At 37.7% G+C, this 72,089-nt stretch overlaps 1 protein-coding gene across 1 annotated transcript; it reads left to right on the forward strand.

Moving 5' to 3' along the window:
- Positions 1 to 47,116: 47,116 nt before the first annotated feature.
- On the forward strand, positions 47,117 to 47,887 carry LOC122747410 (kallikrein-14-like). The gene has a single exon (XM_043993443.1). The coding sequence runs from the start codon at positions 47,126 to 47,128 to the stop codon at positions 47,885 to 47,887; it is 762 nt and encodes a 253-aa protein (XP_043849378.1). The 5' UTR covers positions 47,117 to 47,125.
- The last annotated feature ends 24,202 nt before the right edge of the window (positions 47,888 to 72,089 follow it).

A 72,089-nucleotide genomic window follows, 5' to 3' on the forward strand; every position in this document is an offset into this window, starting at 1 on the left:
TTGGTGGTTTTGGCCTTCTTGACAGTCACAGCATTAAGCACAATTCCTGACACATAGTAAGCACTTAACAAATACTTGTTGATTCATTGATGACCTTGGGTCACATGGCAAGCATGAGTCAGAAGTGGTTCTTGAGTACATGTCTTCTTAATTGCTGCAGCAAGGCCTCTTACCCACTTTGACAACTGCCCCTTGTGAGGACAATACAAGAACCAAGATATCAGAAAAACAGAAAACTTCTCATAAACTTCTTTTGTTGTTGTTGTTTTTCCTTTGTTTTCGAAGAGAACCATGAAGGGGCAGCTAGATGGCGCAGTGGATAGAGCACCGGCCCTGGATTCAGGAGGACCTGAGTTCAAATCCAGCCTCACACACTTGACACTTACTAGCTGTGTGACCCTGGGCAAGTCACTTAACCCCAATTGCCTCACTTAAAAAAAAACACAAAAAAACAAAAAAACGAAGAGAACCATGACATTGGGGAGATGATGTCTTAACTTGCAGTGAATTGGATTTAAATGAGGCAGGGCTGTGCAAAATCACCAACCTCACTCTCTCCTCCAGAGCCATCTGGGTCCAGTGGCAATATATATGATCAGTATGACTGGACATGGCCCTGAATGCAGTGGGAGACTTTGGTCTTTCACAGGTCTCACTTTATCTGAGGCAAGACCCATTCAGTGATTAAAGCTAGGGAAGAAGTTAAGCAAAGAAAGGTCTCTTTTACCTAGTCAAAAAGAAAAGTAAATAAATCTGGGGGGAGGAAAAAACCTTCAGGGTTTTTTTTTACTAGCCTACTAAAAGATGACCTAGACACCTTTCATGTCATGACAAGGAAAAAAATAGAATTATAATTATTGCATGTCTTCCAACTCCCAGGAATTGGTCTATGTAGACCCATGTTCAACACAACACCCAAGAACTAGAGGATAGTTTGGGTCAAGTTCTCTAGGTCACTTTAAGAACTCCAAGTTTGTTACCCCCAAGCCATCTACCCCCGACTTGTCACTAGACCAGAATTAACCAGTTTCCCTGAATTCCACCAAACTAACCTAGGGGTCCTGAAAGGACTAAATTGGTCATAATCAAGGTATCCATTTTTGAAATTAAATTAGAATAAATACCGTTCTCTGAAAACAAAGAAATGGGATGGGGAGCTAACAGCAACTCATGTCCCTACATTACTTTTTAGCATCATACTTCAGTTATCACCTCTGAGACATTCCTAATTTGTCATATACATATATATATATATATATATATTGTTTGTACATAATGGTTTATATCAATATTATTTCCTCCAGTAGACTGTGAGATCCTAGAGAGCAGTGACTCTTGTTTGCCTTTCTTTACATTGCCAGGGCTTAGCCCAATGTCTGGCACTTAATAAATCCTTGTTGACTGACATCTAAATGTAACCTCACAAAAACCCAGTGAGGTAAGTACTAAAGGTATTATTATCCTCTTTTTTGTGGATGAGCAAGCTGTTTGCCTATGGTCATTCAGGTATTGAGTATCAAGGTGGGATCTGAACCCAGGTCTTCCTGATTCCAAGTCTGAAATTCTAGTCACTACTCTATGGAACAGAGGGACAAAGGATGATTACTTCTAAAAGTTTTCCTTCACTCACTAAAAATTCAAAGAGTGAGTTTATTAACAGAATCTTAAAGGGGCTTTGGGGTAGCAGGAAAAGAAGGACTCCTAATAGCAGCACCATAGATCAAAATTGGTAAATAACTTCAAAGCATGCATTCTGATCCTGGATCTGTCACTGACTGGCTATCTGGATGCCTTCTAACAAGTCATTTAAGCTCTTATATCTGTAAAAGAAGTTAATTATGGGGCAGCTAGGTGGCACAGTGGATAAAGCACCAGCCCTGGATTCAGGAGGACCTGAGTTCAAATCCAGCCCCAAACACTTGACACTTATGTTAAGGGCTAAAATTCTAGCTAAACTGTCTAAAATATCTAATGAGTAGTCGCCAATAAATGATAAGCTTTAGCGAGAGTTAGGCTTTTAAGCATTTATTAAGGAGAATAAGAATTTGGTAAAGAGAGAGAGAAAGGCCTAGATTCATCTATCTATTAAAGGGAGAGCACATTTCTAGCTCCGCTCTCCACCAGAGTCCAAAGGAAAGAGAGGGAGACTGAGTGCCAGTCTCTTTCTTCCTCCTCCCACTCGCCTGCGTCACTTCCTCACGCCAAAGAAAAGACTCCTGGTCTTGCCCTCAAAGACCTTCGCTTCATGGGCGGAACTCTTCTACAGTAAGTCTCCAGCAGGTGGCGTCATTCTAATCGTAATCTCACGCTTACTAGCTGTGTGATCGTGGGCAAGTCACTTAACCCTCATTGCCCTGCCAAAGAAAAAAAAAGTTAATTCAAATAGAGTAGCTATTCTCAAGGTATAGTCTGGAGACCCAGAGGGTTCCCAAGATTTGGAGGGGAGGGGGATGCTGTGACTTCAAAACTATTTTTATAATAATACTAAGAAGCTTTAATTTCTAATATAAATAAATATAAAACATACAAAGAAAAATTCTTTGAGGTGCTCAGTAATTTTAAGTGTATAAAGAGTCCTAACAGCAAAAAGCTTAAGAACTGCTAAAAGTGAGTATCTCTAAAGGCCCTTCTAGATCCAAACTGTCATGATTCTATTATTGTAATGAATAAAAAAGTATTCCTTGAAAGGCTAGGGGCCTAAATTTCTTCCCCTCAGTTTTCCCATTGACCTGAATATGCAAATCATACATTATGCTCAAGTAGGCATATCATCTCCATGTAACATTTTCCATTTGGGTTTCAGATTCAACTTATATCCCTTAGGAGGGTTAGCAACCCTTGAGAATTGAATCTGCCAACAGGGCAGTAGGTGACCTGTCCTGATGGTCCAATTATCAGAATTCAGACAGAGGAGTCATACACATGATGACCTGAATTGGAGATACATGTCACCAGGTCCACCAGTATTAGTCCAAAAAGGTTTTCCAGCTTAAATGTTAGCAAAGCATAACAGCCATTTATGCTTGAGATGGGGATGGGGATATATGTAGGGATGCAGCAAGAGGAGTCAAAGAAGGGCACCAGTATCAACTTTAGACAGTTGGACAAAGCAAAGCGTTAAAGAGAGAATAAGGTCAAGGATTAGGACTTGAGGAATCTTCAAAACAAGTCATCACACCAAGGTCAGAAAACAATACAACTACAGACTAGGTCATGTGTGGGGATCAACAGAGGTGCAGAAACGAGAAAGGGTACAAAAATATAGAGACAGGTTAAACTATCAGGAGCCAGGTGAACAGAGGTCCAGGAAAAAGAGGTTTCCACTCTATAGCAATTTTGCTGTGAATAGTATATTCACTGATGGAAAATCTGTTTTACTTTGTATCTTTTTATTCCAGTAGCATTTGCTTTAGTCTTAAAGGGGTCATTGTTCTTAACTAGAAACAACCATGCAGAAAGAAACATGGATTTTTCTAGACTATTTCTTTTTAATAAAATGTATTTTTTTTATTAAAACAGCTTTATGTAATACCAAAGAACACTCTATTTAAAGAAAGTAAGTGGTACATCTAGAAAGATGGCAGATGGAGATAAAACATTTAAGAGAAATATACACAGTACACTTTGGTTCCTTGCCTACTAAACTTAACATATTTTGATCTAGCAGTGACAACTGGGAGGATTCCAAAATCAATTTAGGAATGTTCTGGGAGGGAATATGTTATTTGAGGTTCCGGAAGCAGTATATGCTATGACCCAAAGAGAATGAAAGGAAACCTAGAATGTTATAGCTAAATAGAATAAATAGCTTAGGAAGTTTAAGAGATGCCAGGCATGGGGCTACATGAGTTTCTTTTAGATGTACTTCTCTGATAATGATGATAATTATGATAGCTAGCATTTATATAGCACATTAAAGATTTCAAAGAGCTTTACATATGTTAACTCATTTGATCCTCACAATAATCCTGTGAATTGGAATCACTATCCCCATTTTACAGATGAGAAACTTACCCAGGGTCACACAACTAGTAAATGTCTGAGGCAAAAGTCAAATTCAGGTGTTCCTAAAATTGATTTTTGCCTCAGAACCAACTCACAAGATAAAATAACATTAGCAGAAGTGGGGAAGGAATTAATTTAAGGACTGGGTATAAATGATTTCCTGAGTTCAAATCTAGCAAAGGGGAGAGAGCCCGGAGGCCAAAACCAAGGAAGGGTTCCCTGAATTATATTTTGTTCTTGGTGAGGCAATTGTGGTTAAGTGACTTGCCCAAGGTCACACAGCCAGTGTCAAGTGTCTGAGGTCAGATTTGAACTCAGGTCCTCCTGAATCCAGGGCCAGTGCTCTATCTACTGCACCACCTAGCTGCCCTTCCCTGGATGATTTCTAAGACAGAGGTACAATCCCCAGGTAGGTCCACACCTTCTCTGCAATTTATAAATGTCTCATAATCCCAAAAGAGCTTTCTCACAATTCCTACTCTCATAGATGAAATGCAGGTCTGGATCAGGGCTACATCACTTCAGAGTCCCAAGTTTTCTCATACAAAATGACTAATATGGTAATGTTTTTCATAATTAAAAAAAAAAAACTTCCTGGAGGTGAAAAAAGATTCAGTAGAGTGATAGAACTGGAAACCAAATTGGAAGGGATTGATAAGTGAGGAAGAAGCAAGAAAATGGAAGCAATGAATATAGTTAGCTTCTTCTAGGAATATTAACAGAAATGAGGGAGTCAGCATGGTTTAATAGAAAGAGCTTTGCATTTGGAATCAGAATATCGGGGTTTGAATCATAAATCTGTTTTTCATTTGTTCAGTCCTGTGAGAATTGGAATGACACCCCCTGCTGGAAGGGACATTGTGAGCTCTGGTCTGAAAAGAAACCATGTGACTTTAGCATCCAGAAGTGACCTTTTCTGGGGTTTCAAAGGTCAGATCATCATCAGGAAGTGATGTTTGCCGCCTGTGGGTCCTGTTAATCAGGGCTACCAACCAAGTGTGTATGTGGACAGCCCTGTTTCCTGTTTCACAGGAGGCTTCTGGGAGGAGTGAGGCATTTCGTTTCAGGACCTTGACTTGGTGGGAGGACAGATGCTGGGCTCTCTTAGATAATGTGGTAAAGCGGCTTTTGAAGGACCGCCCCTTTTGGGGAGGAGACTGTGACGAACAGTCATGCACCTGCTGCTGCCTGGGAGAGAGTGGCCAAGCACGCCATATTTCCAGGATGCCAACTTAAAACAGGGTAGTAGAACGGAAGTTCTTGCTCGGTCTCGTGCACACTCTGCGGCTTGACAGTGCATTCTGGTGATCGGCTCTGGTTCTTGGTGGCAGCATGAGTTTGACTCTGGTTCTCAGCCTGAGAGGCAGTTTTGGGATTAGGTGAGTTTTATAAAAGAATATAGACTAAGCTTAGATCTAAGACTATTCATTTGTATTTCTAATTTCCTATTTTCCTATTTGGTATCACCTGTTTGTTTTCTAAACAATAAAGGCTAATCCCTCTCTAATTAAAGCTCAGAGGCTTCTTTTCTTACTGGTCTGCGAGATATATAAGCAAAAAGTTAAAAGGGGGAGTTTAATGCTCTTATAGTCAATTTTAAATCTCACAATAGTTAGATGAAGTTTGCTTTTTACCTGTCTCTCTCTCTTCACTAATTTCTGATGTACTTTAATAAATACTTAAAAGTCTAAACTCTTGCTAAAGCTTCTAATTTAAGGTGACCAATCATTAGATTTTAGACATCATAGCTAGAATTTTAGGCCCTTACAGTCCCTATGAGCCAGTAAAGAATGCTCAGTTGATACAATTTCCACATAGACTTTGGCGCACAGATAGACATTCAGTAAGTGGTTCCTGTCTATTAACCACATGGTCTTATATTGGCTATGTAGCCAAGACTGGAGGTGTTTCCAAAAGACACTATTTGGCAATATTATTTTCTTTCTAGTTAGGCTAATTTCTTCTTACCTGTTGACATTATTGAAAGAGAAGAAGGGCAATGAATGATATAAGAAAGAGGCCTTGCACCCTTCTCATCCTAGGCTTTTTAATATGTGTTTCAGTTGTTTTTCGTTTGGGTGGTTGTTTTTTGTTTGTTTGCTTTTTAATCTGCATTTATTTTGTTGTTGTTGTTTTAGGTGAATGATGTTGGAGATGGACTTCTAAGAGTGGAATTCACTCAGCCTTCAGAACCAAGCCCATCAATGATTGAAATAGGGACTCATTCAATAGCAATGCTACAATTAGATATGAACTTTTAGGAACCAATAATATGTAGAAATCATGTTAAATATAAATCTACTTTATCCAGAGATCAAGGAGATACTAAAGGGGAGATAATGCCCTCCATGTGTTGAAGGGAAGAGGGTGATGTTCTTGCCATATCTTCAAAGAAAATATCCCTTTGAAAAAGCTAATTGGCATGAATTGGTTAAATGGAACTGAGGTGCTAGTTGCTAACAACTAACAGGGGCCAGAGCAACACAATGGAATAGTAGCCTAAGCCAAAAACAATAGTAAAGGAATTCCCCCAACTCCTCAGGGATGCCGCTAGATCCTTGCTGCTGACCTCCCTCTGGGAGAATGAGTTCAGAATAATATTCACTTCACCTGGATAATTGCTGGCAAATCCCTTCCCCTTTAATAGGGCAGAAGCAGAAAGACGGGAACCAAATCACATAACTGTATCCCCATACTAACAGTCAGAAACCCATGTGATTATCTTTTACCAATCAGGAGAAAGCAATTTTTCAGTTTACTTAAAGAATAACCATCCAAGCAATCGGCAACCACAGCTACTGGCTATTCTGGTAAGTGTTTTTCAAAAGTTAAACACAATGGTACTTCTCTTAGGAGTTGGGGTTGTCCCTAGCAACCTGCATCTTTTATAAAAGTGCTTTAAATAGAGACTGCTTTCTCAAAAGACTTCCCCAGAATAGCTTTTAGTAAAACTAGTAAAAAAAGAAATTAACTGTTTAAGCAAAAATTCAATGTGGTTTCTGTCACTGTACCTAATATAAGAATAGAACCACTCAAGCACTTGCCCATCACAAGAAAAGTGAAAACTCAAGGGTTTTGGAAATCATCCTTCAGTTTTGTATTTCCACCCTGTCTTAACAATCAAGAGGGGGGCAGCTAGGTGGTGCAGTGGATAGAGCATCGGCCCTGGATTCAGGAGGACCTGAGTTCAAATCCAGCCTCAGACACTTGACACTTGCTAGCTGTGTGACCCTGGGCAAGTCACTTAACCCTCATTGCCCCCCCCCCGAAAAACAAACAAACAAACAAAAAACCAATCAAGAGGGAATTCACAAACCAGAGACTGACGTTACATCACTATTGGCTTTCAGTTGCAAGCTGTTGATCAAAATAGCAATTCTTCTCAAACTTTTAGCGCACAAAAGCTCATTCACAACACCTGGAATGATCCAGTGGGGTGAAGCAACATATGACATACTTTATTCCTCATACATGAGCTGCAATCAGATAGCAACTGTATCTCAAGTCCCAGGGAAACTGCTACTCTGCTCCCTGAAACAAAGCTCAACTGTGAGAATGTTCAATGATGACGCCATTTTCCTCATAAACCCATCCTTAAAACATATCATCTGACCATATTTGAGCAGTTTTGACAATAAAAAATTGCTTTCCTCCAGTTATGCAGTAAATTGTGGTCTCCGTGGCACAAAGCTTTTCTTTCATGAAGAAGATTAATTCACCACATGGTTAATAGGTTTGCAGGAGACAGTTTCCCACAATAAAAAGGCCAGGTACTGTTTGCCTTCGGTGCTGGTGCCACTTATATAGAAAGCAAGAGAATATTGACCCAGTACATTTCATCACCCTCAGGCATCTTGCCTTCTTCAGTAATCCCATCAGTGCTCAGGAGCTCAGCAGACAGTGGGGGGGGGGGGCAACATTCAGAAACACCTAAGCTGCTAAGGAAGTCAAAGATTTGGAGTAGGATGCTTTTTCCATTACAGTGACCAAATTTCTCAAGATCAAAATGCTCACATTATCTGACTCTCACAGTATCAATGCCCTAAAAACATGATCCCTTTCCTCCTTTTTCTCCTAATTCCTTTCTCCAGTCCTTATACACAGTTCCCTTTCTATCTTTATATTCTGGTAACAACAAACCTTTGCCTTCATTCATTCATTCAACAAGCATCTGATTGGCAGTGGGGAGAATGTCATTCCAATATGCTTCTTCCCTCTGTTGTTACCCCATAGTAACAGGTATTATTCTAGGTATGGGGGATACAAAGACAAAAATGAAGGCAATCCTGCCCTCAAGGAGTTTATTTTATTTAGGATAAACAATAAACAAACAAATAAATAAACAGATGATAGATAGATAGATAGATAGATAGATAGATAGATAGATAGATAGATAGATAGATAGATAGATAGATAGATAGATATAGATAGACAGATACAAAGAAATTCAAGAAGGGAATGGCAATATCTACTGGGAGCATCAGAAAAGGTTTGCCTAAATACAAAACATATACAAAAAAATTGGAGAAAGAGCACTCTAGCATCTAGGAGGATCAGAATAAGTCTTAATTAAATTAAGTCTGAGAACTATTAATTGACCTAAGATATTAGCAAGTTAAGTACACAGAAGCATTGTATAGTGGAAAGATAGTGTAGTGTAATGAAAAGAGCTTTGGCTTCAAAGTTGAAAGACCAGAGCTTGAATTTCAGTTATATAACTTACTACCTTGAGACCTTTGGTAAATCACTTAACCTCTCTAGGTTTTCATTTCCTCATCTAAAAAACGTGACTATGTGTGAAATTGCCTCAGAGGTGCTTTCCAGCCCTAAACCCGTGACTATGGTCCCTCTCTGAGCCTCATTTCTTAAATCTATAAAATGATTTCTAACATCCCTTCCAGCTCTAAGTCTTATAATCTTAAAAGTGTATGAAATGTGTCTATTTGCTCTATGGCAGGACTACACCAATAACTGATATTCTGACTATAACTTGCCATCATTGTGATCTGATCACTAGCTCCATTTTGATGAAGTCATCACATCTTCTTCCACACCTGGAAGGAAGGGTATATTTCAACAGCACTCATGAGGTTGACCCAGAGTTCCAGTTTTCAAAACCATTTCATGCTGAGTCTATAAAGCAAAGACTTAACAGGAACCCAGAAACTCTGAATGGGAAAAGATATCTGATACCTAATTTAACCCATCCCTAAGAACCCCTCTATAACAAAGCCAAGTTGTCACCAACCTTTGCATGAAGACTTCTAGTGAGGGAGTCCACTCCTAAAATCTTTGACTGTTAGAAAGTTTTCCCTTACATCCAGACTAAATTCAAATCTGGGTGGGGCAGCTAGGTGGCACAGTGGATAGAGCACCGGCTCTGGATTCAGGAGGACCTGAGTTCAAATCCGGCCTCAGACACTTAACACTTGCTAGCTGTGTGACGCTAGGCAAGTCACTTAACCTCAACTGCCTCACCAAAAAAAAAAAATTTCAAGTCTGGGCAAATCAATTAGCCTGAATTTGCCTCAGTTTTCTCACCTGCAAAAAGAGCATGATAAAATGGACATCACCTTAGAGGGCTGTTGTGAAGATGAGATAATATTTGCAAAGAGCTTCACAAACCTTAAAGCACTCTATAAAAGTTATTTTTATTAAATTTTTCTCTGCACCTTCCACCCACATTTGTTTTAGAAGAATTTGAGCTCTGGAGTAAAATGAAGGGAAAAAATCTAAGAAATTCTGTTTACTAAAAGACCTTCTTGCGTTTAATTAGTTATAGTTTGAGGTAAATTCTATATTAAGTAATTACTATAAGATTGTCCAGTCCTCTCAGCAATGTCCAATGAAAAAAAATATATATTTCATTTCGTTTTATGTGGATCCCATGCACATACTTAGCTATATCCAGAAGCATTTCCTGAATGTCAACAAAGAAAGGCTTTGGAATCAAAAGTTTAGTTTTCAGTAAAAATTCTCTCCCCTCACTGAGCACAAGCTCCTTGCCTTCCATGTTTATAGTTATTCCACTCCTATGGAACCTATTCTCTGACCTTATTATAACATACATAAAATATAACTAGGGAGATGCAGCTACGGCTTTTCCCCTGGGCTGAAAACTTAAAGGGCACTGACTACTCTTGCAAACCTTTTGCAGCAAGAAACAATTGAACTTAGCATCTAGTAAGCAAGAATAATTAGAAATAGGAATCTACCAGAAGAGGGGTCTCCTATACTGCATCACCCCAAGTAAGTTCCTCCATAGTCCAACTTGTCTTGCTCTCTCTCCCTTTCCTCACCCTACAGTAACAATTCTAGCAGCCTTGGAATCATATGTTTAGAGAATTTTGTCACATGATTCTATTCTATCATCAATTGGACTATGCCCCCTCTCATCCCCGGGTTCTAAAATGTTTTTTTAATGACTCTGAATCTATGAATTCTTGACCTCTTACTATTCTACCATTTCACAGGGATATAAGATCTTAGTGTTGGAAGGTAATGTTGAAGGTAAAAGGATCATAGATCTAGAAAAATATCCAAGGCTATCTAGTCTTCATTTTATATCCCTTCATTTTATAGATGAGGACACTGAGACATGAGAAGGCTAAAGGACTTGTTCAAGGTAATATGGCAGATCTGGGATTCAAAGTCAAGTCCTTTAGCAGCAAGAAGCAACTGAGCTTAGCATATAGTTAAGAAGAATAATTAGAATATGAATCTAACAGAAGGAGAGGAGCATCCTACAATGCAACTCTAAGCCTTTCAAAAAAGAAGTTCACCACTAATTTCACTGTGCCAAAGAGGGTGGCATCCCTTAAATTGTATAGAATATGTTGGTCCTTCATAAGCTTCAAAACATTAATATTTTATAAGGAAATTAAGATTTTTACATTTTAAATGGGACTCTATATGGAACCAAAAGAAATGGCTTCCATTTCTATACCAGAGCTAAGCATTTGTTACCATGAACAATTTACTTCATCTCTTTGCGCCTCAGGTTCTTCATATGTCACATAAAAATAGAACTATATGTGCTTAAAATGGACCTTTTGAGGATAATTTAGGTAATGCCTATATGGTGTTCAAAGTATCTCAGGGAGAAGAATAATACATATGGATCATATTATCATTAGCCACTCCTCTAAAAATACTGTATGCTTTTTAAAAGTAGTATATTTTTAGATTTTTTGCCTGGAATACAGAGATGTTTCTCAAAGAGCCTCACCTACAAACTTACATCACAGGAAAAGTCATCTGTCCCCAGTTGTCCCAACTTAACTGGTGATGACTATAATGTTCTTTTTGTCCCTGGGTGAGTTATGATCCCATTAGCACTTTGAACTTGGAACTCTGCACAGAGTGAGGCAATAACAAGATAGATAGGTCCTTATGAAACTGATACTATTAACACTATTTGTTTTGCCATGAGTTGACAACTTTAGTAAATTGTCCATAATTGGCTATCAGGGAAGGGAAAAAACCAGCCCCACTCCCTGTTATTATGGTATTGATTTTCAATAATCACTTTTCTTTTTTTGTCATGCTTTTGTATTGTTGGCATGAGAGACTGAACAGATATTGCTGAGCAGGTCTGCTGTACATCTGGAGGCTTCATGGGGAAAGCACATTAAAAATATGCTTCATAACCACTGCAGGAGAGTTTGTCAATAGTAAAGGAGATGAGGTTCCCATTCATGTAAATAATGGTCACAAGAAATCTATGAAGCTTTTTTAAACACTGAGTAGAAAGGTATGTTGAATAGACTGCCAAAATTGAATTCAAGGAAACCTAGGTTCCCACCTGAGAGCACTGACATAACCAGACCTGATATAGACAAGCATTGAAGTGCTCTTCAGATGCCAAATTTACTGGCCTAAGTCAAAGTGCATTTCCCATTCCACAATGACTGACAGGGAGAGTGCTCCTTAATTATCCATCTTGGTGAATAAAGGTTACTATAAAGTCCATAATATCTCATTTTAAAAGGAATAAATGAATGTGCTTACTTACTTAAAAAAATTCACTTCTGACATTTACTGGTAGAACTCCTTGAGGATAGGGACTGCCTTACTTTTGTATTTGTAGACCCAGCACTCAGCTCAGTGCTTAGCAAATAGTAACCTTTAATAAATGTTTAGTGATTGATTGATTACTAACAGCATGATCATGGAAAAGCCACTTAACCTCCAAACCTCAGAGACCTCATCTATTTTAAAAAGTGTGGATAAAGGGGTACTCAAAGTACCTAGCTTACAGGTAGCTGTGAGACTCAAATAATTGTGATTAATTGATTAATAACCAAACCCAGATAATGTGAAATACTTCAAAGACTTTATGATTTTATGATTCTTTTAAAAATATTTACATAAATACAGACAACACACACACACAATCTCTACCAACGGTTAGTGTCAACTTATATGCCACTCTAGGCAGCTGAAAGGAATCTTTGCTGTTATCTAGGAACCCAGACCTTAACCCCAATACCCTTAAGTGGAATTTCCAACCCAGCTTACTCTCTGCTTCATTCTGGAAAACATTACTAGAGTCCACACCTAAGGGAGAAAAGAGCTCCCTTGGCTTCCAACCTTTCACCCCTCAGGTCCCTTGCTCACTCATCAAGTCCTCCTAACATCTTCCACTACCACCACCACCATCTGGATCTAGTGATTCAGGACAATAGGAAAAGAGAGAAGACTCTGCTCTGTCTACCAGAATTAAGAGTTGTTGTTGTTAGCTATATAGCACTTTTAGGTTTACCAACCTTACACCATCATTTGATACATATATTATTTCGTTTGATCCTCACAACAATCCTGTGAAGTATGTAAGACTACTATCTCCATTTTCCAGATAAAGAAACTGAGGCACAGAGGGGTTAAGTGACTCACTGAGGATAAAAAATCTAGTAAATATCTGAGGCAGGATTTGAAATGAAGTGTTTCTAATTGTGAATCTTTCAGTATCTACTATATTAGCTTATCTATCTCTACCTCCTTCCTAGTAATATAGCAGTATTAAGGGGCTACATGAATCAAATCTACCTTATCTTTCTCACAATTTGGGAACACTGGGTTCTTTTCTGGAAACCATATTTTGGCATGGATAGTGACAAAGCAGAGGGTGTCCAAAGGGAGGGCAAACATGATCAAAAACCAAATCAACAAGCATATTAACCACTTATCGGACACTATTAAGTTCTGAAAATACAAAGTTAAAAACAACCCCCCCCAAAAAAAGTCTGTTCTCAAATGACTCACAATATAATGGAAACAACATGTACACAAGATGTAGACAGGACCAATTATAGATCATCTTCAAGAGAAAGTATTTTAATTAAGTTGGATTGGGGAAGACTTCTTGTAGAAGGTGGGATTTTATTTGGGACTTGAAGAATATCAGGGGAGCCAGGAGACAGAGATGAGAAGGGAGAGAATTTCAGTCATCAAACACAACTAATGACAATATCTTGCATGAACAACAAGATGGAAGAGTATATATTTTCTCTAATCTGTACAACCTCTCAAACCTCTTCAAAAAAGGAATTATGCACCAAAAACAAAGTAACTTCAGCTATCTCCATGGTCTAGGATACCCAGAATGAATCCAAAAGAAGTTAAAAAAAAAACCCACAAACTCACAGTCACTGACTGCTGACTGCATTCAGCACTCCACCAGTAAAGCTGAACTATTAGACTAAGGAGCCAACACATAGGCTTAGAGTTTAAAAAAAAAAAAAAACCCTGCTCCCACACCCCAGTCCACTGTCCTTCTTTCTGCTGAATGGAGACCTTGGCTCCTGGCTGCAGAAATTTATTCAGGCTGTAACACAAAGCTCTTGCTATGTCAGGCAACTCAGTAGCAACAGTATGGTATCTCTCTGAACTGCTGATGTCAAGTCTATTTGACTGAGAAGGGGAAAGAAAGAGGTGTAGGAAAGAATCCTATAACCACATAAAAGAACAAGAAAAAAAGAAATAATAAGCAAACCCCCCCCCCAAAAAAAGAAAGGAGAAACAAATGAAAAAAGGGGATCAGTAGTGATGGAAGAAGAACCAGTGGGGACAGGACCACCATAAAAAAACTAAGGTAGGGGGGCGGATAAGTGGCACAGTGGATAAAGCACCGGCCCTGGATTCAGGAGTACCTGAGGTCAAATCCGGCCTCAGACCCTTGACACTTACTAGCTCTATGACCCTGGGCAAGTCACTTAACCCCCATTGCCCCACAAAAAAAAAAAACCTAAGGTAACTTAACTAAACACATTACTTTGTTCACTTCAGAAGGAAGGGGAATAATAACTTGAAAAAAAACAATATTAAAAACAGATGGAAGAAAATATAAACATTAACTTCACATGAGAATGCATTAAACAATTCAATTTAATGAAAAGGATTGACAGATTAGATAGGAAACAAAACCTAATAATCTGTTGCTTACAAAAAGACATTTAAAAAATAGAAAATACATACATACATACAGAAAATAAAACTGAGCATGGGAAAATTGATTACGCATCAAGTGAATACAAAAGCACAAGAGTTGTAATCATGCTCTCTGAAAAGGCAAAAATAAAATTTCAAAAATAAAAAGGAATAAACAAGGAAATTATATATTTCTAAAAGGAACCATAGACAAGAAATCAAGATTAGTAATAAACTTATATTCTCCAAAGGCCTTAGCATGCTAATTCATTAAAGAAATATTGTCTGAGCTACAAGAAGACAGACAGTTACACATTAGTGACAAAAGACTTCAATATCCTTCAATTTTGGATAGGTATAACAGAAAGATAAACAAAAGGAAAAATATGGAACTGAACAAATTTCTGGAGAAACTACAGTTAAAAGACTTATGGAGGGGAGCAGCTAGGTGGCACAGTGAATAAAGCACTGGCCTTGGATTCAGAAGTACCTGAGTTCAAATCCAGCCTCAGACCCTTGACAGTTACTAGCTGTGTGACCCTGGGCAAGTCACTTAACCCTCATTGCCCATCTAAAACAAAAAACAAAAACAAAAAACAAAACAAAAAGAACAATTTTGGGGGCAGCTAGGTGGCACAGTGGATAGAACACCAGCCCTGGATTCAGGAGTACCTGAGTTCAAATCCAGCCTCAGACCCTTAACACTTACTTACTAGCTGTGTAACCTTAGGCAAATCACTTAACCCCAATTGCCTTACTTAAAAAAAAAAAAGACCTATGGGGGGCAGCTAGGTGGCACAGTAGATAAAGCACTGGCCCTGGATTCAAGAGTACCTGAGGTCAAATCCAGCCTCAGACACTTGATACTTCCTAGTTGTGTGAACCTGGGCAAGTCACTTAACCCTCATTGCCCCTCAAAAACAATACTTATCTAAAATGGATAGTAAAGGAATATACATACATATTTCTCACACCATATGGAACTTTTATAAAAATTGATCATGTCCTACAGCACAGAGATATGGCAAACAAATGTAAAAAAAAAAAAGATGAAATAGTTAATACAGTATTAATAGATCACAATGGAATGAAAAGACTAATTGGTTTAGGGTCTACAAGCAAAAGGAAAAGGCCCAAAAAGTAGATTTAATGAAACCCCAAATAATGAATAGGTCAAAGAAACAGAAACAATTAACAACTATGTAAGAGCAAATGATCATGATGAAACACACCTAAATCTTTGAGAAGAAACTAAAGCAGTTCTGGAGGGATCATATCCTTAAAAATATAGATTGTCAAAATAGAAAAAGAGAGGTTTGATTAACTAAATATGAATTTTTAAAAATTAGAAAGATAACAAATGACATAAAATGTACATGAAAAGGAAATATTAAAAATTAGAGGGGAAATAGACATATTTGAAACAAACACCCATGGAAATAAAACTAAAAGTTGATTCTTTGAAAGGACGAATAAAATTTAAGAACCCTTAACTAATCTAATCTGATTTAAAAGAATAGAGCAGAAAATCAAATGAACAAAATAACAAGTAAATAAAGTGAAATCATGACAGAGCCAGATGAAATAAAAAAGAATAATCAAAATATAATATTAGGGTTACCCAAGACAAAGAGTAGTAGAGAGTTCTGACAAAAGGTGATCCACTGGAGAAGGAAGTGGTGAATTATTCCAGTATCTTGGCCAAGAAAATCCATGGATAGTAGTAAAATGATAAGACAAGACATTGGAAAATGAGCTCCTCAGGTTGGAAAGTGTTTAACACACTACTGAGGAAGAGCAGAGGACACCTACAAGTAGCTCCAGTACTAATGAAGAGGCTGGGTCTAAACCAAAAAGAAGCTCAGTTAGGGATTTGTCTGGTGATGAAAGGAAAGTCTGAAGTTGTAAAGAACAATATTATTTAGGAAGGTGGAATGTAAGATCTATGAACCAAGGTAAGCTGGATGTGGTCAAACAGGAGATAGAAAGGTTAAACATTAACATCTTGGGTGTCAATGAACTTAAATGGATAGGAATGGGTGCTTTAAATCAGATGATCACTATGTATACTACATACAGTAGGCAAGAATTCCTTAGAAGAAATAGAGTAGCCCTAATAGTCAATAAAAGCAGTACTGGGGTATAATCTCAAAAATGACAGAATATCTATTCCAATCCAAGACAAATCATTTAACATCACAGAAATACAAGACTATCCCCACCAACCACTGATGCAGAAGAAGCTGAAGTCGATCCATTCTATGAAGACCCAAAACTTATTCTAGAAATAACACCAAAAAAGAGGTCACATTCATCATAGGGAATTTGAAAGCTTAAATTGGGAAATCAAAAGATAATTAGAGGGGGCAGCTAGGTGGCACAGTGGATAGAGCACCGGCCCTGGAGTCAGGAGGACCTGAGTTCAAAGCCAGCCTTAGACACTTAACACTTACTAGCTGTGTGACCCTGGGCAAGTCACTTAACCCCAATTGCCTTACCAAAAAAAAAAAAAAAAAAGATAATTAGAGTGGCAGCTAGGTGGTACAGTGGATAGAGCACCAGCCTTGGATTCAGGAGGACCTGAGTTCAAATTCGGACTCAGATACTTGACACTTAACTAGCTGTGTGACCTTGGGCAAGTCACTTAACCCCAATTGCCTCACCAAAAAACAACCAAAAAATAAAAATATTTTTAAAAAGATAATTAGAATAACAGGAAATTTTGGCCTTGGTATACAAAATGAGTCTAATAAACTTTTGTCAAAATATCTCACTGGTCATAGCAAACACTCCTTTACCCAAGCAGAGACTCTACACAGGGACATCACCAGATGGTCAATATCAAAATCACATTAATTATAGGCTTTGCAGCCAAAGGTGAAGAAGCTCTGTATAGAGCTTTTCAGTTAAAAAAAAGGACTTGGAGTTGACTGTGGCTCAGATCAGGAGCTTCTTATTACAAAATTTAGGCTTAAATTCAAGTAGAAAAAATCATCAGACCATATGGAAATGACCTAAATAACATCCCATATGCATATCAATTGACAGTGATGAATAGATTTAAATGATGAAATCTCTTAAATAGAGTGCCTGAAGAGTTACAGAGATTCATAATATTGTACAGCAGGCAGCAACAAAAAACATTCCAAGAAGGAGAAGGAGAAGGAGAAGGAGAAGGAGAAGGAGAAGGAGAAGGAGAAGGAGAAGGAGAAGAAGGAGAAGAAGAAGAAGAAGAAGAAGAAGAAGAAGAAGAAGAAGAAGAAGAAGAAGAAGAAGAAGAAGAGGAGGAGGAGGAGGAGGAGGAGGAGGAGGAGGAAGTGGAGGAATAGGAGGAGGAGGAAGAAGAAGAAGAGGAAGAAGAAGAAAAGCAATAAAGCAAAATGGCTATCTGATGAGGCTTTACAAATAGCTGAGAAAAAAAAGGAAAGTGAAAAATAAAAAGAAAGAGAAAGATATACCCAAATGAATGCAGAATTCCAGAGACTAGCAAGGAGAGGTAAGAAGGTTTTCTTAAATTAGCAATGCAAAAAATAGAAGAAAACAATAGAATGGAAAAGACAAGCAATATCTTCAAGAAAATTAGAGACATCAAAGGAACATTTTGTGCAAAAATGGGTATAATAAAAAATAAAAATGGTAGAGACTTAACAGAAGTAGAGGAGATTAAGAAGAGGTGGTAAGAACACAGAAAAGAACTATACAAGAAAGATCTTAACATCACTGATAATGTTGATGGCATAGTTACTGATCTAGAGCCAAAAATCCTAGAGAATGAAGGTAAGAGGCCTTAGGAAACATTGATAACAATAAAGGTGAGTGGAGGTGATGGAATTCCAGCTGAGCTGTTTAAAATACTAAAAGATGGTGCTGTTAAACTGCTGTACTCACTCTGCCAGAAAATTTGGAAAATGCAACAGTGGCCACTGGATTGGAAAAGATCGGTTTACATCCCAATTCTAAAGATGGATAATGCCAAAGAATGTACAAATTAACAATTACATTCATTTCACATGCCAGAGCAGTTATGCTTAAAATTCTTCAAGCTACACTTCAGCAATATGTGAACTGAGAATAACCAGAAAAGAAGGCTAGTTTTCAAAGAGACGGCGGAACTACAGACCAAATTGCTAATGTCCACTGCATTATGGAGAAATCAAGGGAGTTCCACAGTCAGATGGTCACCCCCATCAGTCCTCTATAAAAGTACCTGCCAGTCTCCTGCTTGAGGAGATTGGTATCTCAGAGCCACATGCTTTGTGCCATGCCTCTCTCCCCATGAAAAGTCCAAGGATTTCCCTTGCTTTCCCTTCCCCTTCCCTTAAATAAACTACCATCTTATACTAACTGCTTTTGTGTGCAAGAGGGTGTAATTCTTTAAAGAGGAATTAATTCCTAAGGACCCCAAACCCCATACCCCATTCTCCCCATGACAGAACCAAACATGGAGCAACTGGTTTAAGATTAGAAAGAAAGCAAGACAAAGCTGTATATTGTCACCCTATTTATTTGACTTATATGCAGAATATATCTTCCAAAATGCCAGACTACATAAATTATAAACTGTAATTAAGGTTGCTGGGGAAATATCAATAATCTCAGATATGCAGATGATATCACTCTGGTGGCAGAAAGTAAAAAAGAATTAAGAAGCCTCTTTATGGGGGTGAAAAAGGAAAATGTAAAAGCTGCCTTGAACCTGTGATAAAATAATTATTAATAATGGATTTCTAGGAAAGATCCAGACATCAGTCTAGTTACTCACTCCAGAAAGTTTAGCTCAGTGCCTGGGATGAGCCCAGTAAATAAGAGGAATGCAGATTGATTCTTTTGTTTGGCTAGGGGAAGAAGCACATCTAAACACAGGAATTTGCCCTCTCTAGACCATGTCAATCAATGGAACTGAATGAAGCTATAACCAGTTAGCTTAGATCAATGTACGGTGACCCATCTCTACCAAAAGAGGATTAAAAAGCCTTGACCAGTAGAGGCTTGCTCTCTTTCTGCTTGCCTTCTTGGCTCAAAATGCTATCTCTTAGGAGTATATAATTGTTCAGGCCTGTAGGCCTGAGGCTAGTGGGCAAGAGAGGGAGACATGGTCAATATTTTAGTAATATGTAATATTAATTAATAATAAATACTTATTGCCAAATGGGTGCAATAGCCATTAATATATAAGTAGCAAATCATTTTAGAAATCCCAGTTTATCCCAATAATTTATAAAACACAAAGCTCAACATAAAAAAAATGTAAAATCTTAGCAACTGGTCACATCATTTCCTAGCAAATCGAAAGATAAAAAATGGAAGCAGTGTAAGATTTTGTACTCTTAGATTTAAAGATCACCATACATGGTGACTTCAGCAGGGAAATTAAAAGACACTTGCTCCATGGAAGGAAAGCTATGGCAAATCTGGAAAGCATACTAAAAAGCAAAGACATCACCTTGCTGACAAAGGACTGTGTAGTCAAAGTTATAGTTTTTCTAATAGCAATATATGGTTGTGATAATTGGAGCACTGGAGAATCATTGCTTTCAAATTGTGGCTCTGGAAAACAATTTTGGAAAGCAAAAAGATCAAATCAGTCCATGCTTAAGTTAATTAAGACTATTCACTGGGAGGTCAAATACTGAATGAAGCTGAAGCTCAAATACTTTGGCCAGATAAGTAGAAGACAGGAATTCATTGGAAAAGATCCTGATGTTGGAAAAGATTGAAGGCAAAAGCAAAAGAGAATATCAGAGGATGAGATGAATAGATAATATCATGGAAACAATGAACATGAACTTGGACAAATTTCGAGATATAGCAAAGGATATAAGAGTCTGGAGAGCTATGGTGAATGTGGTCATGAAGATTCAGACACAATTGAACAACAATGACAAAATATTCAATGCTTATGACTAGGCCTTGCCAATAAAATTAAAATACTACCAAAATTCATTTATACTTTAATGCCCTACCAACCAAATTAACTAGGGGATAATTTATAGAACATCATAAAATAATAATAAAATCCATTTGGAAAAATAAAAGATTTCAGATATCAAAGGAAATGATGAAAAGTAAGGACAAGGGAGGAATAGCACTTCCAGACATAAAACTATACTACAAAGCAGCAACCATCCAAATTATCTTCTATTCATTAAAAACTAGAGCTCTAGATCAGTGGACCAGACTAAATAAGAGAAAATCAGAAACAATAGAACTCAATAATAAAGTGGAAAATATTGTCGTTTGTTGTTTGTCCTCATTCTCAAAGAGGGCCATGACATTGTGAGGTGATGTCATGACTTGGAGTAAATTGGATTTAAGTGAGGAAGAGCTGTGCAAGGTCACGAACCACACTCTCTCCTCCAAAACAATCTGCATCTAGTACCAAGAAAGACATCAGGACAACTGAAGATGGCCCTTGATGTTTGAGACAATCAGGGCTTAATGATTTGCCCAGGGTCACAGAGCTAGTGTCAAGTGACTGAGGCCAGATCTGAACTCAGGTCCTCCTGACTCCAGGACCAGTGATCTATTCACTGTACCACCTAGTCCAAAGTGGGAAGGGGCAGCTAGGTGGCACGGTGGATAGAGTGCTGGCCCTAGAGTCAGGAGTACCTGAGTTCAAATCCGGTCTCAGACACTTAACACTTACTAGCTGTGTGACCCTGGGCAAGTCACTTAACCCCAATTGCCTCACTAAAAACAAAGAAACAAAAAAAAGCAAAATGGGAAATATAAATTACCTACATTTAAAAATCCTTATTTGATGAAGAACTAGAGGAAATACTGAAAAACAATACAACAGAAATTAGGCTTAGACCAATACCTTACACCATATTCTACAGTACATTCAAAATGAATTCACAACCTTAATATTAAAGATCATATTTTTAATCAGAAGAAAAACAGATCATGTACTTCTCACAGCTTTGGGTAGGAGATATATCACTAGCCAAATAAGAAATAGAGGCAATTAGAAAGGATGAAATAGAAAACTTTGATTACTTGAAACTGAAATGCTTCTGCACAGACAAAATTAATGCACCTAAGAAAAGAAGGGAAGTGGTTGGAGAGGGATAAATTCTTTAGTTTCTAGGATATATAAGCATTTAATAAATCTGTATAAGACTAACTATTTCCAACCACATAAAAGAATGTTCTATATTGCTAATAATAAGAGAAATGCAGATCAAATCAACCCTGAGGTTTTCCCTCATACCTTAAAGTTGGCCAAAAAAAAAAATGAAAAAAATGGCAATAGTCAATGTTGAAAGAATTAGTGAAAGAGAGACTTTTTTGGAGTAGCTATGGTAGTGTATTTTGGAAAGCAATTTAGAATTATGCAATTAAAGTGACTAAAATGCCTATAACCTTTGAACCAGAGACTCCATATAATGACACGTCAAAGAAGTCATAAGAAAATAAAAAGAAAGTCCTGATACACATCAAAATATTCTAGCAGTACCTTTTGTGAAAGCTAAGAACTTGAAACAAATAAAGGCCTATCAAGTAGGGAATAGCTAAACAAATTGTGGTACATGAATGTGATCGAATGTTACTGTGCTGTAAGAAGTGATATATGAGATGAATACAGAGAAGTATAGAAAGATCTATATTGACTTCTTCAGAGTGAGGCAAGCAAAGCCAAGAAAATAATAGAAAAACTACAAAGAATAGAAATGGGGAAAAATAAATGTAAGAAAGTTATGAAGATAAAGCAGGAGTCAGCTGCAGAGATATAAGAGATCACCCCGACTCATTACTTTCTGAAGGTGGGAGGGCCACGGGTGTTACACAGTGCATATGCTTTCAGACTTTTCCAATGTATTGATCAGTTGTGCTGATTTTTTCCCTCTGAAAAAAATACTATTTGTTATATGGTGTGGCTCTCAGGGAAGGAAGATGGAGAGATACTTGGGATAATTCTGATGTTGTAAGAAACAAGATATCAATGAAAAATTATTTTAAAATAAAATAAAAATGGGGAAAAGAAAATAAATGAAGTCAGAAGATAATGTTTCATGTTTGAGGAACTACAAGGAGGTTATTATCACTGGATAGCACTGAGAGTGAGTAAGTTGTAAGAAGACTGGAAAAGTAAGAAGGAACCAGGTTATAAAGGGTTTTAGAATCCAAGTATGATTTTACATTTGATCCTGAAAGTAATAAGGGGCTATTGGGATTAGGACAATAAAGCAACTTGAAAATACCATACACAAGAATCAATTAAGGAGCAGAGGATTTTTAACCTAGAGTGAATACTCAAAGGATACATGATATCTCTCTTCAAATATATGAAGGGTTGTCATGTAGAAGAATCAGAATTTTACTGCATAGAAAATATAAAGAGAAAACCAAGACTATAGGTGGAAATTATAGGGAAACAAATATTTGCTTCATTAAAAAGGATTTTCTAACATTTCAATCTATTTGAAAATGGAATAGAAAACCTCATGAGGTGGTGAGGACTCTGTCACCAGACATACTAAAAAAAGAGCTTATGCATCTACTTATCAGGAATAATAGAAAACTTATATTCATCTATCTGGCATGGGATTTGTATAATAACCTCAAAAATCCTCTTCAACTCTGAAACAGCATGGTGTGCTTGAAGTAGATTTAAATTTGGAGTTTCTATTCTAGATATAGCACCTAAGAGTCATGTGAATTCCAGCCAGCCCCTCTGAGCTTCACTTTCCCAATCTGTAAAATGGGAGTAATGATGCTTGCACTACTTACCTCACAGGGTTGTCCTAAGGATCAGATGAAATAGGATAATATACTTTGTAGATAACATACTGAGTAAACCTTAAAGTCCCTTTTGTGGATGTCAGTTATTATTTTATAATACTTGCCCCTCACACACACACACACACACACACACGCACACGCACACACGCACACACGCACACACGTGCGTGTGCACAATGTTAATGGGGACAGCATGAAGTAATGCATAGAGAACTGATCTCAGAAGTCATAAAGAGCTATATTTAAGTCCTGCCTCCAACACACAATGACTATGTGACCTGGGAAAGCATCATAACCTTCTGGTCAAAACTCTAGATGACTCTCTAAGTCTATAAATTGCAGAGAACATGCTAACCTGTCTTAGTACTTTCCTTAATAGGAGTTTCCCTATGTTGATGGAATTGAGAACATGTAATGGGTAGGTGGTGTAGTGGATAGATTATACTGGCTCTGGAGTCAGAAGGACCTGAGTTCAAATCCAGCCTCAGATACTTACTAGCTGTGTGACCCTGAGCAAATTACTTAACCCTGTTTACCTCTGTTTCCTTGTCTGTAAAATGAAATGGGAAAGGAAATGGCAAACCACTCCAGTATCTTTGCCAAGAAAATCCCAAATGGGGTCACAAAGAGTCAGATATGATTGAAACAATCAAAAAAGAAAATGGCTGAGTCTTGAAGTTCGGAAGACCTGGGTTCAAAACTATTCTTTAAGTATTTACTAGTTATATAACCTTGAGCAAGTCACTCACCTCTCTGCACCTCATTTTCCTCATCTTTAAAATGACTTGACCAGGGAAGCTACATGGCACAGTGGATAGAGAACCAGATCTGGATTCAGGAGGACCTGAGTTCAAATCTGACCTCGGATATTTGACACTTACTAGGTGTGTGACCCTGGGCAAGTCATTTAACCCCAATTGCCTCACCAAAAAAAAAATTTTTTTTTTAAATGACTTGACCTCTGAGGTTCATTCTAACTCTAATTCCATGATCCTAGGTAATACAGGTCAGCTTTCAAAAACCAACATTTATATAGACAGGTTTTTAAGTGAAAGGCTCCCAATCAGGGATATGAATACTCCAGAGGGAATAACAGGTTTTTCCAAGAAGATACAAGGAATGTTGGGCAAATAACTTTATTATCCTATTAAGATTAATCTATTTTATTTCTTATGTGCATATACATGATGCATTCTAAAAGTTATTTCCTTTCAGATTGAATAGGGGGTACAAAAGCTTTCCTGAAAGCCAAGGAGTTCAGGGATCCAAAAATGATAGCAAATCCTCTACCTGAAGGTATAGAAAGTATTTACATGCATTATATTATTTCAACTTCATCCAAAAAAATCTCTGTGAAAAAGATGTGATTGTTAGTCTCATTTAATTGAGTCACTATTAACCCTGAAAGGTTAAGTGACCTAATCAGGGTCTTATTTGTTCTATGATTCAAAATGCCTGTTTGGAAGCTTTTGAAGTAAATTCTCCCACAACTCTTTTGGAGATGATCAGAAATATTAGAGAGAGATATTTTTTATTCACCTATTTTCTGAGTTCACATTGTTGCCCTTCCGTCCCTAGGATCACAAAGTTGGAAGGGACCTCAGAGATCATCTGGTCTAATCCCCACTCCAATTTTACAGATGAGGAAACAAAGGCTCAGGGTGTCAGTGACATTGCCCACGGTTACACAGGTAGGAAATATAACTGCTGGATTTGAACCCTTTCCCTCAGACTCCAAGTCTAAGTGAGTGCTCTTTCCACTGTACCATTCCCAAGAATGTCAAACTATACTATGGGGAAAAATTAGAACACAAGTTTCAACTGTCTCTACCACATTGCATACTTCAAGCATATTGAGTACTTGAAGCACAAACCATTCTAAATGTTCCTAATGTGGAACCCATTCGTAGTTTTAGTCATTAGAGGATATTTCCTTAATCTTTCTTTTTAAAAAATGTGCAAGCATATCAATAAGCCTTACATACTGAATTCTTCCTTTTCATTTCAGATGAAAGGACAAACATGCCTCAGAAGAATATAAAAAGTGTCTGGTATCTCTCAACAGGTAGATGATCCAAAAAATATGCTGACATAAACAAGCATATATTCTAGACCTAGAGGGACTCTCAGTTCTCCTTAAAGATACAAATCCAATTACCTAAAAGAAAAATTACAAGCTATTGGGGGGGGGGAGGAATGAGGGGATTTTCTCTCTTCTTTTCCTTCTGCTTTTCAATTAATAAGCTCACCCCCTTTTCTTCACTTCCCCCCCCCCAAAAAAAGAGCCAGGATTTGGTTGATTTCTGGAATGGGCCTTTCTTGTAGTGAAGAGCTGTTTGAAATCTCTCCTCATCACTTCTTTTCTCCATAAGATGTCAAATGATTGCCATGAAAGACTGGAAAAGTAAAGTTCTAAAGATTTACCCCTCCCCAGAGATTTTTACCCAGATTTGCTATAAAACTCATAGCAATCTTTGATCTACCAACAACTTGTACTCTCTTCTGTTATTGGAAACCAAGCATTATTATTAAGCATAAGTAGATTGCTTTCAACTTCCAAAATATTTACTCCCCTGCTTCTCAGTGTTATGGTAACAATAAAATTGATGAGGGAACCCACATTTGTTTTTACTTTCCACATATGAATTAAATGATTTCTACACCATTTTCTATGTATAAAATTATGTAGAACAGGAAAAATAGTTTCTCACCTCTATTTATTGAATAACTAAAAGAAAAATGAAATAATTTTCAGGGAACTATCTCCCTCTTATCTTGCTTAAAGGAGAGCCAAAACCTATGTGTCTCAGGTTGTGGAGGAACAGTGAGTGCTACACTAACAGCTGAATTGTTTTCTTTGTATTTAGGGGAAGGGGGGAAAAAAACAAGTTCAAAGGAACTCACTTGATTGTGTGCTCTTTTTTTGCCTACTCTGCTTCATCCCTTATAACCATTATTTAATGAATTTTTATTAGAAAAGCATGGCTATACTTATGGGGGGAAAAATCCTTTTCTTTGAAACCAAGAGGAGAGTGTGTTTTCCCTGGCATTAGCCTGTTAGTTTTTAATATCAAGTTTGCACTGAGGTTGACTCCTGGCTCATTTTGGAATCATAAGCCAAAAAGGAAAGCTAATGGGAAAGGAAATAATGCAAGAAAGAAGAACCCCCTTTTGAAGTGAGATCAGGAAATATGTACAAGGTTTACTTCCCCTCCCCCCCTTTCTCTAGCTCTATTTCTTTCTGTGCCTATGTTCCCGTCTCAGCCTGTCTCTGGATATGTTGGGCTGTCCTCTTTCCTTCCCCCTTCTTCCCCTCCTCTTCCTCCTCCTCTTCCCCTTCCTCTTCCTTTTACTCCTCCTATTCTTTTTCCTCTCCTCCTCTAAACTATTCTATGGCTAAACTATTTTAAGGTTCCTATCTCCTGTTTAGTAGCTTTTACTTTCCGTTCTCCCTCAATTCTTCGGGAGTTGACCAGAAGTGGAGCCCCTGTTGAAGATATATATGTATATTTTTGCGAGGCAAAGAGGGTTAAGTGACTTGCCCAGGGTCACACAGCAATAATTTTTGTTCATTAGTTTGTTAACTTTACTTTGCTGTTTGTCCAAAAAGAAACCTGGAAATTTCTGGGACCTTTTTGACCTATCCTCATAGTTGTGGTCCAGAATACAGTAAACAAGAAGCAAAGAGTTAGATGGAAAGGGTGTATCAGAGATTATCTAGTCATTCAATCTCCCCCTCCCCAGTTTCATAGATGAAACAGAGGCTGACTGACTTGCTCAAGGTCACACAGGTTAGTAAGAATCAAAGGCTGAATTTTCACCCATTTCCTTTAACTCTGGGGTAGCTGGGTAGTACAGAGGCTAAAGCACCAGGCCTGGAGTCAGTAAGACCTGAGTTCAAGTACAGTTTCAGATACTTACTAGCTGTGTTACCCTAGGAAAGTCACTTAACTCTATTTGCCTCAGTGTTCTCATAAGTAAAATGAGCTGGAGAAAGAAATGACAAACCACTCGAATATCTTTACCAAGAAAGCTCCAAATGTGGTCACAAAGAATCAGACATGAATGAAAATGATTGAACAACAAACCTCTAACTCCAAAGTCAGTGATCTTTCCACTGTACCACCTTCTAAGTAAACCTAGCTACATTGTGAAATGAGGCCTAGTCTGGGGAATCACATCATATGACTCAGATATTTGGGAGGCACCTTGGTCAAATCCCCTTCCCAAAGCTGGAGTCCCTTTTACAGCATGTCTTATTACTCAGGCATTTCCAGTTTGGAATGAGAGAGCCTACATTCCTTAAGTTGTGTGTTTCCCTCACCTGCTTTCTCCCTGTGGTGCCTCTCTGAAATGACCTTGAAAGGCCTAGATATGCAATTTTAGGCTGGCCCAGGATTAGAACACATCATCTAGTGTGCCTATAGGATGAAAGTAGTCACCCAAGCCCACCATCATACTAATGTAAGGCTCTGCAATTTGGCTGTTTGATTCGCTATATTGACATGATGTAGAAACACCAAAGAATTGTACTATTGTCACCTTTCCATCTACCTTAGAGCTATTAACACCCACAATGGTTTGCATTAATGTTCTATTCCTTCTTCTCTTTATTATTTTTCCCCATGGATTATAACTCAAACTTGCAAAAGCCCTAAATATTCTATGAGCAATCTCAGAAAGAGAATTTATCTGTGCTTCAGGCAAAGGTGTACATCTCATCTATAAGAATAATATACTAGAACAGCAAGTTAACCTTATGTAAAATACATGGAAAGGTTCAAAATCTATCTCATTGCTCTTGTCAATGTCTTGAATTTAAGATTGTCATAGTGGGGGTAGGAAGAATTAGGTCAAATGATCCTGTTCTTGTAGCAGTTGTTTAAAAAAGATAAAACTCAAATTGAACAAGGTTGTAATATCATCCTGTGGGAACTGTGGACAGGAACTGATGGAAAAAATGGAATAGGAAGGTAAGATTGAAAAGTCAATCCAAGACTGACAAAAATGGAGGGAAGAGACCTAGAAGCTATCACACCAAACAGTGGGTGGTGGTGGTGGTGGTGGTGGTGACGACGAAGACGACGACGACAAAGAAGAAGAAGAAGAAGAAGAACAACAACAACAACAACAACAACAACAACATACAGGTACCTGAGGTCTAGACAAGGTACAAAGGTTTACACTCCAGGCAAATAGTCTTGAAAGCAAGTGCTAGGAAACAGAAACTAAATTAACTTCAGGACATGGTAAGTAGGTTAACTGGGACCTGAAAAGGGATGGGAAGAATGAGATAAGATTGATAAAGAAAGACTCTGATGGATACATTGATAGCCATAGTCACCCAATAAAATGCAAGAGTAGCATCTTTCATGCATCTGCTCCAATTTAATAATTAAATTATGAGTAATAGGAAGTTAGTCACTAGTTCCCTGAGTCAGTCAGTCAACAAATGTTTATTAAATGCTGATTTTGTATCAGGTACTGCATTAAATTCTGGGGATACAAAGAAAGGCAAAAACACAATCCCTGTCCTCAAGGAACTTCCACTCTAACAGGAGCAATAATCTGTAAATACAAGATACAAGAGGTGCATACAAGTTATGCACAGATTAGATGGGAGAAAATCTCAAAGAGGAAGGCACTAGTAGCTTGAGATGGGGGGAAGTGGGAAATAGAGGGAAAGATAGGAAAGGCTTTCTGCTGAAGGCATTTCAGCTGAGTCTTGAAGCAGAACACAAGATTCCAAAAGGCAGTGTTTAGGAATAAGTACATCCCAGGCATAAGGTCAGCCAGTATATCTAGAGCACCATCGAAGCAGTATGGTAAGAGGACAAAGAAGTAAAAATTATTACTCCTAATGCTGAAAGTTAGGAATCATATAGAGAGATCAAACAAAGCTTCCTCAAAAGAGCACAAAAATTAATTTATAGAAATATAAAATATTAATTAGAAATGCTTAGCACATAAACAATGTCAGCACAAGTATGGTGGGCATACAAAGATAACAAAACTGATTTGGGTTACACTGTACAAGGATAGGTTTTTTTTTTACTTAAATTTTGAAAGAATTTACACACACACATATACTTTGGTTGGCAAAGTAGAAGGGAAAAGGAATTCCAAGGGGGCAAGAATGACAGTCTTAGCCTCAAAAAACATCTGTAACATGGAACATTCACAATCCAGATGAAACAAATACCAGCACTTGAGGGTTAAAAATTAAAACCATCAAAGCTTGAGCAAAAAACAAAAATTAAATTAGACAAAATTGACAATATTCCAAATCAAAGTAGCAGGTGAATGGGAGTGGGGGGAGATTTCCCTTTAATAAACATCTTTATGGGCAATGCTCATATGTGTGCCTCCTTTCCTAAAAAACTATAGTAAATTTAAATCAACTTTGGGTTACCATATCCATATGTAAGATCTGACCTCCACAAATTTATTATTTTGGGCTTTTCTGACATTGACATTAATTCTGGTCCACATTTGGACTATGGAATATAATAAAACCATAATAATGAAATACATTAGAATACTGCCCATTTTAAACATGCATCATTGAAAAGTAAAACAGGCACCCCCAGAATAAGAATGTTGGAAAAGTCAGGCTACATGCAACATAAGAAGGAACTTGTGACTTGGGAAGAAACAGGTGGCAATTTTGTTTTGTAAAATCCTTTTTAGGGGGAAGCTAAGTGGTGCAGTGGCTAAAGCACCAGCCCTGGATTCAGGAGGATCTGAGTGCAAATCCAACCTCAGACACTTGACACTATCTGTGTGACCCTGGGCAATTCACCTAACCCTCATTACTCTGAAAAAAATCCTTTTTGAGCTCTTCCAGGGGGACTTTTTTGGTCTTGAGACCAATTCTTCTTCCCTTTTAAGGTTTCACATGGAAGAGTTTTATCATTGTTGTCTTCCTCTGAGTTTATGTTTTGATCCTCCCTGTCACCATAGTAACTGTCAATGGTGAGGGTTCTTTTTTGCTTCTTATTCGTATGTTTATTTTTATTTTAGCCTCTTTTATGCCTTTTAAGGGTGAGTTCTGCTCCTGGGGTACAGCATGCACTCTCTGGAGCTTTTTTTTGCTGAGTCACCAGATTTCTGCTCTGAGGCATCAGCAGCTTGCAGCTTTTCATTGCACTAGAGTGGCAAAGCTTAGTTGGGCTTGTTGGGTAGCCAATACCCCAGCTTGCAGATTGCCTTCTGCTTTGGGGTTGGAAGCATCACAACTGGCCTGCTGTGCCACTAGCTTGCTGTGCTAGGACCTTGAATCCTCAGCTGCTCATCTATGCTCTAAGAACCTTTTGCTGGCTTGCCCAGACACCCTCTGCGCTGAGATGTGCTCCCCTTTACCCCAGATGAAACAGACCTTTCCTGGAGATCTTCTAGGTTATCTTAAGTCCGAAGATTGTTCCACTCTGGTTTTGTTTGTTTGTTTGTTTGTTTTAGGATTTTTTGTAGGTTTTAAAGCTCTAGAATCTGTTGAGAGGCTTAATTTAACATTGTTTCTGAGGGAAATTTGGAAGAGCTCAGGCAGCTTCCTGGTTTCACTCCACCATCTTGGCTCCACCTCTGGAACTAACAGGTGGTAATTTTGCAGGACAAGAATGTGAAGAAAAATCTAAACCCACATAGGAAAAGTAGACCATATGTGTGAACTTCGTGTACTGTTCTTTGCGCTTTGTCATCTAAAATAGCTGCTTTGATTTCATTTTAAGAAGAGATTAGTTTGGATTAATAACAACATATGGAAGTAAATAAGCTACCTCTTAAACCTAAAATACCGAGCTTCTAAAAATTGGGATTATAAGAACTGGAAAAATGCAGGCCTTGGAAAGCAAATGCCAGCAAGCAGGATGTGAACCTCTTCCTGCAGAGAGCAGACTTTGGTGGAAGTTAAGCAAAGGCTTCAGCTCCAACAATGTAATGCAAGAATTGTTCCCTGTTATGTTTCATTGTAAGATATTTTAACCACTGACTAAAGAGGCTATAATATATTAGTGCCATAATAGATTAGCTACCCATCTGTTTTAAGCAAGAGATTTTAAAGTAATTATTATCAAATATTCACCTAATAAGCAGTTTGTAATTCAAAGGTCTTTGAATCCCTGAATAAGTAAGTCATTGCTCACCCAGGTCTTGCTTGTGCAAGATCAGTTAGCTATAAAAGCATGAACAGAGAGGTCTGTGGGTCATATCCATATACATCCCATTGCTTCCTAAGAGCAACTTTTATTCCTTTTGAAAAACAAGGGTGTGGTAAGATTATTGGAATTTGGCCCTCACAAGGGGATGCAGTGGAAAGTTTTAACTATGTCTACACAAATCCAAAAGAAATTGTCTCTTCAATGGCAATATCAATCAAGGGAGTTATTTGTCATGATATTGGACAGCTAGATGGTACAGTGGATAGAGTGCTGGGTCTAGAGTCAGGAAGACATGAGTTCAAATCCAGACTCAGACACTTACCAGCTGTATGACCCTGGGCAAGTCACTTAAACCTATTTGCCTCAGTTTCTTCATCTGTAAAGTGAACTGGAAAAGGGAATGGCAAACCACTCCAGCATCTTTGCCAAGAAATCCCTAAAAGGGGTCATAAAGAGTTGCATACACCTAAAAATGATTCAACAACAGACCATACACAAAAAGGGGGGAGAGGAGGTGTTTTTATGCTTCAGTGAGTTTTGTTGAACTATATCTAACATATTACCCAGAAAATTGGCAATGACAGAATATCAAAATAGTTAATATTAGAGGAATGAAAAATCAGATACACTAGTATACTATTGGTGGAGCTGTGAATTACCCTAACTGTTCTGGAAGGCACATTGAAAGTAAGCTAGAAAAGTAACCAAAAAATAACTTTAATATTTTGACATAGGGTTCTTATATTTAGGTGTATAATCTATGAAGATATAAGTCATAATAAGGTCAAAGAGAGAAAGTAGGGTCTCATATATGCCAAAAAAAATTATAGCAGCATTTTGAAGTAGCAAAAAGCTGGAAGCAAAGTAAATAAATGCCTATCAATTGGGGAAGGTCAAACTAATTGTGGTACATAAGTGTAATGGAAAAAAATCAGTGTACCCTGATGAATGTGAAAAAAATCAGAGAAGCATGGTAAGACATATGAACTGATGCAAATAAGATAATCAGAACCAGAAAAGCAACATATATAACTATGGCAATGTAAATGAAGAGGAAAACAACAATAAAAAAATTAAATGAACCTTGTATAATTATAATGTTCTACATTCATCCCAAAGAAGAGCAAAGAAAACATACCTCCTCCCTCCTTTATTTACAGAAGTGGGCAACCAGAAGGGTAGATCATTACATATATTGTCAGACTATTGATTTTTTTGACAATTTCAGTGAACTTTTTCCCCCTTTTTTTTATCCTTCATTAAGCACCTACTCTGCCAGGCTCTATGCTAAGTGCTTCACAAATATATTTTACTTGAGCCCAACAACTCTGTGAAGTACATAATATTATTATTTCCTTTTTACAACAGATAAAAGACAAGGGTTAAGTTACTTGCTTAGGGGTCACATAGTAACTCTCTGAGGCCAGATTTGAGTGGGTATTCCTGACTCCAGGCCTAGCATTCTATTCACTTCACCACTGAGCTGCCAAGCTTATTGCAGGGGAATAGCTCACTAGGAAAGGGAATACACCCCCCCCTTTCATTTTTCTTTTATTATTATCTTCTTTAATAGACTATAAGTTCCTTGAGGGTAGCACTGTTTTCTTTTTGCTTTTCTTCTTCTTTTTTTTTTATTTTGGCTTTTCTTTGGATCCCCAGTGCTTAGCACAATTTCTTTACACATTGAGTGTCTAAAATACTTATTGATTTATGTATGATTTCCTCTATGCCACAATTTAAATGTTTCAGAAAAGCTACAAAAGCCTTATTCTCAGAGAGATGTTTTGAAGGCCCCTAGACAAGTGCCCAGCTAAAAACATCTGCCTTATTTAAACCCCAGAGGGTTAGAAATACTTCATCTCAGTAGGTCAATGGAATCAATATTGCCCATGTAAGGTTCTCTAAACCCTTAGAGGGACTAGGAAAGGAAGGTTCTCTCACTATCCTTCTCTTACCTTCCTCCAGCCTCCTCAACCTCAGAATTTTTATCCAACACCTTCATCATGGCACTAAATATGAAAAATGAAGAAATAAAATGCAGGAAAAAAATAGGAGGAACACACATTCAATAAGGTTATTTCTTTAAGTCCCAACCCAGGCCCTTAACACTATAACAAAGAAAATTACAAAAGAGAGTATGAGCTGATGGAAAATATTTCCATCATACACACTTAAGAGAGAAAAGATTTGGGGGAGGACCAAAACACCATCCTGTCCCAATATCACAGACACTCACACACACACAATCTCACATAAAATTATATAGGGTTTCGGGGCAGCTAGATGGCACAGGGGATAGAACACCGGCCCTGGAGTCAGGAGGACCTGAGTTCAAATCCAGCCTCAGACACTTAACACTTACTAGTTGTGTAACCCTGGGCAAGTCACTTAACCCCAATTGGTCACTAAAAAAAAAAATTAAATAGGTTTTCAAAGATTAAAGTGTTCACTTTTGTTTGTCCCTTTTCTCACAAATCCTTCACCTAAGACCTCTCAGAAAAGATAGGAGATAGGGCAGAAAACATTATAGAGAATTCAAGTTTGGAGAGGACCTCAATACAATATTATGGACAATTGTGACTTAGTGTTTGCTCACTACTGGACCAGCTGCTACCTCTGTGGTCTTTTACAACCTTGTGTTCAACCAAGTGCAGTTGCACAGGAGTCAGGCACGCGGTGGGCCAAAGTGAGCAATGGCTTGACATACTGATGCCAATGCCCTAATAACTTTGGGACTGATTTTGAGTTGTTGGTCACATCAACTAAGATAAGAGCAAATGTCTGGCAACCTGTGGCAACTGCAGATAACTTTAGCTCAAACTAAAGATCCTAAAATATTTTTTTAATATAAAGAAATATCTTTCTCCTTATTCTTTTATTTTTATACCCCTTTCATTTCTTCCACTAAACTTTGGCCTGGCAATGGTCCTACTCCTTAGGAACACATTCCTATAGCTTATGACCCAATACTATGGGTTCTCAAAAGATTGTAACCTCTTTAGGTCAAATTTAGAAAATTCTTCCTGACATTTTGTAATGGGAAATCAATTCTCAAAATATGTGAAAAAAGGGAAGATGTCCAAGACATGGGGGTAAAAAATCTTGGATCTTAATGCTACCACAAAAAAAAGTTCCCATGAGAACATATATAACCACCAATCCATAGTTCTACTGATAAAAATAATATACATATGAATTTTAAAAGAAAAATCAATCTACCCATCAAGTATTATTATGCACCAGACACTGTGCATATACTCTGTATATACAAAGACAGACAAAAACAGTCCTTTCCTTCAAGAAATTTACATTTTAATGAAAAAGAAGGGGTTAGTAGAATTTGCAAGTGTAGCAACTGCATCCTTGAAGAGCCTAGTGGAAAGCAACAGGCAAGCTTCCACAGGTGATAGTCCATGGGAAGATCAAATCTTTGCCATCATATAATTGATTGAAAGGTATAGCGAGGGGCAGCTAGGTGGTGAAGTGAATAAAGCACTGGCCTTGGATTCAGGAGTACCTGAGTTCAAATCCAGTCTCAGACACTTGACAGTTACTAGCTGTGTGACCCTGGGCAAGTCACTTAACCCTCATTGCCCCTCCCCCCCCCCAAAAGAAAGAAAGGTATAATGAAATAAGACCCCATTGTGCTTACTGTTTGTTGACTTTTGGAAAGCATTTCATTGGAACAAAATGCTGGCTTGGAGGCTTTCCCACAGCATTGTGTTTCCATGCATATGTGACTCCATGGATTCAGTAAAGTACACTCCCTTTAAAATGGTCACAGTGTTCTCTCTCTCAGTAGTCTCACATATAGCATAAAGATTGCCCATAAAAACCATTACAAAGCATTTGTTTCAAGACTGCATCCCCAATTACTTATTCTTGGACACTTTCAGCCTTTAATGCATACAACTCCCCTTTAGCATAAAACATATCCCCATGGGTCATCCAGGATCGACATTCTGACACTAAAAACATGGACACTTATTTTTGAAAGGAATATTTAGGGGCAGGTAGGTGGCACAGTGGATAAAGTACTGGCCCTGGATTCAGAAGGACCTGAGTTCAAATCTGACCTCAGACACTTGACATTTTCTAGCTGTGTAACCTTGAGCGAGTCACTTAACCCTCATTGCCCTGCCCAAAACAAAAAAAAAAGTAATATTTAAGTGACCTTCTCTCACTCAGGCCATGCATGCTCATACCCTCTCCAATTCCTCCATACAACCACACCCCCTAGAAGTAGATGCCTATCTTAATTAGGCTCCTGATTCTGCTGCCCACATTTCCTGGGCTACTCTTTCTTACCAGCTAGGCCTAAGAATGATCAGAGAAAAACACACTAAAATGAAGCCAGAGGAGAACAGAGGAAGGCTCATTGCTACTGAAGTCTCAGAGAGCCATTTGTAAACTCCAAGGTGGAGAGTAGACTGCAATATCTGTAATGAATAGCATTTTGGGAAACTGTAGCTAAACTCCCAACATCTGGATTCCTAATGACACCAAATTGCCACATAGTGGCTAAGGTAGACACTGGGATCACTCTCCAGGATCCATTTATTCTTTAAAATCTGTTGCTGATTAATCCAATGTCTGTGTAGATTAAAATGGTTGTAGATTAAGACTGGCCAAATGAAGTGGAGAGTTGAGGCAATTACCATAATAATCCAGTCACAAGAAGCATACTATTCAGGAGACGAAAAAGAGATCTTTAGGGCTTCACTCTTCCAGATTGATCATCTATATTGGTCAAGTTCACTGGATAACTATTTCTCTCCTTTTTTGCTGTGGAGAAACTGCCCTAATTAATAACAGATCCTCTAGACCTGGTGGGTCATCTATCATCCACCCACCCTCTCCTAAAACCACAATACAGTAAATTAGTGGAATTAGAAACCCCATTTAGCTGACAAAGAAGTTTTTCAAAATGTCTTCTTTAGGCCTAAGTTCATGTTCAAGGAATTTGTCCATTCTGTTCATGATCCATCAGCACTCGATTCAATTTTTTCCTTTCTTCACAATTAATTTTCCTACAAGTAAAAATGTGATGTACATTGTGAGAAAATACACTATAATGCAAAAAGAAACATTATGAGGCATGTGATTTCTGCAAATCATATTCATTATTTTATAAGCACATCTAATATATATGCCCTCACTTTTGGGGGCCAGGGGGGGTGCAAAGGGATGAGACCCATTTATTAGAGAGAAGGAACAGTTAGGAAAGATAAGTGAAAATTATTATAATTATAAATAATTCAGAAAGACCATCTCCCCCAATTTAAAAACAAAAGTTGCCTCTATTATCTGAAAATGTTAAGTATGGGGGTTGGCAGGAACAGAATCATCTGGATAATTTTCTATGTTCTTTGCTTCCTTTTGCTACTATATACCTATGTTTTTAAAAAAAGAACAAGAAAACTCAAGGTTTTTCCCCTAAAAATGTAATTAAAGATTTCCCCAATCCTGAATCAAAGGGAATACTTAACAGTATCTCAATTTAAAAAAAAAAAAGGATTTAAAGTCTTACTATGTTTTGAAGGAAAAGAAGGCCTTTAAAATAGTTTTAATGTATATAAAGATCAGAAATGATTGGTGAAACTCCATAACACAGCTGGAACTTGTTAATAGCTACACTCTGCTGTGACCCGAGATGCAGGAATCTAACCACGGATTTTTTACAGATGTACTTTAAAGAGTGCTGGCTGATGTCCCCACCCTCTGTTCTATTGAAATTTTGTGAAGATACCCTGGCAACCAAGGGAAATCCACTTCCCTTCCATTTAAACATCAATTGCCATCTTTTTTTTTCCATATCCTAGGCAGTATTGACTCATTATCCATAGCCACACAGTCACTCTTGTCTCCCTATATGTCTGTGCTGAGAACAGAAGGGGTTAAAGAGCTTAGCAGCAAACTCTGAGCACAGCTGCTCCTAGGATGCAAGGTCAGACTGGGTAGGATCTTAGAGATCCTATGTCCAACCTCCTTATTTTGCAAAAGAGGGAACTGAGGGCCAAAGAGGTAAAGTGATTTGCCCAAGGTCAAAACTCTCCTGATTCCTACTCCAGAGTTCTTTTCATTTCATCATACTATTTGCTGTCGTTGCTGTTGCTGTTGCTGCTGCTGCTGCTACTGTTATTTTTATTATTTTGTTGTTTCATTGTTATTTTGTTGTTGGCAGCATCCAGGTGATACAATAGAGCACTGGGCTTGGAATCAGGAAGATCTGAGTTCAAATCTGGTTTCAGACACTTACTAATTGTGTTTCCTTGGGCAAGTCACTTAACTGATATTTGCCTTAGTACCTCATCTATAAAATGGAGAAGGAAATCATAAACAATTCCAGTGTCTTTGCCAAGAGTCAGACACAACTGAATAACAACATACTCTAGAAAGGGTTCAGAAAAATGAACCAGGAATCATTCAATTCAATATTGATAGGTTGACTACCTACTGAATGAAGACAACTGTGTTTGGCCCTCGGAAAAGTGCGGAATTTGGATAAACCATGTGTTCTTATAGTCATGTAAATTATAGTTTAATAGGTGGATGAGACACATAAGCAAACAACTCTAATGCATAATGATAGAATCATAGTATTTGGAGTTAGAAGAGACTTTGAAGGTCATGTGTAGCCTAACCCTACTTGATAACAGTACAAAGGTTTTGCCCTGATAAAAATGTGTGTATATTTTCAATTTTAAAAATTACACTTCTGTTGCTATCTGTTCTACTAAAGACATATTGTTCTTCCTTGCAGCTTGAGAATGATACTGTATTCTTGAAAGCTCTGTCAACAAAGCAGAAGCTCTGATGAGTCCTATTAAGTTGGAACAGCTTCAGTATTGAAAGGGAACACAATATATGTCTGTCATCTAAAGAAAAACTTAGCTTGGTTCATCATGAGATTAGCTACAAGATGCTAGTTCTAAAATTTTTTAATTTATTTTATTTTTAACTTATGGAATAAAACAAGCATTTCCATAATATACTATAATTTTAAAAGAGGATTGCATGCAACATTTCAAATGTATTATGTAGAACTTTTAAATATATAATAAAGTTAACATATAAATTTCTTTCTTTTCTTTTCCCTTGCTCATGCCACCCTAGAAATGGCTACCATTAGACACAAATATGTGTATATATGTGTAAAATCATTGTGTATATATACTTATGTTTATCGACTTTTTCTCTGGATACAGGTAGCATCTTCCTTCATGTTCCCTTGGTAGTTAATTTGTGTATATACAATAGTCAAAATCACTTATTCACTCAAAATTGTTCTTAAAACAATTTTGTTGTTACTGTATACAATATTCTCTTGGTTCTGCTCATTTCACTCATCACTATTTTGTGTAAGTCTATCTATGTTTATTTAAAATGATTGAGCTCATCATTTCTTATAGCACAGTAGTATTCCATCATCATCATCATATGCCACAACTTCTTCAGCCATTAGAATGCTAAATTTTGGGCAGCTAGGTGGTGCAGTGGATAGAGAACCAGCCCTGGAGTCAGGAATACCTGAGTTCAAATTTGGCCTCGGAAACTTAGCACTTACTAGCTGTGTGACCCTGGGCAAGTCACTTAACCCCAATTGCCTCACTAAAAAAAAACAAAAATGCTAAATTTTTCCAACCATCATAATTCTCTAATATTGTCCTCCAATTTAAATTGGGGTTGTTTTATTCATTAAAGGATAGAATGCACACCAATGAAATTGCCGGTTTTCAATATAATCCACTTGAAAACCATTTACTGAGCACCTCCTTTGTACACAGAACAAGACATTTGTCTAAACATTGACAAAACATCAAAAATAAAAAGCATTCCATGCCTTTAAGGCACATTTACAAAGAACCACAAATTTCTAGTGGGGGAAGGGACATCAGAGACCATCTAGTCCAGCCAACTCATATTCAGACAAGAATCCCCTTTATAACATACCCACCATGTTATTATCTAAATTTTGCCTTAAGACCTCCAATGAGAGGAAATCTTCCAAGGCAGCCTATTCCACTTTGGAGTATCTCTATTTGCTAGAAAGTGCTTCCTTACATCAAGCCTAAAACAGACTATTTTCAACTTCCACACATTCATTATCACTAGTCATTCCTTGAGGCCAAACAAATAGTTCTCCCATGTGACAGCCTTTCAAATATTTGATGGCTGTCATGTCCCAACTCTTCTCTGGTCTTTGTTCCAATTCATCCTGTTATCAAAACTGAAACGAACATGGTATATGAGGGCTGTGGCCCAGATGCCCATATCCCAAGGGTCACAATTCCTCTATAGGCAAGTATAGGGGATGGGAAGCTGCCAGCCACCTGACCAGTTTGACTAGCCTGCACACTATGCCCTTGTTTCTACCCAAGGTAAAATGGACTGCTTGCCCTCTCTCCTACCCAGACATATCTAGACAAGTCACCTGGTCTAGAGACCTATGTCATGGGCATCAGATATCCAGCATTAGTGAGGGATCTGCTAGAGGCCCAGTAGGCAAAATTACCTTATTATTACCACTCTTAATAATAAAGATCTTGCGGGACGGAGCCAAGATGGTGGAGGAAAGACATTAAATGCACGGGGCTCCTGATACAATCACCCCAAAAATAGCAATGAAATAACCCTTGGGACAGAAAAACACACAAAAATACGGGGTGAGAGTTTTCTCCAGCTATAGATAGATTTCAGGGAGCCATGCTGGGCCACGAATAAAGCCTAACCCCACACCAGACACCAGCCCGAGGAATTTGCCCCAGTGCCTCTGAATCGGCTGCAGCACAGGCGTCTTCTGGAACCGAGCGTGAGGTCGGACTGAACCGCTGGCCTGGGGGGTAAGTGCAGGGGTACCAGTGTACTGGGGGGAAGGATTTGACTGTCCCACCCCAGCGGGCAACTAGGAAGAAATCCTGAGTGGTGGGAGAGCCAGGTTGGGGAGGGGAGCTAGGGAGCTGGGGAGCTGAGAACCACAACACAGAAATCTTTGCTGGTTGGTTTCTTAGTAAATAGGCCTGAGGTTATCTCGGGACCTGAGAACAGGCCAGGTGAGATTAAAACCTGCCCCGCTTCAACCCCAAACACCTGGGACCCTCTGAAGCTGAGAACAGGAGCAGAGCCGAGAAGCAGCCCCCCACCACCACCCCCACCAGCGGAAAGTTTAAAATCAAGTGAAAGCAAGGCCAGGAAGGCTGAGAAGAAGCCCAGCTATCGCCCAGGCCACGCTGTAGCTTGAACAGTGGGTCCTGGAAGCAGAGCCACACTTTAAGAAGGAGTTAAAAGCCAAGAAATAGTAAGCCAGGATGAGTAAGCAGAGAAAGCAGAAGACCATCGAAAACTTCTTTGGGGTAAAGTAGACCACAATACAACCTCAGAAGAAAATAATAACAGGGTCAAAGCTCCAACATCCAAAGCTTCTGATAATAAAGATCTCTAGCTGTGTCCCTGTCACTCTTCTCTGGTTCTTCTTTCTATTTTGCCATCAAAGAAGCTTTCTTTATTGTAGTTTAGTGGAAATATAGTTAGATTTAGAATCAGAAGATCTAATTAAACAGAAAGATGGTGCACAGGTTCTCTTTGGAGAAGCAAATAAGGTAGCTATAGGAGTTGGTTTGATGGTTCATCCAGCAACAACAAGAAGAACCATTTCATGAAACATTTGGTCATTTCATGAAACTCACAAGTGTTTGCAAAAACACTACTGTGAATACAATCACAGTTTATACACCAATGTTTGTTACAGAGGATGAAGAGGTAGAAAATTTTATGAGGAGCCCAGTAAGACCTTCCAAGTGAACTCAACATATACTTTGATACTCAATGACTTCAAAGAAAAGGTAAAAATAGATAAATATGGTACATGTGTACACACACAAAGAAGCCGCTGAAAAATAAGATTCAGAAGTAAGGAATAGCCAGAAATGTATAAACTACAGAGAAGTTTCACATCTATGCAAAATGATAACTACCTTAAGAAAAGCATCAGAAGGGATTGGATATAGCATGTCAAACACACAGATTTGTCTTAATTAATAATAAATGACCCTATGATGAGTCATTTCTTAATTAGTTGTCTATATATAGTGACATCTTTCACTTAGAGAAAGGATAAAAATTAATATGAAGCAAAGAGAAATAATAAAATGAAGAAATGACAGACAATTAAAACAACTCCAACCTGGCTTAATGAAAAAAAAAATGTTGATGCCAAAGTAGAGAAAATAGGTAGAGGAAAAGAGATCAACTCTGATTATAATATTTCAAACATAGGTTTAACTGGCAAGTTAACAAATTAATTGCACTACTAAGGAGACAAAAAAAGAAAGTAAAATGGCCTTAGACAATTTTTTAAAATTTATTTGCCTATTGAAGAGGATGGCATAGTGGGTATTGTTGGATGTGGAGTGAAGAAGACCTAAGTTCAAAATTGACTTAAAACAGGGGCATCTAGGTGGTTCAGTGGATAGAGCACCGGCCCTGGATTCAGGAGGACCTGAGTTCAAATCCAACCTCAGACACTTAACACTTACTAGCTGTGTGACCCTGGGCACTCACTTTAAAAAAAAATTGACTTAAAACGCTAACCATGTAACCTTATACAAGTTGTTTAACCTCTATATGCCTCAGTTTCTTCATCTATAAAAGGAGGATAATGATACGACATACTTTATAAGGTTGTTATTAGGGTCAAATGAGATAATATGTGTAAAGCACTTTGTAAACTGTAAGGCACTATATAATTGCTAGCTGTGATGATGATGGTGATGGTAGTGGTGGTGATCATATATAACCCTTCAATTGAACAAGATAAAAAGAAGGAAATGTGTGCCAAATCTATACTAATTAAAGCTGAATCCACAAGATATAGCAAAAAGAAATACCATGCAACATGTCTCATGAAATAACATTGGAGAATTGAAATACATAAAATATCCATTCTCCCCATTCCACCCCTGACCATTTCATGAGCCAATCAAAGCCAACACAAGCAATGTCATGTTCTTGTGTTTAAAGGTCCAGTTGAAATATTCCTTCTCTGATCCCCTCAGGATAATACATTGGTCTGAACACTTTCACATCCCACAAGAGGCAGAAATATGTAAAGGAAAGGAAGTGTAACTCAGGGGGGAAGCAATGGAAGATATGTCTGGATAAAGCCAATATAGGAAAAGGAGCTTCCATTCCTAAGGGAAAGAAGACTGGAAATATAATCAATGTCATTTCCCTCCTCAAAGTTTGCTTTGGTGAAGTATTCAATTGGAACAGTAGACTTCTCCCAAGTTGAAGAGATTGAGAATGCTTGTTCTGCAGAAGAAAAGGCACATGTTATAGAAACTGAAAAAGGAGGGGCCAAAGATTAAGAAGGAAAGTCAGATACAAATTACTGGGAATAAAAGGGTTAGATAAGGGGGGGGGGAAGAAAGGATGGAAGGACAGAAGAATGGAAGGAAGGAAGGAAGGAAGGAAGGAAGGAAGGAAGGAAGGAAGGAAGGAAGGAAGGGAGGGAGGGAGGGAGGGAGGAAGGAGGGAGGGAGGGAAGGAGTAGGGAGAAAGGAAAGGAGGAAGGGAGGGAGGGAAGAAGGAAGGAAGGGAGGGAGGGAAAAAGGAAGGAAGGATGAAAGGAAGGAAGGAAAGGAAAGGAGGGAGGGAGGGAAGGAGGGAAGGAAGGAGGAAGAGACAGAGGAAGGGAGAGAAAGAAGAAGGAAGGGGAAGGGAGGGTGGGAGGGAGGGAACAAAAAGAGTCAAAAAATTCAAAAGTAGATGAGTAGAAGGGACTAGATAAGCAAGAATCATGGAAAAGTTATCCAATGTTTGATTAACCCAAGAATACAAATTACTTAGATAAGGACTCCCCTATTTAACAAAAGAATATTCAAAACACTAGAAAGTAATTTGGCGGGGAAAAAGCTTTAGACCAATATTTTATATGTTATATACTCCAGAAATAGGCTTTCCAAGGAACTATAAATGTCATAAAGAAAAAAAATGGGAAAAAAGTCAGACCAGACCAAATATAAAGGTCTATACATATAAATGGCATAGGTAGCAGTTTTTGAGGTCATAGAGGTACCAGTTACCAAAGTATCTGAAGGAAAGAAAGCTATCAAAATTGTGGGGAAATTGTAGACTTTTACCATCAAGCTCCCCATGAAAGATGTATAAAAGTCCAACAATAATTATTGATACAGATGCCAACTTTCCCCCTGTCTATATAATTATTAGAATACTATATTCACTCATTGAGGTTATTGTTGATAAATATATTAGGGAGCAGATACGCATCCACAAACTATAATCCATAGTAAACCACATATTTTCACATATTCACTCGTAAGTTAATGAAAGGTCTAGGGAATACAAGATCCCACTTTTCCTAAAGCTCAGGTCCAACCATGTCACCTTCCCCCACCAATAAATTCCAGTGTCTCCTTATCACGTCTAGAATCAAATATAAAATCTTTTGTTTGGCTTTCAAAGCTCTTTACAATCTGACCCCCTCTTCCCTTTACAGCCTTCTTACACCTTACATCCTCACCCAAGTACTCTTGAGTCCAATAGCATAGGTCTACTTGCTATTTCTTGAACAAGACTAGCTGTTCCCCATTCCTAGAATTCTCTCCCTCATATCTGCCTCCTGGCTTCCTTCAAGTCCCAGTTTAATCCCTACCTTCTAGTGGAAGCCACTCCAATCCCTCTTACTTCAAGTGCTTCCCTCTATTGATTATTTCCTATTTATCCTGTACATAGCCTGGTCTTGCATAGTTGTTTCATGTTGTTTCCCCTATTAGAATGTGAACTCCTTGAGTGTTGACACTGCATTTATTTGAATCCCCAGAGCTCAGTTACAGTTACTGGTAAACAGTAGAAGCTTAATAAATGTTTATTGATTAACTGTTCTTCCTGTTTGTTGAAAGTAAAAAGTCACTTTCCCACAAAGTGTCTCCCATTTAGAAGTCAAAATTATACAAAATCATTGGAAAGTATAACAGAAAATAATAACATAGTTTCACGAGTGTCTGCTCAATAATGTCTAGTGAAGCCCAAATATTCACTATTGTCTTGGAGGAGACGCAATTCAAAGTTCATATTAAGAAGAAATTTTCTATAGTTCTTCAGGTCCTCCAGCTAATCTTCTTTAAAGATTGTATTGTGCTTTATAGATGACATCAAGCCCTAGAGTATCTCAGTGCCTACTAAATGAGATCCATGATATAAGCAAGAGCTTAGTCTAACTATGCATGCAGGAAAAAAAAGCAGATGAAGGATGTTTCTTGTCTAGAGCAGACTGTAATATAACATTATGATATTTTTAACTAACAAGCTATAGAAATCATCCCTTATTACATATCTCAAAGAGATACTACAAAGGATAATGAATTGAAGAAAAGGAGGTCACATAATAAACAATTTGGAGGAACAAAAAATAAATTATTTTTCAGATTTATGAATAAGGAAAGAGTTCTTAACCAAAGAAGAGAAGTAGAGAATCATAAAAGATAAAAAGAACAAATTTCACTACATAAAGTGGGAAAAAGGTGCATGAACAAATTCAGGTAAAATTAGAAAGGAAATTGTTAACTGGAGACCAAAAAAAATCTTTGAAGCAAAGTTTCTCTGATAAAACTCTGATTTCCAAGATATATAAGAAATTCACATTGGGGAGCTCAAGTTTATAAAAATAAGACCCACTCCCTATGTGATTTTGATGACCATAAACTTTTCCCTAAAACAAAGACACATCTCAACATCAATATTCTTCCAGTGTTGTTTGACTGCAAGTCATAGAAGACTATAATTTCCAAAGAATTAAGATTAAGAATCACCCAACGGGCAATGGAGGGACACATGGTGGACATGAGTGAGTTGCAGCACATCACAAAAAGGAAATTCCAAAGGAAAAGTGGTGTAAAAGATATTATGAGAGGAATGCATGTGTCAAAAAGATAAGCTGCTCATGTGGTGAGGGAGGGATATGGACAATATAAAGCTCCCCCACTCCACTAGTATCCATTTTATGTAAAAAGGGGGGTTGGGAAGAGAAAGACAGCAACCTATTGGGTAGACCTGCTATAGTGAACTTATGAGAAGACATGGATTGAGTTGAATAAAAATGGACAGGCATAGATGAGTTATCTGCATCATTGAAGGGAATATCAACCTCAGTGAGATCACAAATACATTGTAGTACTTGACTAAGTATCTAGAAATATTAGCAAGCAATTATCAAGATATGGGTCTGATTTTACTATTCACTCTTCTGGGGAGCAAATCATTTAATTTATCCCCATGCCTCAGGTTATCTATTGTTTTGAATGAAAATAATGCTACTGCCTGTTCACCTTACAAAAAAAATTAAAAAGCAGGTATATTGACTTTAAAGAAGTAGAGGCACAGAGTCTAAATTTCATTGACTTTAATATTATGTAATTGTCATCTGTCATCCTAAAAATTTTTTTAATCTGTACATAAGCTTCATTCAAGAAAGGATTGAAAGGTGGAAGAGAGTTTCTGAGGATTTCTAATTAAATACAATAGATTAGGAGGCCTGTAGCATTACAGCTTAATTTGGCCATCCATCAAGGTTTCATAACCCTGAGCATATTACCCTGAGCAGGGATGTGAAATGTGAATGAACTGGAACTCTGACAAGGTTGAGCCCCAAGAGAGAGCTCGAGAGAAGGGAAAGAGTGGGAAAAGGCTTATCGAAAAGGAATCTGAAAGGAGAAATAGAATTACGGTATCTAATGTTGGTAAATAAGACAAATGGACATCCACATTGCAAGTTTTATTATCTTTAGGTTTGTGAAGAGAAAGTACATTGCCCTTCTTTACCAACAGCTAAAGTATGTGGTGTCAGACACAAAGCAGGAAATGGTTTCAAGGCATTGACGGTCAAGTGACAACTAAAATGGACAGCTTGACCTACAGGATTAGATGAATAAGAAGTCCAATTTTGACCCAGACCAAAGCTACTACTGCATCCTAACTGAAAGTATGTTCTAAGAATGGGGTGGGGGAAGCAGACAAAGTCAGCTTATGCATGTCCTCATTACAATTCTCAAGGGCTAACTCACTAACCCCATCTATTACCTTCTCCCCTCATCAAGCTACTAACTAGATTCTTCTTCCTGCTAAGAGAGAATGGGAGACATAGCAGGAGGGCAGAGACAAGATCTTTTTTTCTGCTTTACATTCAAGTGGGTGCCTGGCTAGCACCTCCAAAGACCAAAAAGGGAAAACAAAATCCATTATAACTATCCTATTCCTAACTTCTAATTCAAGTTAAATACAAAGGACAGAAAACATCCTCTAGGTCTGAGGACCATCTTGTGTACTGAACAAACCAAGGAAATTTTCATAATGCCAAGCCCTTCAGCAAGGTTTCTAGGATTGATAAGCTCCTACTATTCTCCATCACATGTTCCCATATTGAAAATAAGAGGGGGTGAGGGGAAAAGTGTTAGTTACCCCAAGGGAACAAAGAAAATTCCTAATTCTCCTCTGGAGAAAGTCAACTCTACCTTAAGAATACCAAGGTAGAGTATTTTCTGGATTCTCTAGAAGAATATAATTGATAGACAAACCAGGCATTTTGCTCTTTAAAATTGATAAAATAGGCCAGAGAAAGGGACCTCCTCCTAGACTGGTGCTTCTTGCAGACACGCTTCCCAGCAGAAACCTGGCTCTCTGTCCTGTGTCTCCCTCCAGGACCTAGACGGTGGCTTCTGCTCAGGCACCGTCTCTGCCTCTGACCTCCCCCAGCCCACCCTGAGGTCCCTTCAGATATGCTGCCCCTGGTCTTAACACTGCTTCTTCCGTGGGTCTCTGCCTACATCCCCGAGAGGACTGAGGAAAAGATCATTGGTGGGCAGACCTGTGTTCCCCACTCCCAACCTTGGCAGGCCGCACTGTTTGTCTCGAAGAATTTCCACTGTGGGGGTGTCTTGGTGTCTGATCAGTGGGCCCTCACAGCAGCTCATTGTAACCACTGGAACCTTCGAGTGGTTTTGGGGAAGCGCAATATCTATCAGGAGGAGCCCTTCCAGCAATTAATCAGGGTGAAGCTCCGGGTCACCCACCCCAAGTACAGCTCCAGAAATCTGAAAAACGACCTCATGCTGCTCTACCTTGAGAATCCAGTGAATCTGACCCCTCAAGTCTGGCCCATTCAGCTGGCAGAAGCCTGTGCCACTCCTGGGACAACCTGCCAAGTGTCCGGCTGGGGTACCGTCTCCAGTCCTTTCGTCAAATATCCCAGCACCCTCCAGTGTGCGGAAGTCAGTATCCTGTCCATGGCAAAATGCAAAAAAGCTTACCTCCGATATGGAATCACCCCAGGCGCGATGTGTTCCGGGACTGAGAGAGGTGGAAAGGACGCCTGTCGGGGTGACTCTGGAGGCCCCTTGGTGTGCAATGGGACCCTGCAGGGCATTGTGTCTTGGGGCATGGAACACTGTGGCCTGGCCAGATATCCTGGAGTCTACACCAACCTGTGCCTCTATCAGACCTGGATTCTAAAAGAAATGCAGAAGCAGAAGAAGCAGTGACAAGCTATGCTCCCCCCTCCCCACCTCCCCAGGAACATTGGCCAGTCCAGCCTTTCCCCAGGCCACCTCAGGGGGCTGAGACTACAAAGGAACCCAGGCCTGTGATGCTTCGGATCTACATCTACCCAGTTGATCATTGACCATCCCTTCTCCCAAGGATGGGACTCTGGGACTCGGGGCATCCTAATTTCCCAGTCGTGGGCCTCTGGAGGACCCAGGTTTCCTAGCCCCATCTCTAGTCTGGATTTGGATGCATGGAAATGGAATCAAAAGGAGTTAGAGGTAGAAAGGACTTTTTGACCTGAAATAGCGGGTCCAGAAAGGACCTTTTGAAAGACCGTGTACTCTGATTTTTACAAATGGGGAAACTGAGGGTTGAAGTGACCTCCTCTAATGTCACATAGCTAGGATGTCACAGAGCCAGATCTATCCCCAGCCTCCCAGGTCCCCTAGCCCCTTTCATGAACCCACTGCCTTGCTCAGGTATCCAGAGTAACTGAGCTGGTCCCTCTTTGTCACCCCCCTCCACCACCACCAACAGTCTGAGATGAATAAAACCTGTGGGGCTTCCTTTGGGAAAAAAAAATGATAAAATAATAAAAATTAATTATATAACCATACCACTTGGTAGAAACATCACCATAAAAGCTACATAAAAAGATAAGTGTGTCTAAGTATATACTTAGTATTGACTGGAAGAATGAAGTTATTCTCTACAGAAAGAGATAAATAAGGAGGAGGGATGAGCTTAATGGTAAAGGTAACAAGTTTTGTTTTGGACATATGGAGTTTGAGATGTCTATGGGAACTTTGGGTGGAGATGTCAAGCAACTAGTTGGTGATTTAGTTTGAAGGTTTGGATTTAGCAGAGGGATGACGGCTAGATATGTAGATTTGTGAGTTATTTGCATAGAGATGGTAATTAAACTTATGGGAGATGATGAGATCACCAAGAAAGTTCAAGTCGTGCCTCTAACACATTATAACTTTATGAAGTAAATCACTTAACTTCTTGAAGGTAGGTGCTATTATTATCCCCATTTTAGAAGATGGGGAAACTGAGGCAAATGGAAGTTCAGTAATTTGCCCAAGGTCACATAGATAAGAAGTATCTGAAGACAGATCTGAACTTGGGTCTTCCAGACTTCAGGCTCAGGCCTTCATCCCCTGTGCCATCAATGTCAGCTAAGTCTCAACGAATATAAGTTATAGACAGATTGTTAATCTGTTTAAATAGACAGGGTTTCCATAATGGGCATTCCTTATTGTACTGAAATCATAGGTCCAGAACAAATTTATTTGTATAATGGGTATGTGGTACATATATAGACAACATCACTTTGTTTGGATGATTCAACCTTTCCATGTGAAGGCTGCTAAAGAGATTCCTTCTTTTCTGGCAGAATCATTCTGATGTCCAAGGGAAGTAAGTGCCTTGGAAAAACTGTGGAGCACATGTAGATGTTCTTTTTTTTTTTTTTTTTTTTTTTTGCAGGCAATGGGGGTTAAGTGACTTGCCCAGGGTCACACAGCTAGTAAGTGTCAAGTGTCTGAGGCCGGATTTGAACTCAGGTACTCCTGAATCCAGGGCCGGTGCTTTAACCACTGAACCATCTAGCTGCCCCCCCCCCCCAGATGTTCTTTTAATGGCTCTGACTGGCTAACAATATATTGGAGAGGAGGTTCTTTGACTGTGCAGGAATTTAAAAAGGCTTGTCAACTTCAAATATTTCCTCTTTAGCTTCAATTGTTCTTTGCCTCTAAGTTTTATTCAGTGACTTCTATACTTGTAACATCTGATGAGTCACCATATGGTAAAGGAGAAAATCTTGTGACCTTCTCCCTCTCTAAGGCCATATTGCCTCAGGTAGAGGGAATTTCATGACTTTTCAAGTTCAAGACAACTAGAGGGAGCCTGTGAGTCCTAGCATTGCATTCTGGGTTTTGAAGTCAATCTAGCAGTAGCACTGAGGAGTAAGCAGCGATCTTCTGGATCCCAGAGCAGGGGGATTGGATGCAAGGCCTCATGCATCAGAGATACCACTTTGGTATGTGTACCCAAGCTCAATGTGAATGTCCCTAGAGACCAAGTAGTACAAGAAAGGGTCTGCCTCCCTAGCTCTAAGGTGTTGGGGGGTAGAGTGAAAAATGTTTCTCCTTGCTATATCTTTGAAGTAAGTATCTCTGTAAAAACCAACCAACGTTAAGTGGTTAACTGGAGTGATAGTCACTGGTTCCCTTAATAAGAGGGGGAACACAGCTAATAGGGGGCTTAGCCATTGGCATTGGAGAAAAGATAACCCCTCAGGTCCACCCATTGAAATCTGGAGAAGCAGATGTGGCAGTCTTGCTCTGGGAGAGGAAGCCAGAACATACTCATTTTGCATATATACATACAATATATGTATGTATTACAAATTTAATCATTTGTGTTTGAGGGATTGCATTAACAGCCTTTTATTCACTGGGAAATTTGGGTGGTACATTGAGGGTAAGTGTGCAACTAAGGGTTATAAAGCAAGGCAGCTCAAATTAGACTAGTATTTTATCTGGGGCTTTTTGCAAGTACTTTGATCTTAAGACTGAATCCAGAATGGATATGACCTGTAATAAATTTAATATATTAATTACAAAGTATTCTCTGAGAAGAAAAGAACCTACAAGGCCACTTTGTAGATTTTCCATCATTGAGTTTAAAGGGAGATTGAATTACTTGGGGACACATTTTTGTTAGGCATTTGTTTCAAAGTCCCTTATTTAAGATTGGAAAACTAGTTCTTAATCCTGATGTTCTAAGACTAAGAGCAGGTTTATCCTTAGAAAGTATTTCAACTTCAGAAGAGTTTCAACTGTAGTTAAAATGATCTGTGGAGGGGCAGCTAGATGGCGCAGTGGATAAAGCACTGGCCCTGGATTCAGGAGTACCTGAGTTCAAATCCGGCCTCAGACACTTAACACTTACTAGCTGTGTGACCCTGGGCAAGTCACTTAACCCCAATTGCCTCACCAAAAAAAATAAATAAATAAATAACATGATCTGTGGACATTGAGATATTTTCACACTGAAAACTGTTGCTTTGAGGATAGTTATTGTAGTTAGAAAAAGATCAGGGCATTGGAAGTCAGAAGTGTCTCCTAAAACATTTCCTACCCATCCTGACATAGATAAAATGTCAGTAAATGGGATTAGTTACATTTTACTTTATTGGAACTAGGGACTTGATACTTTATGTAATTCTACTGGATAGGAAAACAGATTGTAAATACTCATAAATGGACATCCTAAAGAGATCACCATTAGTGGTTTGGTCTTTATAATCTCTGAACCATCCTGTTTTTTTCCTATTGATGTGAATGAGTGGTCACCCCTGGAGAAGACTATAGATCCACCAGGGCACTGACACCAAGCATTGCTTTCCCACTAGGATGCTTTGGTGCCATTCCTTGGACAGTGGTTGGTTGATCAGTGAATGTAAAGTTAGACTGTGTTAGATGAGTCTCTTAATGAGACATGGATTCTTCATTAGTGGGAGTTTTAAACTCTGTGGCCAGATTATTTACGCTATATCATCTCAGGCAGGCATTCCTGGAGCAAATTTCTTGAGTATTATTTATTCCAAACACTAGCTGGAATTGCCAGCATTCCAGAGTTTGCTCAGTTGGGTAGCCAAGAAGGAGCTGTCTGGCTCCATGTGGTCCTTGTACATCTTTCAGCAGACCCAGTGATCCAAATATAGTATCTAGCCCAGTAGAAGATGACATGGATCTGGAACAGTCCCTAGTAGAGCATCAGCCATTGACTAGTTGCCATGACGTAGTTTTTTTTTCCTTGGGTAAAATATTTTTAGGCTACTTAAAAAAATCACCTTCCCACAATGTCATTTTTATACATTGTACTATTCTGAAAGTTCTAGAAGGAAAAAAGTTTGAAATCTATGTTTAGTAGACTGTAAGAAGTTTTGGGAAGTAATATTTTTTCAGTGATACTGAATTAGGACACCGTATTTGAAACAAAATGGCTAAAGAGAAGTTGTGAGAAAACAGAATTAATGATGTGTTACAGGACTCACTAAACAAATGGAAAAGCCCAGATTTGTTTTTCCATCATGTCATGGCACTTCCCACTGCCATCATTATTCTGGTAATAAATAATGGCCTCTAAAAATAATGATTTTAATAATGATACCTTTTATTAATTGTTTTTGATGATGTTGCCTCAATTAGGGGAGTTAGAGAGAGGAATTGGCTTTGTGGGGGGAAGAAGAATGAGTTCTATTTTGGATTGACTGAGTTTGAGACATCCAAGTGAAGATGTTATGCCAAGAAATGATGATAGGGAACTAGATCTCAAGACAAATGTGGAGGCTAGATATGCAGACTTGACAATCATCTATATAATATGATTAGGGAATTTTGAGTTGGAAGAGACTTTTGTGGCCATTTAGTTCAATTCCTATAAGAAAGGAACTCCCATTGTCATACACCAAACAAGTGGTCGTCTGGCCTCTCTTTGAAGATTTTCAAGGATGAGGAATCTACCACCTCATGATAGGACCTATTCCACTTTAGGACATCTCTAATTAGGGGGAAGATTTTCCTCAAATAAAAACTAAATTTTTCTCTTTGCAATTTCTGTCCATTATTCCGTTTTGTTCTCTGGGACCAAATGGAACGATTCTTATTCCTCTTCTACATGATGGCCCTTCAAATATTAAAAGACAGGTATCATGTCCCTCTTGAGTCTTCTCTTCTCCAGGCAATCATCCTCAGTTTCTCCAACCCATCCTCCTTTAAGAGGGACTCAAAGTCTTCAGCTCAGATGCTCTCTACTTACAAGAAGCTTCTAAGTAGAAGTAGGCTTCTAAAGGCTTACCAATATATTTCTTAAACTGTGATGTCCAGAGAACGCAGTATTTCAGATTTGGTCAGACCAGAGTAGCATACAGCCTTTCTTAATGCAATCTAAGATCATTTTAGATTTTTTCACTGCCATGCCACACTTATCCAATATTCAACCAATATTTCACTAAAATTTCTAAATTTTTGATTTTTTCTTTTTTTTTCTGGGGCAATGAGGTTAAGTGACTTGCTCAGGGTCACACAGCTAGTAAGTGTCAAATGTCTGAGGTCAGATTTGAACTCAGGTCCTCCTGAATCCAGGGCTGGCGCTTTATCCATGGTGCCACTTAGCTGCCCTCCACTAAAACTTCTAGATCTTTTTCAGAAATATGGCTATCTAAGCATTCTGCCCTTAATCTATACTTGGGAGATTTTTTAAAATATAGGAACAAGACTACATTTATCTTTATTGAAATCCATCTTATTAGATTTAACCCAATGTTCTAGTCTATCAAGTCTTATATATACTGAATTGGTTATCCAGTGTTAGCTATGCCTCCTTGCTTTGCGCCATCTGGAAATTTGATGAGAATGTCACTTATCCAGGCTAATGATAAAATTATCCAGGCTAATGATAAAAATGGTAGGCAATACATGACATAATCAATGATACTAGGAGAGCTGATGAAATCCCCACAAGTGTAAAGATATAAGAAAAGAGGGAACACACTAGAACTTTGTGGTACCCCCATTCCTAGAATAGCAGATATAGATTATAATCCATCAAAAGAACCTGAGTTGGAGCTGTCATAGAAGTAAGGAAGCAGTGCCACAAAAAATATCCAGGGTGAGGGGGTGGTCAACAGTGTTGTTTATTGAAGAGAGGCTTAGAAGGATGAGGATGGAGGAAAGGCCATCGAATTTAGCAAATAAGATATCCTGAGGATCAGGAGAACATTTGATTTGAGTGGTAGAGAAAGAATTCAGACTAGTATTGAATGATTAAGAAGTGAGTGAGTAGGGGACAGCTAGGTGGCACAGTGGATAAAGCACTGGCCCTGAATTCAGGAGGATCTACATTCAAATCCAGGCTCAGACACGTGACACTTACTAGCTGTGTGACCCTGGGCAAGTCACTTAACCCTCATTGCCCAGCAAAAAATAAAAATAAAAATAAAAGAGTGAGTGGGATATGATCAAGTTGAGGGAACCCATCCAATAAGATTTTTCTAGTATATAGGGAGATCATTTGTGTTTCTTTTTAATCTTTCTAAAACATTTAATCTTTGCTATCATTTATAACTAAGAGTATAATATTAAGCAAAGCAAGGCTTTATACAGGTTAGAGATTGAGGAAAAGTTCAACTCGCATTTGGGCCATTGCAGGATATTTCTTTCTTTCTTTCTTTTTTTTTTTTGGTGAGGCAATTGGGGTTAAGTGACTTGCCTAGGGTCACACAGCTAGTAAGTATGTCAAGTGACTGAGGTCCGATTTGAACTCATGTCCTCCTGAATCCAGGACGGGTGCTCTATCCACTGTGCCACTTAGCTGCCCCCAGGACATTTCTTTTAAAATAAAAAATAATATTTTTCCTAATTACATATAAAACTAATTTTTAATCACCTCATTCTTCTTCTTCTCTTCCTCCTCCTCCTCCTCCTCTTCCACTTCCTTCTTCTCTTACAATACTGAGTTCCAAATCTTCTCTCACCTTCCTCCCTTCCTTCCATCACTGAGAAGGCAAGCAATTTGATAAAAATTATACTTGTACAGCATGTAAAACATATTTGAATATTTGCCATATTGTGAAAGAAAACAAACAACCCAAGTAAAATAAAGTAAACCAATAAAATAATAAATAAAGTTTAAAAGGTATACTTTTACCTGCTTTCATATTCCATCAGTTCTTTCTCTGGTGGTAGATAGCAATTTTCATTATTTTGAGTGAGATTTTCCCCATCCTTTAGTTATAAGAGATTCACCATAGTTATAAGTGATTTGATTAAGATAATAATCAATATATTAACTGAAAAATTGTGATTTATTATATTTAGATATTATTTTGTTACAATTATATAAGGTCAAAAGGTTAAGTCTCTCTTCTGTCTAACTTTACAATGTCAAGCATTAAGTAATATCATAAGATACAGTAGTTAGCAATGCTATATTTTAGTAACCATGAGTGACATACTTTTCTCAAGGAATTCACGCCACTTACCAGCCTAACAATGACCTACCCTATTGTCATCATAATGCTGACATTTATGATCACTTAGGTAGTTCCTCATATTTCCTAAGAATATGTTTTAATTTTAGAAGCACAACTAATCAAGATTAATACTATGTTGTATAAGTGTAACTTTTGGAAGAGTATATAAAGCCATGGATTTTGTAACTCTGGGTTTTTCAGGTCCAACGCCTGGATGACCAGCTTTATTGGGAGACTAAAACTCTCTCAATAAACCTATTGGCTTTGTTGGGGGACTAACCCTCTCTCAATAAACCTATCTGCTTCAGCCTGGAAACTTTGTTGTTTTTGTTCTTCCGTCGGACTTAAAAATTTTCCTGACATTATAAGTCCTTCAGAATTGTCTTGGATCTGTGTATTGTTGGGACTAGTTATGTCATTCACAGTTGATCATTGTGCAATAGTACTGTTACTGTGTACAAAGTTCTCCTGGTTCTGCTTGCTTCACTTTGCATCAGTTCCTGTAAATCTTTCTAGGTTCTTCTGAAAATATTATGCTCATCATTTCATATAGTACAATAGTATTCCATCATCCAGTTATCCCCCAATTGATGGGCATCCCCTCAATTTCTAATTTGTTCCCACCATAAAAACAGCTGCTATAAATATTTTTGTACATATAGATATTTACCTTTACAAATTTCTTTGGGATGCAGACCTAGTAGTGCTATTTCTGGGTCAAAGGGAATGCATAGTTTTATAACCTTTTGTACACAGTTTCAAATCAATATTCAGAATTGTTAGAACAGTTCACAACTCCACCACCAGTACATTAGTGTCTCAGTTTTCCCAATTCCCTTCAACATTTGTCATTTTGCTTTTCTATCATATTATCCAATCTGATGGCTGTGAGTAGCACCACAAAGTTGTTTCTAAGTCGTGTTTCTTTAATCAATAGTAATTTAGAGTATTTTTATATGGCTTCAGATAGCTTTGATTTCTTTTTTTATCATAAAAGTATTTTATTATTTTCTAGTTACATGTAGAGATAGTTTTAAACATTTGTTTTTATAAGATTTCTAGTTCCAAATTTTTCTCCCTTCCTCTCTTCCCTTCCCCCTTCCCCAAGACAGCAAGCAATCTGATATAGGTTATATATGTACAATCACATTAAACATATTTCTGCATTAGTCATGTTGTGAAAGAAGAATCAGAACAATGGAAAAACCTCAAAAAAGAAAAAAAAAACACAAAAAAGTAGAAACGATAAAGTATGGTTCAATCTACATCTAGATTCCACAGTTCTTTTTTTTCTGGATTTGGAGATCATTTCCCATCACAACTCCTTTGGAATTATCGTGGACCATTGTATTGCTGAGGAGAGTTAGGTCTATCACAGTTGATCATCTCACAATATTGTTGATACTGTTTACAATGCTCATCTCACTCAGCATCAGGTCATGTAAGTCCTTCCAGGTTTCTCCGAAATATATTTGCTCATTGTTTCTTTGTTTTTGTTTTGTTTTTAGTGAGGCAATTGGGGTTAAGTGACTTGCCCAGGGTCACACAACTAGTAAGTGTGAAGTGTCTGAGGCTGGATTTGAACTCAGGTCCTCCTGACTCCAGGGCCGGTGCTCTATCCACTGCGACACCTAGCTGCCCCACACTCATTGTTTCTTACAACACAATAGTATCCCATTACATTCATATACCACACTTTGTTTAGCCATTCTCCAATTGATGGGTATTCCCGCAATTTCCAATTCTTTGCCACCACAAGAAGAGCAGCTATAAATGTTTTTGTACATGTGGATCCTTTTCCCTTTTCTATGATCTCTTTGGGATAAAGACCTAATAGTAGTATTTCTGGGTCAAAGGGGATACACAGTTCTATAGCCCTTTGGGCATAATTCCAAATTGCTCTCCAGAATGGTTAGATCAGTTCACAGCTCCACCAACAATGTATCAGTGTTCCAATTTTTCCACAATTTCTCCAACATTTATTATTTTCCTTTGTGATAAAATAATGGGATTTAGCAGATACTCAAAGACCCACCTGGAGATTAATCTAGACTGATTGAATCAAGTGAGAGTGATTGACTGCTCATTAGCCTACTTCAAGTTAACTGGATTGTAATCACACCTGGCTAGCTCTTAAGAAGGTATTGTTGGGGGGGAGGGCAGCTAGGTGGCACAGTAGATAAAGCACCAGCCTTGGATTCAGGAGTACCTCAGTTCAAATCCAGCCTCAGTCACTTGACATTTACTAGCTGTGTGACCCCGGGCAAGTCACTTAACCCCCATTGCTCCGCAAAAACAAAAAAACAAAAAAGAAGGTATTTTTCTCAGAAGCTAGACTGTGAACTCAACTTGAGAACACCTTCAAAACCAATGGATTTGGATGACACCAACCAATCAGCTTGAAGCAGTTTGTAAGGACTGCCTCTGTTCCAGACCTATAAAAAGCTTCCACAATCAGCTTGCTGGAGAGTTCCTGATTGAAGCAGGCTCCTGGAGGACTACTTGAGGAAGAACCCAACCAGGCTGGAACTCTAGGCTAGATGGGCCTCTTCTTAACTTTCTGAACTCCATTTTAATACCTGTATGCTTTAATAAATGTTTAATACCCAAAGACTGGTGCTAAAGCTTCTAATTTAAGGTGACCACAATTTAGATTTCAAACATCACACCTTTTTTGTCATATTAGTCAATCTGATAGGTGTGAGGTGGTTCCTCAGAGTTGTTTTAATTTGCATTTCTCTAATCAATAGTGATTTAGAGCATTTTTTCATATGGCAATAGATAGCTTTGATTTCTTCATCAGAAAACTGCCTGTTCATATCCTTTGGCCATTTCTCAATTGAGGAATGACTTGTATTCTTATAAATTTGATTTAGTTCCCTATACATTTTTAGAAATTAGGTCTTTATCAGAAATATTGGCTGTAAAAATTGTTTCCCAGATTTCTGTCTCCCTTCTAATTTTGGCCGCATTGCTTCTGTTTCTACAAAACCTTTTTAATTTAATGTACCCCAAATCATCCATTTTGCATTTCACAATATTCTCTATCTCTTGTTTGGTCATAAATTGTTCTCCTCTCCATATATCTGAGAGATAAACCATTCCTTCCTCTCTTAATTTATATATTGTATCACCTTTTATGTCTAAATCATGTACCCATTTTGACCTTATTTTAGTATATGGTGTAAGATGTTGGTCTATGCTTAGTTTCTGTCATACTATCTTCCAGTTTTCCCATCAGTTTTTGTCAAATTCTGAGTTCCTATGCCAGAAGCTGGAGTCTCTGAGTTTATCAAACAGAATATTACTATAGTAATACTATAATGACTATTTTACTATAGTAATTACTATTTTACTGTAGTAATATATTACTACAGTACTTACTTACTACTGTGTCTCCTGTGCCTAACCTATTCCATTGATCCACCACAGTATTTCTTAGTGAGTACCAAACAGTTTTGATGAATGCCACCTAATAGTATAGCTTCAGATTTGATATGTCTAGCCCACTTTCCTGTGCATTTTTTTTCATGAGTTCCCTTGATATTCTTGACCTTTTTTTCTTCCAGATGAATTTTGTTATTATTTTTTCTAGCTCTATAAAATAACTTTTAGGTAGTCTGATTGGTATGGCATTGAATATGTAAATTAATTTAGGTAGAATTGTCTTTTTTTTTTTTTGCAGGGCAATGAGGGTTAAGTGACTTTCCCAGGGTCACACAGCTTGTAAGTGTCAAGTGTATGAGGAAGGATTTAAACTCAGGTCCTACTGAATCCAATGTCAGTGCTTTATCCACTGCACCACCTAGCTGCCCCAGAATTGTCATTTTTATTATGTTAGCTTGGATTATCCTTAAATAATTAACATTTTCCCAATTATTTAGATCTGATTTTATTTGTGTGAAAAGTGTTTTGTAATTGTGTTCATAGAATTCCTGGGTTTGTTTTGGCAGGTAGACTCCCAAGTATTTTACATTGTCTACAGTTACTTTTAATTTTATTTTTTGTGGGGCAATGAGGGTTAAGTGACTTGTTCAGGGTCACTCAGCTAGTAAGTGTCAAGTGTTTGAGGCTGAATTTGGACTCAGGTCCTCCTGAATCTAGGGCGGGTTCTTTATCCATTGTGCCACCGAGCTGCCTCCATCTACGGTTACTTTAAATGGAATTTCTTTTTCTATCTCTTGCTGCTGAGCTTTGTTGGTCAGACATAGAAATGCTGATGATTTATGTGGATTTATTTTATATGATACAACTTTGCTAAAGTTGTTAATTGTTTCAAGTAGTTTTTTAGTTGAATCTCTAGGGTTCTCTACCTATACTACCATATCGTCTGCAAAGAGTTATCGTTTTGTTTCCTCCTTGCCTATTCTAATTCCTTCAATTCCATTTTCTTCTATTATTGCTAAAGCTAACATTTCTAGTACAATTTTAAATAATAGAGGTGATAATGGACATCCCTGCTTCACCCCTGATCTTATTGGGAATGCCTCTAACTTATACCCATTACATATAATGTTTGCTAATGGTTTTAGGTGGGTACTGCTTATTATTTTAAGGAAAGCTTTACTTATTCTTATGCTCTCTAGTGTTTTTAATAGGAATGAGTGCTTTACAGCTTTCTCTGTATTTATTGAGATAATCATGATTTTGCTTAGTTTTGTTATAGATGTGGTTGATTATGTTGATAGTTTTCCTAATGTTGAACCAGCCCAGCATTCCTGGTATAAATCCCACCTGGTCATAATGTATTATCCTTGTGATGAATTGTTGTAATGTCCTTGCTAATATTTTATTTAAGATTTTTGCACCAATATTCATTAGGGAAATTGGTCTATAATTTTCTTTCTCTGTTTTGGCTCTGACCAGTTTAGCTATCAACACCATATTTGTGTCATAAAAGGAATTTGGTAGAACTCCTTCACCTATTTCTCCAAATAATTTGTATAGTATTGGAATTAATTCTTCTTTAAATGTTTGTTAAAATTTACTTGTGAAGCCATCTGTTCCTGGAGATTTTTTCTTATGGAGTTCAGTAATGGCTTGTTCAATTTCTTTTTCTAAAATGGGCTTAAGTATTTTATTTACTCATTTGTTAATCTGGGCAGCTTATTTTTTGTAAATATTCATCCATTTCATTTAGATTGTCAAATTTATTGGCACATAGTTTACTAAAATAGATCCTAATTATTGCTTTAATTTTAATTTTTTTGGTGGTAAATTCCCCCCTTTCATTTTTGATAATTTGGTAATTTTATTTTCTTTCTTTTTTAAAATCAAATTATCCAAAGGCTTATCTATTTTATTGTTTGTTTTCATAAAACCAGCTCTTAGTATTATTGATTAATTCTATAGTTTTCTCACTTTCAATTTTATTAATCTCTCCTTTGATCTTCAGGATTTTTAATTTAGTATTTATTGGGGATTTTAATTTGTTCTTTTTCTAGCTTTTTTAGATGCATGCCCAATTCATTGATCTCCCTTTTCTCTATTTTATTCATGTAAGCATTTAGAGATATAAAATTTTCCCTAAGAACTGCTTTGGCTGCATCCCATAAGTTTTGGTATGTTGTCTCATTATTGTCATTCTCTTGGATGAAGTTATTGATTGTTTCCATGATTTGTTGTTTGATCCACTCATTTTTAGGATGAGATTATTTAGTTTTCAATTAATTTTTGGTCCATCTTTCCATGACTCTTTACTACATATAATTTTTATTGCATCATGATCTAAGAGGGATGCACTTACTATTTCTGCCTTTCTACATTTGACTTTGAGGTTTTTGTACCCTAATACATGGTCAAGTTTTGTGTATGTGCTATGTTCCACTGAGAAAAAGGTATATTCCTTTCTAGCTCCACTCAGTTTTCTTCAGACATCTATCATATCTATCTTTTATAACATTATATTCATCTCTTTAACTTATTTCATATTTATTTTGTGGTTAGAGTTATCTAGTTTTGAGAGGGTAAGGTTAAGATCCCCCAAAAGTATAGTTTTTCTGTCTATTTCCTCTTGTAACTCATTTAACTTCTCTAAGAATCTGGATGCTATACCACTTGGTGCATATGTGATTAGTATTGCTATTATTTGATTTTCTATGGTACCTTTTAGCAAGATGTAGTTTCCTTCCTTATCTCTTTCAATTAGATCTATTTTTGCTTTTGCTTTGTCTGAGATAAGGATTGCTACCCCTGCTTTTTTTTTACTTCAGCTGAAGCATAATATATTCTGCTCTAAGCTTTTACCTTTACTCTGTGTGTATCTCTCTGCTTCAAATGTATTTCTTGTAAACAACACATTGTAGAATTCTGGTTTTTAATCCGCTCTGCTATTTGCTTCTGTTTTATGGGAGAGTTCATCCCATTCACACTCACAGTTATGATTACTAACTGTCTAGTTCCCTCCATCCTATTTTCCTCCATTGTATTTCTTTCTTATTTCACCCTATTCCTCCTCACTGGCATTTTGCTTCTGACCTCTGCTTCCCCAATCTTCTCTCCCTTATATAAGCCCCCCCTCCCTTTTCTTTACCCTTTCCTTTCCTCTCCTGCTTCTGCTCTCCCTTCTATCAGTACCTCACCCTTTCCCCTTTCCCTTTTACTTCCCTAAAGGGTAAGCTAAATTTCTTTATCCAAATGAGTGTATATGTTATTCCCTCTTTCAACCAAATCTGATGAGAGTAAGGTTGAAAAACGACTTACTCCTCCCTTCTTTCCCTCTAATGTAATAGTCTTTTTTGTGCCTCTTCATATGATGTAATTAACCCCATTTCATCTCCCCTTTCCTCTTCTCCCCACATACTCCTTTTTTCACTCCTTAATTTTCTTTATATCATCACATGAAAGACAATTTATACTTATACCCTCTATGTATTCTCCTTCTACCTGCCCAAACAGAGATACAGTTCCCAAGAGTTATAAGTATTATCTTCCCTTGTAGGTATGTAAACAGTATAACCTTATTCAATAACTTTTTTTTCCTCTTTACCTTTTTATACTTCTCTTGAGTCTTGTATTTGGAGATCAAATTTTCTGTTCAGTTCTGGTCTTTTCATCAGGAAACCTCGAGAGTCCCCTACTTCATTGAATTCCCATTTTTTCCTGAAAGAGAATGATCAATGCTGGGTATTTGATTTTTGGTTGCAATCTAAGCTCCTTTGTCTTCTGGAATATCATATTCCAAGTTTTAGGATCCTGTAATGTTGAAGCTGCCAGGTCCTGTATAATCCTGACTGTGACTCCATGATATTTAAATTGTTTCTCTCTGGCTGCTTGTAGTATTTTCTCCTTCAGCTGATAATTCTGGAATTTGGCTACAATATTCCTTGGAATTTTCCTTTTGGTGTCTCAGGAGGTGATTGGTGGATTCTTTTAATGACTATTCTATCCTCTTATTTTACAATATCAGGGCAGTTTTCTCCTTTATCATTTCCTGGAACATTGTGTCTAGACTCTTTTTTTCTGATCATGGCTTTCAGGTAGTCCAATAATTCTCAAATCATCACTCCTTGATCTATTTTCCAGGTCAGTTGTCTTTCCAATGAGGTATTTCACATTTTCTTCTATTTTTTCATTCTTTTTATTCTGTTTGACTGATTCCTGGTATCTCATGGAGTCATTAGCTTCCATCTGCCCAATTCTAATTTCTAAGGCAGTGTTTTCTTCAGTAAGCTTTATCAACTCCTTTTCCATTTGAACAATTTCCTCCCACCCACCCAATTTGGCCAAATGCATTTTTTAAGTAATTGTTTTCTTCAGTCAAGTTTTGTGCTTCCTTTTCCAAGCTGTTGATTCTTTTTTCATAATTTTCCTGTCTAGCTTTCATTTCTCTCATTTCTTTCCCCATTTTTCTTCTACCTCTCTCATTTGATTTTTAAAAGCCTTTTTGAGCTCTTCAAAGAAGGCTTTTTGGTCTTGAGACCAATTCATCTTCCCTCTTGAGACTTCACATGTAGGTATTTTGAGAGTATTGTCCTCATCTGAGTTTGCGTTTTGGTCTTCCCTGTCAACACATGAAGCTCTCAATGGTAAGGGCCCTTTCCTTTCCTTTCCTTTTTTCTTTTTCTTTCTTTTTCCTTTTTTGTGGGGCAATGGTGGTTAAGTGACTTGCCCATGGTCACACAGCTGGTAAGTGTCAAGTGTCTGAGGCTGGATTTGAACTCAGGTCCTCCTGAATCCAGGGTCGGTGCTTTATCCACTGCACCACCTAGCTGTCCCCCCTTTCTATTTCTTACTCATATTGTGGCTCATTTTTAAAAACAATTTTTTTTAAGTTGAGGTCTACACTTGGGGTACAGGGGCTACTCTTTCATGTTTCTTGTGCTGGGGGATAGGGGCCGGGTCACTGGCTTTCTGCTATGAGGCCTCTGTCATTTGTGGATTCCTCACCACCCTGGGCTTGCTCCCTGTGCCTGCTCACTGCGCCAAGATGGCCTGGCTGAGCTGAGCCTGTCTTGTCGGTGGCTCTCCAACTGGCAGCCTGTCCTCTCAGCCAGTGCTGGTGGATCTCACAACTGGCCCACTGCACCACCAGACTGCTGAGCCAGGATTAAGGGGCCTCAGTTGCTGCACTGTGGCCAAGAGCCTCCCTACAACCTTCCCAGACCCCCACTGTGCTGTGCTGTGCTGAGCTGAGCCACACTCCCCTTCTGCCCAAGTGAGACAGACCTTTCCTGAAATCTTCTAAATTATCTTAAGTTGGAAGATTGTGTCTCTCTGTCTTTTTGTAGGTTCTGTAGTTTCAGAATCCATTTAGAGGCTTGATTTAATGTATTTTTGAAGGAAACCTGGGAAAGCTCAGGGAACTTCCTGGCTTCTCTCCACCATCTTGGCTTTGCCCCCAGCTTTGATTTCTTTATTTGAAAATTGTCTGTTCATATCTTTTGACCATTTATCAATTTGGGGAATAACTTGTACTCTTATAAATTTAACTCTGCTCTCTGCATATTTGAGAGATCAGGATTAGAGAAAGTTGCTGTAAACTTCCCTCTTTCCATTTTCTGCTCTCCTTTTAATCTTAGCTATATTGGTTTTGTTTGTGCAAAATCTTTTTAATTAAATGCAATTGAAAATATCTATTTTGCATTCCACATTACAAAATATTTCTCATCGATGAATTTATTTAATCCTCTTTTGATGCTATTTATAATTTCTGTTTCTTACCTCTTATGAAAATGATGTCACTTCTTATGACAATAATCACCTAAATTTGCAACATGTTGTGTTAAATAACTGTTTCCTTTTATTTGTTAAACATCTCTTTCAAGTTCTCTCTCTTGGTTTTCACACAGGATTGGTAAATTTCATTAATACGGAGGTTGTACATTGTAGATTCAATATGGGGCCATATCTCTAGTAAACTGATATAAAAAGGATTCATTAGAACTGCAGCCTTTCTTTATATCTTTACAGATTCAGTGCATCAGATTTCTTTATCTTTATTTTTTCCATCATATTTCCAAAGCCAGAATATTGTTTTCTATTGCTTCAGATATTTACTGTCTGTGTGACCATGGACAAGTCATCTAAACTTTCTCAGTCTTGTTTCCATAACTGTAAAAAGGAAAAAAAATAGCATTGACTCAATAAGATTGTTGTATCATAAGCAACAATACTTTAAAGTACTTTATAAACTTCAAAGCACCTTGTAAATGTTATTTATTGAACTGATTACTACATTAATGCTTTCTAGAAATGCTTGTTGAATATCATAGAGGTGCAGAAACTTTAGGCTCCAAAATAAAAGATCTTTGAAAGGACAATAAGAAAAAAAGTTTTATTGTGATTAATTTTTAAAAAGTGGTCATGAAAACTAGGGTCACTGAATTCTTATAGTGAAAGAGGACCATACTTAGGAGTAACTCGGTGGAAAGCTTTTGATCAGTAGGATCAAATTAAAATCAGGGGCAGGTCTACCGAGCACATTTTGTGGACATCTTCTGCCATGTGCTGATCAAATATTTTCAATTGAATGAGATACCAAATAGGTTTTTTTTCCAATTGCTTATCCCCCTACCCAATGTTTAGAAACCTTATGCTATTTGAGGGGAAATCAATCTTCACATTTTTGGTAATTTATATTCCCTTAACAAAAATAACACTTTATAAGAGGTTTGATGATCAAGAAACTGGAGGAGTTCTAAAACATATTCTTGAGTCACCCTTCTCTCTTCTTACAAAAAGGAAGTTGCCCTTTGAGCTTCAATCTCAGAAGATTCATTTTGGGTTTGAAAGTCAGAACTCCAGTGTCTGACGGGATTTTAATTCTGGTAAAATCACCCCTTGGCTCTTTCACTAAAAAACAGGAAGCTGTGTTTTTTGAAGAGTAAATGAACTTAAAAACCAAAGAGGTTGATCTTGGTTCAAAACTCTGTACTAATGACTTTTAAGTGGGTTCTCCATTTGACCAAATACTTCATCTTACATTCAGATAAAGGCTGTATGGATTTTGATCTCAGGATAGATTTTACGCATACTATGCCTACATTTCCATCTAAATTAGATAATACAAAAGTATCATTCACATTTTCCCTTCCTTTTTGGTAAGAAAATAACCCAAAAGGAATTCAATGACAAAAGTAGTGTTTAGGCAACATTAAAGGTTGGACTTGAGACCAGGAAATTCAGCCCACACTTGATTAAGAGCAAAAATCTAGGCTGACAACTTCTGCACCAACTCTTTAGACAATTCTGGATAGCTCAATTTAGTATTGGATTGAGGAATTTATTGCTTTATCTGGCAATTAAAAAACAAAAATCAAATTGGCACTATGGGAAGTCACTGGGGTAAAATGCTATAGGATAATCTGATGAAGCCTACAAGCATCTTTGTCAATAATAACTGAATGCCCATTTAGTTCTTCAAGAATTGCCCTTTGTGGAGGTAAGAAAGCAACACATTAAGTATTTATTAAGTGCTTAATTATAGCCACAACACAAAATACTTTTAGATATAGTTCCTATTCTATTCCAGGAATGGGTTTACTATATAATCTAATTATTGAGCCTTCAGTATGTCTATTACAACATTTTAGACCTGCAAAACTGATAAATAGAATGATGTAGTAGAACCCTTTTATTGCTACCCATGTGACTGCGGGACATTCACTTAATCTCTTAGAATCTGAGTTTCCTCATATGTAGAATGAAGAGGTAGAACTGAATATTCTCTTAGGTCCCTTCTAGTCACAAATTTATGATTTTCTGATCCTTCAGTGGAGAGGAGGACTTTGAGATGAATGTTTTGAGGTAGGACAAGCCAACCTCATTCTGCTAGTGAAAGTGATGTAAATGTAAACATTTTCATTATATTGTATTTGTGGGTATCTAGGTGTCAGTCCACTATTCAACTGCAACTAAACCTGTGAGTGATGACATCTTAAACCACAATCAGCTATAGATATCTCAATACAGTTTAATTTATTTGAAAGACCTGAGGCATTGGGATTTCATACAGGCAAGTTCTGATGGGAAATAGGGAAATGGTTCAAAGCATGGAATATTTTCTTTTTAAAATATTATGTATTTCTTTTTAATATTTTTAAAAATTTAGATTTCTGAACTCTCTCCTTCCCACCTATCCCCTACCCATTAAGAAGGCAATAAATGTGCTATCAATTATACATATGAAATCATGCAAAATATATTTCTATATTAGCCATATTGCAGAAAGCAAGAAAAATAAAGTGAAAACAATTATGCTTCAATTTGCATTGAAATTCCATTATTTCTTTCTTTTGAGGTAGATTGACATTTTTCATTAGAAGTCCCTCAGAATTGTCTTGGATCACTGTATTGATCAAAGTAGCTAAATATTTCACTGTTGATCATCCTTACAATATTGCCGTTATGTGTACAATATTCTCCTTATTATGCTCACTTCACTTTGTATCAATTCATATAAATCTTCCCAGATTTTCCTGAAGCCTTTTTCCTTGTCATTCCTTATAGTAAAATAATATTCTGATCATATAACTTGCCCAGCCATTCCCCAATTGATGCATATCTCCTCAATTTCTAATTTGTTGCCACTATAAAAAAAGATGCTATAAATATTTTTGTACATGTAGGCCCTTTTTCCTTGTTCTCTTTGGGATAAAGACCCAGTAGTAGTATTGCTGGTTCAAAGGGTATGCATACATTTATAACTCTGGGCACAGTTTAAAATTGCTCTCCAGAATGGTTGGACCACTTTGCTACTACACCAACAGTTTGTTAGGGTCCCATTTTCCCCCACATCCCTTCCAACAGTTATAATTTTCTTTTCTATCATATTAACCAATCTGATAGGTGTAAGGTGGTACCTCAGAGTTGTTTTAATTTTCATTTCTCTAATAAACAGTGATTTAGAGCACTTCCCCTGCCATATGATCTCAGAGAGCTTTGACTTCTTCTAAAAACTGCCTGTTCATATATTTTGACCATTAATTTGACCATTTTGATCCTCAATTAACCATTGAGGGTTATTTAATTGGGGAATAGCTTGTATTTTTTAGAAATTTGACTAAGTTCCCTATGTATTTGAGAAATGATGCCTTTATAAAAAAAAAACTTGCTGAAAATTCCTTCCCTCCCCTAATTTTCTATTTTCCTTCTAGTCTTGGCTCCATTGGTTTTGTTTGAACAAAACCTTTTAAATTTAATGTAATCAAAATGACACATTTTACTTCCTGTGATCTTCTCCATCTCGTGTTTGGTCATAAATTCTTCTAATTATCATAGATCCAGCAAGTAAAATTTTCCATCTCACTTAATTTGTTTATGATATCAACCCTTCTGTCTAAATCGTGTACCCATTTTGACCTTGTCTTGGTATAGTACATGAGATTTTCATCTATACCTTGTTTCTACCAAATGATTTTCCAGTTTTCCCAGCAATTTTTGTCATAGAGTGAGTTTCTGTCCTAAAAGTTTGGATCTTTTGGTTTATCAAACACTATATTTCTGTGGTCATTTACTAATGTGCTTTGTATACCTAATCTGATCCACTCATCCATCACTCTATTTCCTAGCCAGTACCAGATTGTTTTCATGATTACCACTTTGTAATATAGTTTGAAATCTGGTACTGCTAGGCTTCCTTCCTTCACATCCTCATCACACCCTTACTTCCCTTCATCTATTTGATTTATTATTCTTCCAGATGAATTTTGTTATTTTTTCTGGTTCTAGAAAATAATTCTTTGGCAATTTGATTGATATGGCACTGAAGATGTAAATCAATTTAAGTAGATTTGTCATCTTTATTATATTGGCTCAGCCTACCCATGAACAAAAGGTAGTTCTCCAATGATTTATATCTGTCTTTACTTGTGTCCAATTCTGCTTCTTAAGTTTTTATTTTCAGTGAATTTTAGTGTCCTTTTTACTAAGCTATTGATTCTCTTTTCATGATTTGCTTTCATCATTCTCATTTCTTTCCCCATTTTCCCACTCCCTTTCTTATTTGATTTTTAAATTTTTAAAAAGCTCTTCCAGGAGTTCTTGTTATGCTTTAGTCTAATTTACATCTTTTCTTTGAAGCTTTGCTTCTAGCTGTTTTGATATTATTGTCTTCTGAGTTTGTGGCTTGCTCTTCCTTGTCACCTTAGTAGCTTTTTATGGTCAGGTACTCTTTGTTGTTTGTTCATTTTTTCAGACTATTTTTTGACTTTTAACATTATGTTAAAGTTGGGCTCTCCTCCTAGGATGGGGAAAGTATTGTCCCAAGCTTCAGGGTTTTGTGCTCTGTTTTCAGTGCAAGTTCTGGAAGTTTATAAGTTTTCAATGCTTCTTAGCTGGTATGATCCAAGAAGAGTGGTCACTGCACTCCTGGCCTGTGTTCTGGTTTTTACCTAGGACAAGACCTTGCTCCCCCACATCCATGTTTGCTAGCAATCCTTTTGACCTTGGAACTGTGATCAGGTTTCCTGTTCCCTTGTGAGCAACCACAAACACTCTTCTTTACCCTGGAACTATTACCAGGGTCTCTGCTCTCTTACAGGCATTAGTACTTCCCTCTGCCTTGAAAGTATGAACAAGGCCCCTGCTCCACTGCAGTCACAACACCATATACTAATCCTCTTTATCCTGGAACTGTGCCCTGGAATTGCATGTGAGCAATTCAACAGGGTCCTGCACCAAGTGCTAGTGAAAGGCTCCTTTTAATATCTTTCTGAACAGTTTCCTGACCCTTTTACTGTGTCTGGGCTAAGAGCTCCTGAAGCTGCTGCTGCTGCTGTTGCAGCTGCCTCCAAGACCTGCTGCTAGTGTTGTTCACTTGTGTTCTGAATCCTGGGCCAACACTCATTTTGGTGTCATAGATCTTTCTGCCAACCTCCTAAGGTGTCTTGGGCTAGAGAAATGCCTGACCCTGTCCTTTTTCACCCCAACCTTTTTTGACTCTGACATTCTAAAATGTGATATGAGGCATTATTTTACAGTCACTTGGAGGGGAGTGTTTGGAGAGTTCAGTTTAGTTCCTGATTCTTCTCCACTGTCTTGCCTCCCTGGCATAATTTCTATGAGGTGAGAAGGTACAAGCCCCCATCAACCTTGATACTTGTTTTTTATGTAGAGAAGGAAAAAAATTAAGCGAGATATGTGGCAAACAACATGGTTTAGTGATGTAATAGAAAACAAAAACTAGAGAGTGAAAAAGATCTGGATTTTAGTCCCACCTGTGTCCTATCTGTGGGAAAATCACTTTCTTCTTTTGCATTTTATTATTTTTAATCTCTAAAATAATGAGATTGTATTAGATCAGATTTCTTTTTTTCTTTTTCTTTCTTTTTTTGTGGGGAAATGAGGGTTAAGTGACTTGCCCAGGGTCACAAGCTGATAAGTGTCAAGTGTCTGAGGCTGGATTTGAAGTCAGGTCCTCCTGAATCCAGGGTTGGTACTTTATTCACCATGCCACCTAGCTGCCCCCAGATCTCTTCCATATTCTTTCCTATCAGAGCTCTTCTCATATTCTGTGATTGTTGCTCAGCCATTTTTCAGCCATGTCCAACTCTTTGTAATCTCATTTGGGGCTTTCTTGGCAAAGATACTGAAATGTTTTGCCATTTCATTCTCCAGTTCATTTTATAGGTGAGGAAACTGGCGAAAACATGGGTAAGTTACTTTCCCATCATCACACAGCTAGTAAATGTATAAGGCTAAATCTGAACTCAGGAAGATGAGTCTTCCTGACTTCAGGCATGGTAATTTATCCAATTTGCCACCTAGCTGCCCTCATGTTCTGTGAGTGAGTCTTCAAAGCTTGAATTTCTTTAGGGCTCCACAACCATACTATAGTACATATAGAGTCATCAGTTACCTTAGAGTTGGAGTAGTCCAGGCCCCTGCCTTTAGATAGGTGAATTATTGTCAGGTCCCCTTTTGCAGAGCAGGCAATAGAGTATGTCTGATGAAGTAAAAATAGCAGACAAAACCCCATCAACTACTTGTGAAGGAACGGGACCTTTCTCATCACATTTAGGTTGAGAAGTCTTTCATTGATTTGGTAGAATTCAGGAGGCTATTTGGCTCAATAATAATCACCTATGTGAGGAATCTTTGAAATCACAGTGACAACTTACATGCTCAATGGACTCACTGTGATTCTCTTTAAACTACATTGTCAGGTTCAGATGAATTTGCTGTAATATCTTGGAATATAATCCACACCATTAACTAAAAACTGATTTTGAGTCAAAAAGATATTTTAATTTAGGGATTGTGAGGGCAAGGATCATTTCATTAATCAATCAATCTCCAGAACCTTTCTCAGTGCCTTTCACTTAATAAACACTTGTTTACCTGATTATAAAACTTTCCTCAAAATGACCCTGAGATAGATAGTGCAAGCACAGTTATCCCTGATTTAAAAAGCAAAGAAACCAAGGCTCTGAGAGGCTAAGTTATTTGGCCATTGTCTCACTGTTACTAAATAAGTGGCAAGGTGCTATTCAAACTCGGCTCTCCTTATTTCAGGCTTAGTACCAATTTCACTACACCATAGAACCTCATAGTGGAAAAGAATTCTTTCATACAATAGTCTTTGGAAATTATTATTGATCTGTTGACTTGGGGTAAGTAGTCAACCATAATAGGCTAACATTCACTACCAAGGTGACCTCTATGATAGAGGGTGGGCCAGGAAAAACATTGACTAAGATGGAAAATTTTGTCTTATTTTTTAAACAAGGCTGAAGAAGATGAGATGGTTGATGTGAAATTTAAGATGGATTTTATTTTAATGTGGTACAGTGAGATGCATGGGATTTTTCACTAATAAATCTCTTCTGGTTATTTATATTCATATATTCATATTAGGAATTTGATGAATACATGCTGCTGCTATTTAGTATTTGATTGAATAGTAAAAAGGTAGACTCATCCTGTCCCCAGTAGAAAGAATACAATAACATGTAATTACTAACACAAATGAAATGTTCTCTTGTCACATGAATGGAATTAATGTTTCTCTGCCTAATATTAGACCAGTCCTAGCTTTATATCTATTATTATCCCCATTCTTAATGCTTACAATACAACTGCAGTGCTTATAGATCAAAGCATTTGCAGAAAATTATCATTACCACATGGTGATTTCCTCTAATTTCCATGGACATTGACTTAAGGAAGATTCCTTGAAGGCTGATCATTTATAATGGACTTAGAAATAATAAAGACAGGCATAATGATGCACTGTTGGACTTAAAAAATGTCTTTTGTTTGTTTTATTTTCTAAGAAAAATAAACACTTTATTTAGGAATATATTACCTTCTCATTCCTTCCCTTTTAGAGCTTGACAATATGATTAATTCAGAATCACAGGAATAGAGGCTCTTGGAAATCTACTCTCAATGAAACAAGCCCTTGAGGTGAAAACATGAACATTGGATAGCAACATAAAAGAATAGTTCAAAATTGTTTGTTGAACCACATTTTTGGTATTTGTTGTTTTTGACTCACAGAGGTGATGTAAACAAAGCGTTCCTATTAACTCAAACTAGGTGAAGGCCTGAAATTGGCCAAACTGGAAGTTGTGGCCTACCCAACATGGTTGTGTAGCTCCGAGTGCAGGCTGTGCAGCAGCAGCAATTAACTATGCTATTTATGCATTTCTTAACCATTTATCATGTGCTAACCACTTTTAATAAATATCCTCTTATTTGATCACAATGCC

Source organism: Dromiciops gliroides, chromosome 3, assembly GCF_019393635.1.
Source record: "Dromiciops gliroides isolate mDroGli1 chromosome 3, mDroGli1.pri, whole genome shotgun sequence".
Lineage (NCBI taxonomy): Eukaryota > Metazoa > Chordata > Mammalia > Microbiotheria > Microbiotheriidae > Dromiciops > Dromiciops gliroides.

Bases quoted from the DNA above. Each gene is read 5' to 3' on its own strand.
- LOC122747410 (XM_043993443.1), top strand. From the start codon at position 47,126: ATGCTGCCCCTGGTCTTAACACTGCTTCTTCCGTGGGTCTCTGCCTAC.